The sequence below is a fragment of the Gallinula chloropus genome (genome assembly GCF_964237585.1).
Source record: "Gallinula chloropus genome assembly, chromosome: 10".
Taxonomy (NCBI): domain Eukaryota; kingdom Metazoa; phylum Chordata; class Aves; order Gruiformes; family Rallidae; genus Gallinula; species Gallinula chloropus.
In genome coordinates, this window is record NC_140095.1 from 11,094,542 (window position 1) to 11,165,863 (window position 71,322).

The following is a 71,322-nucleotide window of genomic DNA, read 5'->3' on the forward strand; positions in this document are numbered from 1 at the left end:
TGTGGCTTCAGGTGCAGCATCCTCTCCTTGCCCTAAATCTCCCAAGACCGGCCCGATCCCCTTATGAACCATGGCAGGACCAGCCCTGAACACCAACACTCCTGACAGCACCGCTCCACTCCTGCTCTCTGAACGCGTGGGTTGCTAATCCCTCTGTGAGCATCGGGGAGGAGGGGGGGGGGGAAACGAAACAGACAGTTGATGTTTGCAGGTAGCTGCACGTGTCTGAGGCCGGTGTGATGTAAGAAATGACGGGTTGACCCCTGCTGCCTGTCGCCTTGGGGTGAAAGCTTCCCTCTTCCACCCCAGGCTCCTTCTGAAGAACGAAACCCCCTGAGTTTAGGAAACAAAAGTCCAGAGGCGCTGTTGAAATTCAGTAAAAACGTTAAAAATTTTATTTACAGGGTAAAGTACAATTTCTTTAGAAAAAAAAAAAACCAAACCCACTTTGATAAGAGGCATAATAATAGAATAAAGCTCTTTATGTACAAAAATACAATTTTCATATGAATGAACATCTTGAATAAATTAAACCGCTATCTGGCCCAGTCGCTGAATACCCCGTGTCTGCTCCTGCTCTAAAGCAAGACCGCCGCGCTGGGGGTCAGCATCTATAATGCATGAGCCTCTCCACTTGTCCGTCGGGAGCAGGGGTCCCATCGGGGCCGGTGCTGGGCTCCCCCACCCCCCGCCCGGGAGGGGCTGAGCAGCCCCGGGTACCAGGGCTGGAGGGTCGGGCTGAGCCCCGTGCTGAGCCCCGGACCGCATCGGCCCCCTAAGCCTTTTCATGGCATTGTCAGGGCGTTCAAACCAAATTTTCATGCTCGTTTTTCTTCGCTGGAGAGCTACAAATTGTAAAATTGACTTTTCACCTCGTCTGCGGCAGCAAATCTGTCGCTTTTCTTCCCGGTTTTAGGAGTCGTACGGGAGGCGAGGCGGGGGGAAGGGGCTGGCGAGAGAGGGAAGGAGGGAGGGGGGGTGCTGAAAAGTGCAACGGGAGGAGACAACCACCCCCATCCCCCCCCGCCGCCCTTGGGCGGGGATAGCCGTGCGCTCTCCGCGGGGAAGCGCGGAGCGCTGCGCCCTAGCGGCAGGGCGCGCCCGGAGGCGCGGAGACGGGCAGCCCGCGGAAGCCGCGCAGGCTGTCGGCGGGCGCGTAAGCGCAGTCCTCGGAGGTGGCGGGGCTGCTGGGGCCGGAGGCGGAGGCGCAGAGCGAGGGGGCGGACGGGGAGGCGCTGGACAGCCAGGAACCGGCGTCGCTGCCGGGGCTGGGGGGCGCGGCGGCCCCGCGGAAGGCGGGGGGCGGCGGGAGGCACTGCTCGGCCAGGCGGAGGGTCTCGGAGAGGGCCCAGATGTAGTTGTAGGCGAAGCGCAGGGTCTCGATCTTGGTGAGCTTGGTGTCGTCGGGGAAGGTGGGCAGGACGCTGCGGAGCTCGTCCAGGGCGGCGTTGAGGTGGTGCATGCGGTTCCGCTCCCGGTCGTTGGCCTTCACTCGCCGGCTGCGCTTCAGCGTGTGCAGCAGCGCTTCGGTGCGCGCCCGCGCACGGCCGCGCCGCCGCCTCCGCTCCCGCGGAACTCCGGGCGGCGGCTCCGCAACGACGCCGCTGCTCGCCGCCTCCGCGGGCATCCTGCGGGGAGAGAAGACGGAACCCCCCGTCACTGCGCGGGCCCGGGCGGGGCGCGGGGCAGGGAAGGGGGCGGCCAGGGGTGGGTAGGTGGGTGGGTGGGGGAGCGGAGGGGGAAGGTGCGAAGCTGCCAGGGATAAAGTTGGGGGGCGGGGGGGGGGGGGGGGGTGGGGGTGAGGGGAGGGAGAGAGAGAGAGAGAGGGAAAGAGAGAAAAAATAGAGGGTGGGATGGAGGTGGGGGGACGCTTGGCACGGCCGCACTTGGCCGCGCAGGTGCCGGCGCTCCCCGTACTCACATGGAAAGGCACTCCCGGGGATGCAGTTAAGCGACAACGATATAAAATAAAAAATATATATAAAAATAGATAGACGGGGGTGGAAAAAAGCAAAGCTTCCTGCAGCTGGGGGAGGCAGGACGGGCTGCAGCGCTGAGCCCCTCCGCGGATGGATGGAAAGTAAAAAAAAAGGGGGAAAAAAAAAAGGGGGAGAGGCGGGGCGGGGGGGACACGCGACCGCTCTTGTCTTTGAAGTGCTGCGGGCTGCGATCCGCTCGTGTGAGCGGCGGCTTTGGCACACGACGGCGCCGCAGCCCGTACTTATAGCGGCGGGCGGACAATGGCCCCGTGGCCGCCCCGCGGGGCCGCGCCGAGGCGGCAGGTCGGCCCCGTGCGCCGCGCCCTCCGGAGCGTGCCCGCAATTACCGCGGGCAGCCGCGCATCTGCCGCGCCCCCGGGGGAAGGAGGAGGGGGGGGGGGAGAGAGGAAAAGGCGACGCGGGCCCCCTCCCTCTCCCCGGGGACTTCGATCCCCAAAGGGGAGGGGAGGGGAGAGGGGGGCGAGCCGCTTTTCTTCCACACACACCCCCCCCCCCCCCACCCCATCCCTCCGCGCTTTTGTCGTGTCCCCCCATCCCCGTGTGTGCGCGAACAAAGCGGAGCACGGAGAATCAGTGCTCAGCGCGGGGTTGGAGTGGGTCACCATCCCGCTCCGGTGGGGAAATCACTGCGAGCTAGAACTTTCAGAGTATGAGTGTCCCCCCCGCACCGCCTCCCCCTCTGTGTGTGTGTGTATATAAAAATATATATATATATGCTTCCCCCCCCCCCTTTTCCATCTGGAGGATTTCTTCAGGCTTTCTTTGCACCTTGCAGTTTTCCCAATGCAGCCCCAGCAGAGTGGAAATACTCTGAAATATTCAAACTTCAGCCGGAAAACAAGTGTTTTCAGAGAGTATCTTTGGGCACCTCGGCTTTTGCGGGCTTCCCTTTGGAAAGGGCTTTGTGGGTTACTCAGAAAGTTCAGAATGAGGTTTATCTCATACAAACTTTGGCGGGGGGGGGGGGGGTGTGAAAACCTATTTGCAGCTCTTACAGAATGACTAGGTTGGAAAAGACCTGTAAAATCATCAAGTTCAATCATACAGTATCTTGTCTCTGGATAAAAACTCTTGTTTCTGGATAAAACCCAAGAACTCTGCTGTTTTTCTTGTAAAGTTCTTCCTGCCGCTGCTAATCCCCGTTAAGTGTCCAGCTATCACTAGTTAACACTGAAGCCACAGTTGTGTAAGTGGCTAAAAAGTTTCCTAATTCCAGCATCTGGCTTTTTTTGCACCCCACTCCTGGTGCTGTAAGGAAGCCCCATTGTCAGCACTCGGGTGCTTTCCTCTCTGGAAGGTTTTCAGTTTCACCATCCATCAATAGCCATCTTTACACTCAGGTGCCTGAACTCACATTTATTTGCGTGCTTTCCCCTTGCATTAAATGTAGATTCATCCCCTCTCCTGTGATTTTCTCCTATGCCTGTGATACGTAAGGAAAATTGGCAACACAGGTTGTTTTTTCTGCATTTTAAGTTCATAGCAACCATTCTTTACTTGAACCTGAGAGAGGTGTTTGCTATCAGTTTACTCCTTGCCCCTTCCACCCTCCTGGCTTTGAGATGATCCCTGACACCAGCAACCAACCTTCTTTGTGCCAAAGGGGATCTTGCACAGAAGTGAGCAATCCAGAAAGCCCAGAGTGATGAATATTAACGAGCTTCAATCTAGAAATAGTTTTCCAGTGGCTGAGCTTGTAGGGATCAGTTTGCTTTCTGCCTTTTAATATCTTTATGTGGCCACATGGATGGGCAATATAACCATGTAAGACCAGGCGCCGGGGCCTGTCTGTGTTGCTGGAGTGACTGAGCTCTCTCAATCACCAGACCTGCAATCAGGATGAAGTTTTTAGGGTCTCTGCATACATAAATGACTTTCTGGGCTAAGTAGTTCCACTTCACTGAGTTACTCATGTCCTTAAGTGACAGCACGATTAGAGGCCTGGGTCGGTCGGCAGGCAGAGCTCAGCAGTGGAGCTTCCAGCAGAAACCAGGAGAAAGTCAGAAAGGATGGAAATGTAAAGGTTATGGAAGCATATGGCCAAAAAACGCCAAACTTTTGTTCATGTGCACTTTGTATGTAGTGATATAAACTCGGTGGTGTCTGCAACACTTTTATTGTCTTTTGTTTAGGTGTCTTTGAGCAGTCAATAGTTTATTCATTAAAATGTTTATGATTCCCTAGAGTTTCACAGACTTTGGCACAACCGATCACTTGTCTGAAAGTTTGCAGTGAAAGCGCGTTATTCATTAGTCCTTATCCATCATTTGCAGTTTGTCATTTGTTATTCTCTTGTTTTAAAAGTTTGTGCTCCAATCAAGGAGGGGAGAGAGCACCATGTGTCTCCGTGATCAGTCACAGCCATGAATAGCCAGCCCTGAAGTGAATGTTTCACAAACAACCCATAGGCTGAAATTTGTTTGCATAATCTATTCACCACGTACTTATGAATAACGAATGCATTCACAGAACCAGAATTGTTTCAGGAAGCCTTCGCAAACAGAAAGAAGTGCTAAATATCTTGGATAATTTATTCCCGATGAATAATTCAACCAGTTCTATCGCAGCCAGTCTACTAATTTTGCAGATAAATTATTCAGCCAGCACAGATAATGGCTCTTACACCTTATGGGCTGGCTCCTATGGAAGTTGGTTGCTAAAGTTTTGTGAAGTTTTCTGGGACTGTGAGAGAGAAAGAAATTCCCCAAATTAAAGCAGACCTTTGATTTTAAGGAGTGTAGAGTGTGTTCCCAGCATCTCCCTGATGGCCTGTTCTCATTTGTAGCCTTCTGCAGTAACTTCTCCACCTTGATGTAAGTGCACCTGGGTTCGGATGGACTCGTGGGTGTTACTAGTTTGATATTTTGAGCTCTAAGGAAGCTTGGCATAAATGCTTTACCGTTTGCTTTGAGACACCCTACAGCACTTAAAAAGGAAAAAAAAACCTCCACTAGTATTTTTGACTTTGGAAACTGTAAAAGCACAAGGGGATCTGCACATCCTTCACCATGCGGGCTGACAAACTGCTTGTCCACAACTGGAGCAAGCCATTGTAGGTGTGTTTCGTGCCTTTATCACTTGGACCAAGGTCTTGAGCATGAAACTCTCTCCTGTGCCCTTGTGTTATGTCATGTGTTGTGTCTCTATCATGGCTGGACTCCAAAAAAAGTGGGAATGAATAAAGGTGGAGGAAAGGCTGCTGGAGAAGAGGTGCCACAAGGCTCCTGGGTGCTGTCAGTGCTCGGCACTGCTCCACGAATGCCCTGCTTCCTGTGGGACAATGCCATTCCCTGCCAAGTGTTCATGGTACCTTGTAAAGACAAGCAAATCTCCTGCTGGAAATTAGCCTCAGGTTTCAAAAATCACAAGAACCACGGTCATTAGCAGTGGTGGCATCACTCTGCTACCCAAGTGCAGAAACGAGCGGTTGGCGGTAGAGTTGCTCCCGCAGCTGGAAGACCCCTCAGAATGTAGAGGTGATGCCTTTGATTTGTTTTCAAGGTTCAAGATGCGCTTCAGTACACCTTGCCAGCCTCTGTGCTTAAGTTAGCACACGGGGGCTTAAGCTCATGTCAGGATGAGTGTCAAAGCAGCGTGTCAGCCAGGAGAATGCTCCTTTCTTGCCCTTTTGTTGTAAGGAAGCACGGTGAGAGCGAGAAGGCAGAGCTGGCGGTGGAAGATGTTTTCAGCTGAGTTTGGAGAGGTGAGGACATGACAAAGCCATCACCCTGGGAGCAGAAATCTTGACCTTGCAGGGGTAAAAGGGGGCAATCACACCTGCTTACCCCTGGGAATGATGCCCAGGTTGGTTGAAGCAGCCAGAATTTTAAATACAAACCCAGAAGATGGCTTGGTGGGGGCAACTTGTCTCGCTGTGAAGCTGTGGGCATGGTGCAGAGTGTGGTGGCTGCTGGTCTAGCCCGGGATGGGGACAAGCGTGTGCGCAGCCGCAGTGACAGCCATATGGTGTCATGCCCCTGGACCCATCAGCCTGAGGCTACCGGAGGGTTCAGGGGTTCAGCCTCGGCTGCTGACCGATGGACAGCACTGGGGGTCTGGTCTCGCTGTGCATGGAGACAGTGTTAACCCCTTTCTGTGCAGGAGCCAGGTCTCCTGTTGGGAAAACGCCTTGTGAGCGACTCAAGGGCTTCATCTGGGATGGATTTGGTTTATCTACCTGCCTTAGGCTGCGTGCTGGGGGCAGCTGGTGGGAGGGGGGCACGGGGCCATGGCAGGGAGGGTCCCCGAGTGCTGGGGTGAGGGGTTCTGGCCTGGAGGAGCCGAGCCCGCTCTGAAATCCCACACAAGCCCCTGGGAGCAGCGGCCGGGGCTCAACCCCTCCTGGGGGCTCCACAGGAGTAGTGGGAATGTTTTACATTGAGGTTTTAAACGTGTGATGTAACGTTTTCCTTCTTTTTGGAAGGGGAGTGTGTGGTGGTGGTGGGGGAGAGTAGGTAAACGATTGTTCCCTGCAAGCACAAATGTATTTTGTTTGTTGTAATTAAAATGTTTTAATGAGACAACCATAAAATCAACCATTAATTATTTTTTTTTCAAACACTCCTGCTTCCTTTTGAGCTAGGTCTATTTAGAAATAGTTTAGAGAGTAGCCTGCAGTTTTATTCTTTCTCTGGTATTATACACAGGAGTGGAGAAGTCATTTATAAATAATTACACAATGTTTTGGGTCTTTGGGTTTGTATAATATATCAAAGCGATTAGTACACGCATTGTTCCATTGTAAATGGGTTTTTTCCCTTCCTTTCAGTTTCACTTGCCTTGTCTTCTATCTAAACCTTTTTCGTGAAATCCTTTGTCTTCCTCATTCTTTTAGCTTGTTACAGTGCAGGGACATTCTTCTTATTCAAACACTCACAGCATGAGCAAAGAAAGCTACTTCTGTCGCATCTTAAGTTTTACCATAACTTTCTGGCATTTTCTTTTCTTCCAATTTTCCCAGACTACTGATAGGGTAATGAAGAATTATAACATACATCAATTATTGGTGCTCACGGTGTATTATGCTCCTGAATTCAAGGGGAGATAAAGAAGAAGGAAGAAAAAAAAAAGAAGAAGAAGAAGAAGAAGAAGGAGGAGGAAAATAAAAAAGCCACTTTCTGCTGTTTTGAGGCACATGAGAGAGGACTCAGCACAGATTATTTATAACATCTTTCTGAGCATCAATTATGTTTGACTCCTACAACCACTTCCTTGTCCCACTGGTTTTATGGCCAGAAGGAGTCATTTTTGTGTGTGGTAGCTGCGGCATTTAACTTGTTTCTTTTATGAGGAGCCCAAACAATGCATCTTCAGGCCAAACAATCTATCTCCCCGAAGAATAGCCCGAGTGTCAGTCAAGCGCTCGGGGCTGGGAAATATATGGTGATGGCAAAGGGCCGCGGGAAGAAAGCGTGGAGATGGAGGGGTTTGTGCGGGGTCCTCGCACAGCTCCCCAGCATGGGGATCCCCTGTCCCCCCCTGTTTCGGCACCGGGTACCCCTGGGGAGTTGGGCTGGGCCCGGCTTGGGGCGCAGGTGCCTGGGGATGTGACCGGCTGCTTGAGGTTTCAACAACCCTAATCCGAGTTATCCGAGGAAAAGGGCCAAACCCTCCCGGTGCGGTCAGGCTGCTGGGGCACGCTCCCTGCCTGGCCCTTCCCCAGCCTCCCAGCTACCACATTAACTGGAAAAAATGAGATTAGGATGTCACCTCTGAGAAGCAAGCCCTTTTTTTTCCCTCCCACTTTATTGTGTGAGAGGTCTTTTCTTCTCCTCTCCTCTCCTCTCCTCTCCTCTCCTCTCCTCTCCTCTCCTCTCCTCTCCTCTCCTCTCCTCTCCTCTCCTCTCCTCTCCTCTCCTCTCCTCTCCTCTCCTCTCCTCTCCTCTCCTCTCCTCTCCTCTCCTCTCCTCTCCTCTCCTCTCCTCTCCTCTCCTCTCCTCTCCTCTCCTCTCCTCTCCTCTCCTCTCCTCTCCTCTCCTCTCCTCTCCTCTCCTCTCCTCTCCTCTCCTCTCCTCTCCTCTCCTCTCCTCTCCTCTCCTCTCCTCTCCTCTCCTCTCTCTCCACTTTCTCCCTCCCCCCCCCAATTCTCCCTCTTTTGTTTATTGATATTTTGTTAATTGAAGCTAGGACATTTACCCTAAAAAAAAAGGAACAAAATTAATTAAATGTCATGAGATAAACCCCCCCGACACTGTGCAAAGCAGGAAGCCTAAGTCCATGCTGCTTTTATACCTTCCCTATAAATAAATCTCTTAGGAGCATCTTTTATTTCCTTTTAACTGTGATATAGATAACCTAAAAGAACTGAAGCACCATAATGGTGGGATGAAATTCAGTCTGGGGGTGTGGGTAGGCTTTTGGGGTCCTTTTTGGGCTCTGGGGTGGAGTCTTGCGGCTGGGGGAGGATGCTCTGGGACCACCAGCAGCCCGCAGGTCCCCATCGCCCCGCCACGGGGGCCCGGGGGATTTGCTGCCATTTGCATAGCAGGTGTTGGGTCCTGGGCCATTCTTCCTTAAGGGAGTTTTAATACGGGATAAATTACCAGGAATTAGGAGGAGGCAGGCGACAGGAAAAGCTCTTATGGAGTCTTCTCCTGGCCAGGACAGGGGAAGTGGAAAGAAAGGCTAAAGAAAAGGAGAAAAACCCAAACACAGTCTCAGCCCAGGGTGTGTAGGGCTGTGCAGGGGTGTGCAGGGGTGTGCAGGGGTGTGCAGGGGTGTGCAGGGGGAATCTCTCACCGACTCCTCCTGAAATTCAGGTTAGAACCCAGGAACGTGATAATCCTGGAGACAGTAATACGATTACTGGCCTGAGGATCTTCGAGTCAGTAGGTCTGGTAGGGGAGTTTCAAATGTTAATCCCTGGTATAATCCCTTCCCTGGCATTGTACGTACACGGGTTGCACCCGCGAGACAACTCCCTGTTTCCTTCCTCGGGGTTTAGGGCAGGACAGCAAGGCTGGGGGAGCACCCCCAGCACTGGTCTACATGTGCAAACATGTGTGTGAACATGTGTGCACCTGTATGTGCCCACCATGTGTGTGCAGAGGTGCATAGAGCCACAGACCCATGCACACACAATCACAGGTATGCATGTGTGAACATACACACGCGATCACACGTGTGAAACCACACACACGATCACACACGTGAAACCACACATGCAACCACACATGTGAAACCACACATGCAATCACACATGTGGAACCACACACGCAATCACACGTGTGAAGCCACACATGCAACCACACATGTGAAACCACACATGCAATCACACATGTGAAACCACACATGCAATCACACATGTGAAACCACACATGCAAGCACACGTGTGGAACCACACATGCAAGCACACACCTGCACATATGAACACATGCAGATCCTGCACAAGGCTGCACCGTTGTACCACGGGTGTCTGATCCATCCTAAGAACTGCAGCGACAGCATCCAGGGGTATTTGGAAATACCCATGGCTGTTGTATTTGGGATCACAGACCAGGCTGCTTGCAGGGGTTTTGCAATGCCTGCCTCTGGCCGTGGCTGAGACAAAGACAAGCTGTGAGTGACAGTGATGGTACTGACTTTTGTGTACTTATGTATGTGCAGGTGTACATCTGCATGTGAGATGGATGGGGAGGGGGGTGTTGTTAGTGTTCCCAGGGCCTTGTGGTGAAAATTTCCTATCACACCCCAGTCACTGCTTTGCCTTGTCAATTAAATACACATATGTTAAAGAAAAACAAGGTGCTTCACCTGTTGTTGTGGTTTTGAAATGCATCCACCCATGGGCTTTCGTTGCAGGTAGGAAAGGTTTACCTGTAATCTTTGGCTTTCACATCGAAGGAGGCTGGGTGTATTATATATACATAGAGGCCATCTGTAATAAAAGATTGTATCTGTGAGGAAGAAGATGATACAGCCACAGTTTAAAAACACCCCAACAAACCAAATAAACCAAACCCAACATGGATTCACCCCAAAAGAAATGTAAGAGCTGGGTGGGGACCTGCGGGTGCTTGTGGGAGCCCCAGCACCTGGGAAGAGCGGGGCAGGTGGAAAAAGCAAGGAGCAACCCCTGGCAGAGCCCCTGTACCCCCACACTCCCCCCAGGGATACCTCCTTTGGGGTGCAATCCCTGCTGCCCTGGCCATGAGAGGGCCGAGGGTGACACCCCAAGGCGCAGCGCTGCAAACTCTGCTGTGCAGCGTGGAGGGTCCACACCTCCCTGGGCTCGGGAAAAACTCCTGTCACCCGGGTGTATTTATTGAAGTAAAACCTGCTCTAGGGACACAATTCCCTGTGCTTTCCTTTGGGCTTTTGCTGTCATTTAATTGCTGTTGTTGTATTAGCAAAAAAAAAACCCCAAACCCTCAAACTTTAAAATCAGTATTACCTCAGTAAAGCTGTTATGTGATCTTGAGTAGAAGTGTGAAGGTTTCTGGGCAAAGAAAAGCCATACAAAATGCTTTTCCTGGCTCAGGGCTGGTGCTTTGGGACTGTTTTAGCTGCAGTGGGTGCTGAGAGGAGGTGTTGGGCCCTGGGGGAGGCAGGTAACACTGGGTCAAGATGGTTTTGTAGTTCAGAGGCCAGACAGCAAAGCTGAGCAGGGTGGATGGAGGAAGAGATTGAGTTTGGCTTAAACAGGATATGATTTTTAGAAAACACCAGGAATGAAACCTCTGGTGGCTTCTGAATTGAGATGCTTAGGTGGAAACACCCTGAGATGGCACCCTGACTCTTTTTCAAGTAACCCAAATTTTTAGTTTTGGTTCTGCTCCAATTCAGCTTTTTGAAGGATGTTCTACTCTTCCTCAAACACCTTTCATTAGACTTAGCTGAAAGCAAACAATAAATAACTTGTAGATCTGGTCTGCTTTCTGGAATTTATAGGAGTGCGTTGTACTGATTTAAATGGCCTCTGGCTGCCCATTTCCCTGGGCTACTTTGCAGCTCATTACCTTAGTATTATATGTGCAATATATCCTTTTAATTTCCCATCCTTGAGGGACAAAAACACAAGTACAAACATCTAAAATCCCACCCTGAATCATCCCCCTGTTAGCGTGAGCAGCCACAGCGAAGGTGAGGGACTCAGTCTTGCTCTCCATCACGCTGACAGCCAAGTATCTTCTCTTTCAAGAAATGTCTCTGGGTATAAATAAGAAAAATAAAAGCATAATAACTGTGTGTAGATCCAGGCCTAGAGGTCGGTGGCCCTGCCTTTGGCAGGGGGGTTGGAGCTCTGTGATCCTTGGGCTCCCTTCCAACCCAGACCAGTCTGGGATTCTGTGATTCTGTGATAATGCTGTAAGTGTAACAGCCCTTGAAAGCTCCCAGGCAGTGTATGGGTCCAAACTGTTCTGTTTATTGGGACCAGTACTTAATGATGCAGCTGAACTGGGCAGAGGGAGAAGGATTCCCCCCCTTTGGAGCTGTGTGTACATCCACAGTAACGAGCTCCTCTGAAACAAGCACTGGGGTTAATGAGGGGAGACAGGTTTGGCTGATGTGTTTCTGCTGAGCCTCTGCTGCAGGGATGCTGCTCTCTTTTCCAGTTTAAGCATGTATTAAACTGCAATAAATTCTGTGTTCAAATATAAACAGCAAAATAAATACAATTGCTAATTATTAAGTGCATGTTCTTCTTCAGGCTGTAGACATCCCTTGCTTTAGCTCTCTCAGACAAACCCCAAAGTACTTGTTGTCCTTTCACCTCAAGTCTAACACACCACAGGTCTCGATCTTGCTTCCATTTAATCCTGTGGGAATTAGGGATAATTTCTCAAGAGTTGGTGCAGCAATGCTTCTCCAAAGCATCTGTTGGTGTTAGGCAGGGCTCTGAGACTGACCCTCTCTCTGCAAACAGAGGAGGAGAACTGATGGGGCTGCAAATGTCACAGAGAAACATCATGCACAAGATTGCTTCTTTATTACTTGTCCTGTGGGATCTATGCATCTACATATGTGTACAGGTGGCTTCCATCCCAAATAAGCTTTTTTCCCCCCCAGAAACAAATGGGGCATGACTTAAGGTGGGTTTTTTCTGGCGTTTTGGGTTTGTTTTGTTTTAAAATATATATAATGTTTGATGTTATTTACCTTAATTACCCCGTTAATGATCCCAGGCTCCCACCCCACTCATTAATGACAGGTGCTGGGAGTTTAGCTCTGAGCCTGTGAACTCCACCCTCAGCCTTATAGAGAAAGAGAGAACAGCAGCGCTTTTCCCGGTTTGTAAGTGATGGAGACAGCCACAAGGTGTCAACCTTTACCAAGCTGCAGCCGGAGCCGGCTCTGCCCGCAGCAGCCGGGATGCTCAGCCCCGCATCCAGCCCTCCGAGGTAGGCGGGGGTGGGAGTGGAGGTAAATTTCCCTGGGGCTGCTCGGAGCGCTGAAAAGAGATCGGTTTGCCACCGATGGATGCTTTACGGCCCTTTCCCCCCTGTTATTCTCGGCTGTGAGTGTTTGTCAGATGCAATATTCTTGTCATTGTGTGTAGCAAAGGGAATGGGGCTTGTCACAAAGAGTGTGTTATCCAAAAGATGGGTAAAGAAAAGGAATCTTGTTGATTCTATGTTATATTTGGGTGTATGTAAGTACATATGTGTCCTGTGTCCAGTTCTGGGGAGATGTGGAACTGTTGGAGAGGGTTCAGAGGAGCCGTGAAGATGCTCAGAGGGCTGGAGCACCTGCCCTATGGAGAGAGGCTGGGAGAGCTGGGCTGGTTCAGCCTGGAGAAGAGAAGGCTGCGGGAGGACCTCATTGCAGCCTTCCAGTCCCTGAAGGGAGCAGAGAAACAGGAGGGGAATCAGCTTGTTAACAGGGCAGACACTGGCAGGACAAGGGGGATGGAGTGAAGCTGAAGGAAGGAAGGGCTAAATGAGATATTATGGGGAAGCTCTTTACAGAGAGAGTGGTGAAGGGCTGGAACAGGCTGCCCAGAGAGGGGGTGGGTGCCCCATCCCTGGAGGTGTCCAAGGCCAGGTTGGCTGTGGCCCTGGGCAACCTTGTGTAGCTCCAGACCTGGAGGTTGGTGTCCCTGCCTGTGGCAGGGGGTTGGAGCTCTATTGAGGTCCCAGATCATTCTATGTATGTGAGTAGTGAGTTTCTGTGGATCTGAGATCCCTGTCCCGTTGCCAGAGCCTTGTACCCAGGGCTCCTCTCCTGCGGGTTACAGCATGCTGCAGTCACCATTTAAAGCAGAGCACCTGGCATTTGCCCAACTACTTGGATTATCCTGACATGGATGGCATGGACCTGAAACTCTAGGAAAACAGGGAGGAGATGGTTTTCCCATAGAAACCCCTATTTTTCAATTTATGTTTTAATTCCAGATTTTGGAAGTTTCCAGCTTCTATCAACTCTTAGGATAAAATTGAACCCCCAAGCAGTGGCCCTTCCTGGCAGATGGAGCGGTGCCCATGTGCTGACGTGGGGCCAGTAGTACCAGCAAGGGATTTTGAGCTGGGACCCTAATGTGCTTGCTTTATGGTCTAAGCCGGGCACCTGAGCTCAGCACAGGGTGCTCATATCAGTGACGCTGCTGAGTTTGTGTCTTCCCTCTGTGCACGGTGCTGGACTGGCCTCCTCTATCCTTTTCTCCTGATCTTAGAAGAACAATTCTTAGGCATGAGAAACCCAAGAAGTTTCTTTTTCCTTTTTTAAATTTTGGGTACTTTTCCTTGTAAAGCTTGATATTGTTGTCCAGTTGCTGTGCAGCTGAAACTTTGGGGTTTTACCTTCTGGGCAGCTCCAGACCTCTTGTGCTTCCTTGCAGGTGTGTTCCCTTTGGGGATGTAGCGCAGGGTGGTCTTGCCCTCAGCCCAAGGGGTGCCATGCTCATCAAGCACAGTTGCATTTTGCAAAAACACAGCCCCAAATGCCTTCAGATCCAAAGCAGTTTGAATGATTTCTTGTCTTGCTTTTAATCCCTTAGCTTCGTGGAGCCTGGGCTGAGTGTAAGGGCTGTGGTGGCCTGTGGGTGATGGCATCGCTCAGAGCCAGGCATGATGATTTGACACTGATTACTGTAATGAGGAACTGGATTTCCCTGGCATAAAAATGGAGAGGGAACACCCTGCCAGTCTCTTACAGTTTCAATTTGAGACGGAACACTCGGCGAACTGGTTCTTGCTGGGGAGGAGTGGCACTTGACTGGGAATCGCTGGTCCAAGGAAGAAGCTGAGGATCTCTGGGGTGGTTTGTTTTTTCCTAATGTGTTTGCAGAAGCGATAAGTCTTCTAGACTTAGAGTGGAAGCCGAAGTAAACCCCAAGGAAAAAAATGTAGATGGTGCAATTATGGAGATGATGGAAATGGAGAAGTATTTTTATGCAACACAATGCAATGGGGTAGTAATGAGGCAAAAATGTGGAGGGATAAAGACAAAAGACATTTCTTCTGGGATTAGAAGTGAGCTTAAAATTGCCAAAGCCCACTGGAAGGGCTGGGGGAAGCTTGTTGTAGCATTTCTTTTCCTTTAATAAGCTGCTTTTTCTAGAAGTCCTGAGAGTTCAGATGTAGCACACTTAGTGCCTAGTAACCCAACAAAGCTTCGATTGGTGGCTCTGCAGAGGGAGTTTCTTTTCCTTGCAGGTTTCTAACCATGAAAAGGCACAGAGATCAGTTGCTTCAGAATCCTTAATTAAACGCAACAAAGCAGGGCAATTAGAGCTCTGTTTTGCTTCTGTCATCCAGCAAAGCTTGCAAACCTCAAAACTCTTTTCTTGCTCCAAGATTTATGATGGGAATAAATCATAATTATTCCTGTAATTATCAGCCTTAAGCGAACACCAGCAGGATTTTTTTGTTGTTTTTCTTTTTCTTGAGGGAGCCTCTGAACCCCGGCCAAGAAGAATTCACTAACCTCTTTTGTTGTGCAGGAGGAAAAACAAAAACACAGGCGTGGTGATTTTCCCAGGCCTTGGCCGCCTGCCTCCCTGTCACTTCGTGTCATGTCATATCATCCCTCCCAGGTCCCGCGTGCCCGCTCGCAGCAGAGCAGCTCCTGGTGGGCTGGATGCCCTCCATGGCTGGCGTCAGAGCGATCTCTGCCCAAAGAGCTGATAATACACACAGGCAGAAGATGAAATGAAAGCTCTGGGAGGTTCTGAATGCTTCAGAGCTTGGCAAAAGGACCAGGAGCACGAGCTATCGAGCCACGTTCAGAAAAGAAATGCTCGTGGATGTGGCATCTCTTGAAGCATTTCCTCCAGGGATCTTGGCTTTGGTTTGATGGCTGGATGAAGTTGTGCTCATCCCCAGCGAGAGGGAGCGAGTTGTCCTCATCAGGTGTTGAAGGTGATAGTGTGCACATGTGGGTTTTTGCTGCTGGGGAGTCAGGTGGGCCTGTCTGAGGACAGGATGCAATGGCTGGGGAATGGAAGCTGTGTGGGGTCCTGTGGGTCCTGGACTTGCTGGGGAGCTGGTGGTGGGAGAGAGAACCATAGGGCAAGAAAGCCAGGTGGCTTGATGTAGTGGGCAGAACCTCCTGGTGTTTTTAAAGGCTTTTAAGCAGGTGGCTTGGGAATCACAGAATTGGAGGGGTTAGAAGGGACCTCAAGAGATCATGGAGTCCAACCCCCATGAATGGGGAATGAGTCTTCCCAGGCTTGTGCTGCAATCCAGCTTCTTGTGCTGGCATGATGGACGTGGCTCCTGTAGACACAGTGGCAGCCAAGTGTCCTCCTTGCCCTTAGTGTGCATGTTCCACGTTTATATGACACTGTAAACCTCTGAGCAGGTTTCCCAAGACACAGCTGTGTTTGCTTTGCTTGGGGGGTGGGATTTCCCCCCACTGAGGCAAGGAAATGAAACAGTTGAAGCTTTTCTTGCAGAGCTGGGAGGGGCATTCCCAGCATCAGCAGTGTAGTGAGCACAATGATCAGCAGTCTCCAAGCTGATCTGTAACGCAGGCGGCCGTAGAGGTGTCCCCAGGCTGTCTGAGAAGGTTTTTGGTTGCCACTAGATGTCCTTTCAGCTCTGCTTTCCCCCACCGCTCCTCCAGACCAGCCTCTGGGCTGGGTTCTGCTGGCCGTGGCCCAGGAGCTGTTGGACAGGGAAGTGCTGCAGGCCTGAGGAGAGCATCCCTTTGATCTCACACAGCTTTGTCTCCTGTAGTGCTGGCTAATAGGAATTGGGATGCTTCGGGTGCTGAACCCCCAACGTCTGGGTCTGTGCTGGGTATTAAATACTCGAGTACCTCTAGTGTGAGTCAGGGAGTGTGACTGTCTGGTGGGGCTATGAGTCACTAGAGGTGATGGTCCAAGGAGGCAAACTTGGAGGGTAAGGAAGATGATGGGTCAGTCTGTTTCATGAGGCAGTCTTTCCAGAGGTATATGGTGTCAGAAAGCATAACTTAGTGTTGTGGGATTTTTCCAAGTAACCTGGATGCCAAGAATTCAGCAAACAAGACTTTGGGAAGGTGCATATAGATCCCTACAAGCACCAACAATCGCTGTGAGCATCTGGAGCTCTGTGCTTGCAGCTGCTGTTCCTCAAGCAAAGGCAATCCCTATTGCTGTTCTGGGGTGGGTTATGATGGGTAAAGGAATTGCAGGAGATCTGTGTTGGGGTATTTCTTCAGAAACATGTGTTGGAGGCTTATGGGGTGCAGCCCTTCAGGGCAGTGTGAGCACCTTCCAAGAAGCACTTGGCTCTCTGTCGTTTAGGGTTGGAGGGAAATCCATGAGTAACAGGCACAGAGAGAGGGTTTCTGATGGAGCAAACACATGGGGAGAGCTGCACACAGCAATCCTCAGAAATACCTGTGTTTCCATTTGTGACTGCATGCACCCCAACCCGCTGAAGGGAACAGCCTGAATGTCAAATCCCAGCACAAGTGCTGTGTGTGGGAGATCTATAGGGCTCCAGAAGTGAGAACTGCCCTGGTGTGAAGTTAGCGTGGCCAGGGTTTTCAACATGGGATGCCTGTACTTGTGGGTCTGAAGCCCAAGCTCAGCTGACAGCCCAAACCAGCAGCTTGGAACAAGCAAGGTCTTCAGATGCTGTGCACATCTGGATTTAGATGCCACATTTTTGGGAGCTTGATTTGGAGGAGAGAAAATCCCCAAATGTGACTGGTGTTTCATTCAGCCTGGTGGGGAGTGTGTTTTGGAGAGTGCAGGCTCTGCCTGGACTCGTATAAAGCCTGTTAAGTGATGTCAGATTGCCCTGGAGGCTTTTTACCCTTGGACAGGCAGGGCTCTCTGGCTGTGGGTCTCAATGGGATAGTGAGTCCTGGGGGGCGGTGGCTTTTTATTTGCACTTGTTCCCATTCTTGACAAAAGTCAGCCCAGGAGGGCCCCAACTCTGATGTTTAATTAGTCCAGAGAGCATTTGTTGCTGTAACGCTGCCTTCAGCTTCCCACCTGGGGCTCTGGGGTGACCAGTGCAAACCCCCAGGCCCCTTTGATGACTTTACCATCGATCCCCATGTTTTGCTTCTGCAACCTTTGATGAAACCTCATTAGTGCAGGGGCAGCTCTCCTACAGCGTGGATGCAGTCAGGAAACATCCCCAAGAATGCAGCGACCTGGCATGGCCCCGTGCCTTGATTTAGGGAGCCTGGGGAGGAGCTGGGGCACTTCAGGCAGCTGGACCTGCCGAGAGCACCGTGCTGTCTCACACAGACCACCAAGCAGCTATCGCTTCTTAATAAACTTTTTGGCTATTGCTGACCTAGACCATATATGAGCAAGTGAAAGGCAAGTGGTGAAAGGATCTGTATAACATTACTAATCCCACGTAGCGCTCTTGCTGAAAAGTCAAGGCAGGTCTCCCTGCTATTGTGTCCTTTCACTGCAGCTGCTTGATTTTTATTTATTTTTTTCCTCCTGCTTTTATTAAAATAAAACCTGATAGTGCTGTTTCTGGATGGGTGCAGCCAGTGGATGCCCAACAGAGGGGCCATGGAGGTCTTGGTGCTTGTACAGGGCTTGGAGCTCCATCTTGGTGTGCCAGGTGGTGGCTTTGAAGGCTGGATGTGGGGGAAAGCAGCTGCCAACTGCCCTTCTGTGAGGGTCTGTTAAGGGTTTATAGTCTCATGATGCAGCCTTGGTGCTTGAGTAAAGGAGTTGTGGGGACTGCTTGTGCTTCTCCGGAACGCTGGGATGGATCAGGGCTCTGGGACGGAACAAGGCTCCAGCTTACTCTGCAAATGTTGGAGTTCTTAGGGAAGTGAATTGGTAACTGGTGAGCAGTCAGGCCTGGCTGCTGCGTGCTCCAACTATACTTTAGAGGCTTAATTTTTCAATCTCAAAGCACAAATATCTGGGCTGTATGTTAGGAAGGTTGGGCTGACTGGTCTCCTGTGGCTTCGTAACCTGCAATCTACTGGGAGAGACAAAGGCAAACCTTTAGGTTGCTGCTGAATCTGGGTGGAGGATTTACCTCCCTATATACATTGAAATGTTTTAGTGAAGCTGCTTCAGTGTGGAAGTGATTCACGTTGTGTGTGGCAGTTACCTTCTGACACAGTATTTCCCTTGGCAGTATCAGGCCAACAAGGGATGCTCCTCCTGTTTCTGGGAACTTAAACCTGCCTGGAGCTGTGGTTTGAGGCTTGGGAAAAGCAACTCAGTCAAAGGCTTGGTGGGGTTTTTTTGTTCTCTTCATGGTTTCAATTCCCATTCCCAAGGGTTTCTTTTTTGTTCAAGCACATTTCAGGTTAATAAATCAGGGAATATTCGTACCAAACTAAACAGCTCTCTGCCTTCAGTCTCCCGTTCTAGCAAGTAGAAAAACTAATGATAATTGGTTTCCTCTCTGCTTAGTTGGTGGCTTTGGCCTGGCAGATGAACCTAGGGTTAAGAGTCGCTTACACAAGCTGTATCCTGTAAGGTGTGAGTCACTGGGTACCTCATTTGGGCAACCTGAGCTGCGCACAGCATTCCCAAAGGAGAGTTCACCACCTCTTGTGCAACCAAATCAATTCTTCTTCCAGGAAATACTGTCCAGTAGCCACTAAATAAGCACAAACCTTTTCTTGAAGTCTGTCAGCATGTTGAAATCAAGTCTCCTCAATTAAAAAATGATTGGCTTTGTGAACATGCGACTCAGGGAAGGAGAGGGGCAGCTTGGCCAGCCTGCGGGTCTGGGTTTGCCTGGAGATTGGCTTCAGATGCTGGGCATGAAGCCTTGTGGTTGAGATCCCTGGAGCTTTAATTTCTGAAATACTCTGGGAACTTTCTCAAGAGTTTTACTAGCAGGCATCTGCAACTCGTAGCTTCATCCTTGTGCAGAGCAGGGAAACTCTGATATCTAACAGCTCGCTCTCCTTCAGCTCTGCCAGGGCATTATCACTGTAAATAAGTACAGTGTGTGTGCATGCATATATATATTTTTTTTTTTCCTTGGAAACCCTGGAGTTTGATTATATAGCACAAGACCACTGTCACAGGAGTTGTGCTGATATCTGCAGCATCCCTGTGTGAAGCGGGGAGCAGCCAGGAAGGACAGGAGGGCTGGTTGGGGAACACCAGGAGCCTTTACCGTATTCATTTAAACTCTTGCTGGCCTTACCCTTCCTGTCTGTTGCTTTCCTTTATAGCTGGGGAGTGGTGTAAGAGCCTTGTTGGGTGCAAGGTCCCTCTCTTTGGGTGAAGACAGAAAACACCCAGGAAGAGGAGGGGGTGGCTCATGGGTTTTGGTTGTACAAGGAAAGTCAGGTGACTTTCCCTGATCCAATTGAAACCTTGACTAAATCACTGCATCTGACTTGTTTCTATATGGGTCCAGAGTGGTTGATTTATGTTTACTCAACACAACCCAGACTAGCATCTATAGGCACATGGCTCAGCCTTCCTTTGTGTAACCACATTCCTCTGTGTCTGGGTAAAGTCCAGATCCTAAAATGAGAGGGGGAAGTAAATTGGGCTGGAATAATGTTTTCTAATTTCTTTGTCATCAAGTATGAATACTTCTAAGTCAGCTTCTCTGATTCAGTGTGGTTGATTGTTTTTTGGTGTGTCACCCTCCTCTCGAAACAATTAATTCAGCAAAAAAAAAAAGTTATCAGAAGTGGGTGGAGCTCCCTGATGGCTTAAAGAAATTTAAGAGCAGTTGTCAGCTTTTTTTTTAAATATATTTTTATTACTTTTTTTCTTTTGTCTTAGAAAGAAATATGAAATCTGCATGCAACCTTCTAAATATTTCAAACATTTAAATAGCGTATGATAATTTAGCAGTACAGTACATTATACAGAAAGATAATATAGGGAGACTTCCTATAGTGTATTTACAAATGGAAAGGTAGTTTTGTTATCTTAAAAAGGAGGAATGCACTGCTTAACGTTGAAGTATTACATTCAAAATAATGAATATGTTGTATCGTGACTAAAACATATATAGGTATTTATATGGTTGCCCTATCATATTTTTTCATAAAAAGGTACCTTTTAAAGGCTTTTTCTTGTTGTTGTTGCTACAAATCTAGGAAATCATACACAATAGTCCTGAAGCTTAAAATGTCTCCATGCTGAAGCCCCAGACTTTCTGTAAGAACTTCAGGTGGAAAAGAAAAACCCAAAACACTTTCTTAGTAATAATAAAAATGACTGAGAAATGCTTCCTAATGCATGAGCTGTTAAAGAGGAGATACATGGAATGCTTCACCTTGCAGCAAGCCCTCGAGTCCTTTAAAGAAGAGGTACACCAGTGATGGTCATACATCCTTTGACGATGCGCTGCGGGACCTGCAGTTAGAGCCATGAACGTTGCCGTGGCATCTTCCCCAGCAAGGCTCATCTTTGGTCCCTGCTTTGCCTGACTGATGGAGGCTGCAAACCTGACAACCACAGCACGTGGCAGCTTTCCCACTGCGAAAGGGTGAGGGACACGGCTTGTGTAACACCTTTACAAACGTTACCGTCTGTCTAATGAGCTTATAAAGCTCGATTTGCCATCATAGTGAAGTATGAATGAATAACAATTAAAAAAGACACCCCAAAAAACAACCCCAAACTCAAAAAAACCTGAAGTCTGTCAAATGAAAAGCATGAGTTTCTCTCTGACCTCAGCACGGAGCAGACGGGTGTGGAATCTGAAGTGTGACAGATGGTTGTGGAATCTGGAAGCCTTTTGCACGTGGCTATAAAATGTAAAAACTGACCCTTGGTAAAAAGTGCTTTATAATAATATAGAATTTGTGTCTTATGTCTGTGAGAGAGAAATAATCTTCTGCAGAGCCCAGTCCTATGCCAGCCAAGGGAGTCCGCTCCATTCCTCATGCTGCTGCTGCTTATTCTTCATAAACCCTAAACAGGACAGCCAAGAGCAAGGTATTTAAACTATGAATAATAAAAAGCCTTCAAAATAATAAAAATATCAATAATACAACCCCCACAAACAACAGAACCCCAGAAATTTGATTTTTAGTCTTTCCCTCATTAAACTGGGAAGTTACTGACTTCAGCAGCTGCTGGGTTTCTGTCCATAAAGCATCTGGGAGGAGAGTTGGGCTTTGACACAGGCAAGTGTGGAATAACTCACTGCCATGATTATCAGGATACATAAGGTGAAGGAATCTAATAGGCTTCAGCCCCTGGAAAGCCCCTGTAATATACAGATGCTGAAGTATATCATGACTGTATGGGATAATAATTTCATGTTATCTGTTATGCTTGGAATAATACTATTTTTCTAGTTTCCATCCTTAGAAGACCACCTGACAGGCTTGTTTGCCAAAAAATCCTTGGCTCTTCAGGATGCATGCATGACAGCAGTCTTCCATGGTATGGGGAAAACTAGGGACAATGCTTTTTGGGGGAGGAGATTAACGTTTGAACTCCTATTTAAGTAAAGTTCAATTTACAACTCAATTCTCTGGCTTTTCTTGAGGAGCAGTTCAGTGGGTTTGCTACAACTGGCACTGACAAATTGTTTATATATTATGGAACTTGGCTTAAATCAAGATTTTTGTGCCTGATATAAGCCTGATGCTTCCTCAGCTGCTGTGTGTTTGGCTGCCCTGCTTGTCAGGGACCCGCTGGCTGCGAGGCAGGGGTGGCATGCTGCAGCGGGCGATGCCAGGGCTGGACGAGGCAAAGCAAGGTAAAACCCTGAGGGTTGTGCCACATCCTTTCTGCACACCCCAGGCTGGCAGCCAAGGCTGTGGGAACGCTGGGCTTGCCATCCTTCCTCCTCCCTCCTGGCAGCAGGCACAGTGCCCTTCCCCCGGCTGGCCTGGAAAGCCTCACGCTGACCCTTATTTTGGGCTGTGGAGGAGGCTGAAAGCAATGATGTTATCTGCAGGTGGGAGCTTGCCTGCTGTGCCCATCCCTTGTCCCCCACAGCCGTGTGTGGGGCATCCTCCCTCTTGGGCTGCTCGGGGGAACCCTGTGCTGTTCTCAAATGCACAAGCCTGGGGCTGAGCATCCTTTGCCATCTTGGTGAGGGTCTTGGGCTTCCCCCTGTGTGCTGTTTGTGGAGAGGCTGCAGAGAATTAAGGGAACTGGCTGGGGGGCTCAGCACCCACCACTGCTCACAGTGCTGTGATATCAGCTGTGCTGCTGGGCACCGCGTTGGAGAGAGGGTAGGTATTGAGCAGCTCCCAGTTACAGGCAGGGACATCACCATGGGCCGTTGGCCACCAGGAACCTGTGTTTCTCACTCTCCAATCTCTGACTGATGGCTTGCAAAAAAACCTCTAAAATATTTTTAAAAAATCCTCTTTGCAAGGGAGAAGGTGGTAGAGCCTTTTACCAGCAGGTTACTGTTTTCCTGGGAATAATACAGCAGTCAGAACTGGCGAAGATCCACATCATCAGCAATTAAAGATTTTGAGGTGGTGTGACTACAGTGTGATAGGGCACACTTCCCAGCTCGCTGACTGCTTTCCTTGTGACCGTGTGGAAGTAATTTAGCTTTTCATCTGGGCTGTTTTACCCGTAGAAGGGAGGTGAGTATATGTAAATAACTGAGAACATCAGCTGATGAATAGTTTAACAGAAAATAATCACTATTTATAGTTGGAACAACATGATCCTAAAATAGAATTGAGGAGTACATGTGGCAGGAAAGAAATGACATTGAGAACATCTAATTTATAAGGGTAATTTTAGTAATGAGATACATCCTCCGTGCTGGATAGAGTATTTGCAGTGTGTGCTTTTTCCTGGGTGCTTTCTGGCCAAACCCTGCTGACTGCCCAGCTTGCCACTGTGACGTTCCCCCTCCCACATTGAGCCCACCTGTGCTTACCTGCCTTTCTCTTTCCATACTCGGTACCACTTGAGCAGTCTCACTGTGTTCTGGCGCTTGGGGTTTAGGCAGTGCTGCTGCTCCCCTCTCACCCGTGTCCACAAAGTCACGCTGCAAGGCAAGTGATCGCAGGTTATGGGAGTCATGGGAAACACTGATCCCCTGCTCCTACTCCAGGTACATGCCAAAATAGGTCAGGGGGCTCTTGTTCACCCAGGCAGGCAGTGGGAGGGTTTCCATGCTGTGTTTTATGGCAGATACTTGAGGTTTTTATGGTAATATTGGAGCAGACCTTCAGCTGCTATCAATCAGTGCAGTGCAATATTGCCCACGGAGTTACACTGGGCTGCACCAGATGAGGACTTAGCACTGGTTTTAATCAGTGGGTTTGCTTGGCTTGTCTGTTAGATATTTTCTTTTGAGCTTAATAGCTGATTTAATGAGGGCTCATTCTGGCAGCCACAAGGTCTTTGCTTGAGGAGATGGTTCCCTTACACTCAACAATGCTGCATCCAAGAGAAAAGATCAGACCTGGCTCATTAATAATTTCTTTTTTTTTTTTTTCCTCTTTAAGTCCACAATGTTTAAACACTTGCACGTGGTGGAGTGCCTGTGGGCCCCACAGACTATCTCTGAGCTAGCATGCAGTCCTGGGGGCTTCAGCCTCCCCTGATCCCAGGCTGATCCCGCTCTCCTCACTGGCAGTGGTGGCTTGGTGTCCATTCATTGTCAGGAGAAAGTGTGCTGGGAGGCAAGACATGCCAAAGGCCTTCCCATCATCTTAGGCTTCCTCTGGGGAAGCTCAGTGAAGCCAGCACTGGTTGGTCTGCCGCAAGCTGATCGAGGTGACACGAGAGACCTGGAACTGCTTCCCAAGAGGATGGCTTTCCAGAAACATTAATATTGGCATCCCTTCTCAGGGCTCAAAACTAAGCAGTTTTCTGGTTTGTGTTCTTAATTTTAATATTTTTAAAAAACTAATGCAATTTTAATTGAAATAATTTGTTTTCTGGAAAGAACATCCATAGCAGGGAAGCACAGCTTTCAGTTTAACTACAATGGAATTATTTAAATGCTGCTAGAGACGTGAGGAAAATGATGGCAGAAGACCAGAACTGTCTGTGCATGTTGAAGGGATTCTTCTATGGTTTGGCTCAGGAAGGAGCTGCTTTTCTTCTAACACAAGAAGTGCCTTGCACACTTCCTGAGCTCCCTGCCTGGTGTGGATGTGCCTGACTGGAAGTGAAAGGCTGAGTGTTGCCCACATGTCCTCAGCTAAGGGTCTCCCTACATTTCCCATTTCAGTGTCATACAAGGTGTCCAGAGAGTTCTTTCCAATCAATTCACCTTCTTCCTTGTTCCCCTTCCTGTTCCACCTCCAATAGGTGTAAGATAAAGCCACAAAAAGACAAGGTGCAGCTGTTTAGGTTTCTGGTTGGGAGGACGTGGCCCTTTCCCCAACGTGTGGGCAGGTGATGGAAGGTCTCCAGGAGCCCCATGGCTGCAGGCATTGGAAAGGGAAAGGTCACTGCTCAAACCTGTGGATTGTGTCTGCTCTGAGGGTGTTCTCAGCCAACCCTTCTGGGGTTCAGCATGTGTATGAGAGGGTTTTCCTACAGATGAGGATGGGAGTACAACTAAACTTTCATTGTAGGCACAGCACTGGGAATTCAAAGCAACTTGAGGTCCACACAAAACTTCTCCATCCAGCAGCCACCTTCTTGACCGGGCCAACTGCACTGGCTGATACCAGACCTTGTCTTGAGTTGCTCTTCTGTCAGATCATAGAGGGTATTTCCAGAAAGCAATGGGCAAGCTGAATCACAGGAGGAGAGGAACAGGAGTGTCTTCAAAAAGTAATGAGCTCTATGTTTGCATCAGAAGTGATGAAGGACAGTTCTGGATTTACTGGAGCCTGCAGTCTGAGGAGGAGATGCATGGTTTGTTTCTCAGGTAAAACAACTGAGTCTCTTCTCAGGCTGAGATGTGGTGCTTTGACACCACACGTAGGTTTTCTGCTTTGATGCTGGAGGCTGGATAGCAGAGAAGATGTTCCTGAGGCAGCTCCATGGTCCCCTGTGGTTGCTGTGCAGTCCCTGGTGCTGTGGGCACAGGGCTGATGGTAGAAATTCTGGACACCTTGAGCTGACACGGCCCTGCTCTTGGGGATGCTGGTCCAGCAGATGTAAGGGGATGCACCTAAGAAGGAGCTGATATCCTGAGTGAGGAGTTGTCTGGATGGGCTGCAAGAAGAGGTTGAGGGGGATGAAGAAGGGACTGAAGCACTGGAATGTACACCTCCAGTGGGGTTTGGGATATGAGCTTGTTCCAGGGGTGTGCACTGACCTGTCCCTTGGCTGCCCAGGGCTTGGTGGCTGCAACCTTCAACCATGGTGTCTGAGGGTCCCTGGGCCAAAATCCCCTGTTCTATCCGTGCCTCCAGCTCTGTGATGAGCACCCCTGGGTCAGTCAGTGATCCCCTGCCCCTTGTGCCCCATGCATCTCATCTGTGGGGCTGTACCTCTGCCTACAAAACCCGTCCCTAGGGCCATCAGGGTCCTGGCTCCAGTCCCTTCACCCCGAGCTGGGGCAGGGACTGCCCCCCACCTTGTCTGTCCCTCCAGACATCTCTCAGCAGTGCCTGTTTCCCATCAGCTGCTCTTGCAGCAACACGTTCCCCCTCTTTGGGATGGGAGGATGTGAGCAGAGGGCTTGGACCCTTGCAGGCAGAAAGAGTTAAACCTCCTCGCTATTTTCTCCTGCTTTCCCTCATTCTGGGAGACAGATAGGAGCACAATTGCTGCTAGATGTACTGTGAATCTTGATAGGCTCTGACCGGGCTGAGGACTCAGTTTAACCGTTTCTTACCCTGGAGTGCAGCGCTGCTGGGGGGTTATGGCCAAAGGCAAAAGTCCTTCCTAAACTGCCCCCCTCCCCCCACTGTTTCTCTGCCAGATATTGTTTATATCCAGTTTCTCCTGCGTGAAAAGATATGACAGCTTTTGAGGAAGGCAGAGGGGGAACCAGCTTCAACTCATTTCAGATGATCACCGCAGCAACAAAAACTCAGCTGCAGGAATTCAGCTCTTCTGTGCCTTGTCCAGAGACTCCTGGATCAATCGGTTCCCAGAATATTAATTTCAGTTTGCTTTCAGTGCTGACTTCAGACTGCATTGGGGGGGCACTGGAAAGGCAGCGACAGCAGCCCCTTTGCCCTGGCAGTGGCAGCAGCCATGGGCAAGTGATAGGACAGCTCTGACCCTACAGCTGCTGCAAACCCAGGGACACGCTCTGGGCTTGAACAGCACTGCTCAGCATCTGCCTGGCTCTCCAGCTGGGAAAGCAACCTTTCCTGCTCTGCATTCCAGCTTTCCTGACTTTCTGATTGAAAGTGGAAATGTTGCATTAATGAGGTTTATTTTATACCCTCTGGCCACCAGCTGCTTTTGGGGCAAATGCCTGGGGTGGGATGCAAAGAGTTAGTGCTCCTCTACGCTGTCCTTTTGCTATTGAAAGGTCAAAGCAAACAAAGTAAAGCTGCAAGGAGCTGATTCAGGCAGTGACTCTCTGCGAGCGTGTTTCTGTTCACCCTCAGCTGATTGGAGCTTCAAAAGAAGTGGGTCTGGTGCTCCCCTAGACAAATGTTACTCTCAGTGATGCTAGTGTGAATCTGAAGGAAGCCTAAGGAAGCTTGGCTTTCTGTTCCTCCTCTGTATGCCCTCCACCCAGTCTGGCCAGCTGTTTCTGTGTGGGGAGGATCAGGTTTGTGAGGTATCTCCTCATTTGTGCCAGTCCGATGGGCAGGATTTGGTCCCATGGGCACTAGAGAGCAGTGGGACCGGTACGCAGCAGGACAGGACTTGGTGAGCTCCTGATGTTAAAGTGTCTTTTGTAAGATGAAGTGGATGGCAACTGTTCAGTGAGGAAAGCACAAATGCTGGAGTGAGTCAGTCCTTGGGTACGGAGGGTGTAGCTGCTCTTGGAACCCTCTTAGGTGGGGGCTCGGTGCAGTCATCATCGCTAAGCTGCCCTTCTGGTGCTTATCCAGCCCCGTGTGCTGGTTGGATCTTATCCAAAACAGGACAGAACATCCCCCCCCCCCAAACCACCTATGTCTAAAATCTTTTTAAAAAAAAAACACCCTAAAAAACAAACAAACCCCCTTCCTTTGAAGCAGTCAGAGATGTCAAAGTCCCCGTGCCTCGCTTGGTTCAGTCACTACACGGCTTTGCAGTTTCCCAGCTTGCAGTGAGATGGGGAGGGAAGCGTTTTCTTCCATGCCAGGTAATCCCATCGAGTGCGAGGGGATGGCTCTGGGAAAATGCCACTCTGGTTGGGATAACTTTCCCTTGCAGAAAGCCAAAATACACCAAACTCTGCTCCTGTTCTTATTCTGCGTGCCCAGAATAATTTGAGTAAACAGCTCTGGATTTTACATCCAGCAGCTTGGAGTAGGATTTGTCCCTATCTTCACTTAAACTAATGATTGTCCCTTTTATCAACTACCTGTTCTGTTAATATTTGGGGGGGGGGGGGGGGGGGGGGAATATGTTGGAAAACGATTGCTGGGATTTTTGGTCAGAATTACATGTTTTATTGCATCTGATACAGCAAATGAGTATTCCTAGAAATTAGCATGCCAGGGCATGAGGAAAACAAAGAACAAAGGAAGAACTTGCAGTATAAGGTAAAGCAATTCAGCTGGTAGGGAAACAGAAAGCAATAAATGAAGGAAAACTTACATAATCATCTCCTCCACGCAAAACGGGTACCTCGGCTTTATTTCCAGCTTCCGTACATTAGAGAACCTTATTTTAGGACCTTTTCTTGAACATTTGCACTTTACACCTACAAGAGAGAGCATGTTCTCATGTGCCTGCGATCCCTCCTGCACGCCAAGCGTCCCTTCCCCACCAGCCTGTGTGTGCACACGAACTTCAGCTGGGTCCTGCCACTCTCAGTAGGAAAAGCTGAATTTTATAATGCTGTTGAGCTTAAATATACACATGTACATTAAAGCAATATTTTCTTTGCCATATCCCAGGAAAAGGTAGTGAGTCTCTGGGAAATATGTTTATATATATATGTATATAAATATATATATTCTCTATGGCTTAGTAAATATGAAAGCTTTTTAAGGCGCACCTGCTGTGATTAAATGGAGTTGTATTTAAGGAAAGGAAATGAAAGAGTCAGAACTCGCTTTCAACGGAGCAGGCAAGCCACATCTTGGCTACTTTCTCATTCACTGGTGTCTCCTGGACTTTGTAGGACTTTCAGTCATTTTTTTTTGCATTTGCAGCCAGACAAAAGCCGAGCGTATCCTGAGCGTACCCAGCCTTGAGCAGCAGCAAACGCACCCTGGCACACACACGGTGGAATTTATCCTGCCACATCAACTCCAGCTCTGCTCTGTTATCCCTGGGAAACCCACCCTCTCTTCCACAGGAGATATTTGAGCTACACTCGGGTACTGGAGAGCACGGTGTGCCCTCCCACGCTATTTATTTGCCCCGCACCCAAGACACAACTTGGTTGTGGGTATTTTACCTCTGCTTCCACCTAAAATAACCCCAAACCCTCACAGCTCCCTTACCCCCCAGGTACCGTGCAGGGGGCAGCGAAATCCAACTCCAGGCTATCGAGAGGCAAATATAAATGATGGGAAAAGCAGCACCCCCCCGGAAAAGAGGTTTACACGGGAATAAGCGCGGGATAAACCGGTTTACCGTCTGCGCTGGCCAAGCACATCGCGATGAAGAGCAGAAGCAAAGCCGCTGTCAGGAGCTTCATGGTGAGGCAGCAGGTACCCAAAAGCGACGCCGGGGATGTGAATGTGTTTTCTCTCTCTCTCTTTGGGGTTCGATCCCCCGATATCCCGGTCCCAGGAGCTGGATGAGGCCGGCGGCTCCCGGCTCCCGACGGTTCTGCTGCCCTGCGCTCTGCCCTGCGCTCTGCCTGAGCTCTGCCGCTTTCCTCCCCTTGTCCTCTTTTAAAACGGCTCCCGCTGCCCTTGCTCCCGGCTCATTAATATGCAGAGCAACTCCGCGGCTCCCTCCGCTTCCTCAGCCCCGCCGGGAAGGAGGGGAGGGGGAGGCGGACGGGGACGGGACCGGCACCCCGCGGCCGCTCCTGCCCCCGGGGGGAACCCTCCCCTCCCACCCCGCCCCGAGCATCCCGGGGGTGGGAGCGCAAGGGATGGGGCGGCTGCTCCTGCCCCTGCCCAGCTGGGACGCTGCTCAGCAGGAGGAGGTTTGCTGGCGTTGGGTATTGGTGTGGTGGGAAAATATCTGACCGGTGAGCGCTCTGGGGAAGCCCTGGCTCTGCAGACATTCCCATGCACCTTGGAAACAAGATTTGGAGGACTCTTACCTGGGGAGGGGTGTCACCTATTGACGTGAATATTATTTTCTACATTTAACAGCTTCCAAATCCAAAGGAAAGCTTAGGGAACTAAATGGGGAGGGGGGCACACATGGATGGGGCCACGACTCTTCTTCCTAAGAGCATTGTTAGGTGCATTTAGCTTGTGGAATGTTTCAGGAAATAAGGTCAATTTAGGGTTGCTTTAATGAACTATCCACCAATGTTCTGCTCCGTGAAGGATGGGGCAGCGGCACGCAGGAACTTCGTGGATGGAAACACACATTCCCTGTCCCTTGCAGAGCCTGTTTCTGATTTCAGCAACACCTAAAATAGCATCTTTAATATCCAGATTTTTGCCTGCATGACTGAAAGGGGTGAAGATCAGAGTCGGGTCTGTACTGTAATCAAACCCCATCGCAGACAAACGCCTCTGCTGCTCCCCGGTTCATCTCAGCCCCTCTCCCAGCATACCTCTGCCCACGCTCCCTGCTCGCACACCCATCCCTGTTATTAAAGCCGACTGAAACCAGCCACCCTGCCCGTTGAGTTGAGGCAGCGCTTGGGCAGGACATGCCACGCACTCCCAGCTCCGCTTGCATTTTAAGTCTCCCACATGGCTTCGTTCCTGCCGGCTCCCATTGGCAGCGGCCATCCCTGCCGCGTTCCCGGCCCGGGTGTTGGCAGGCTGTGAGTACAGCCCTACCACACACAGCCTGCACGTTGCGCACAGGCAGCTGCCTTGTTCCTGGCCCTGGGTTTCATGCGAGACGTGCCGACACGCTGGGAACAGCTTGCCTCTGCTGCCGGCTCACCGCTGCCCTGCATGGGATGGGGAAGCAGGAGCGGGCGGCAACTTGGGGACAAGGCTGCAGGAGGGGGGTGTGTGTGTCTGTAGGGGGTGTGTGTGGTGGCCAACGTGGCAGGGAGCTTTTGGGGTGAAAACCCTGTTCCTGGGTAGATTTGTGTGGTGTGGCGGCTGCCTGTGCGATGGGGTGAGGGGAATGGTGTGGTAGTTTTTGGTGTGCTTTGGACATTTGGACTGCACAGCTCTGAACCAGCTCCTGAAGCTCTCATCACACCCTGCTGGGGATGGTTTTTTTCTGGGGGGTGTGCGTGTGTGCTATTAAATGACAACAGGACTAAAAAGGTTTATTATATAGCCTGGGGATAAAATTGGGTACCTGAGGTACGGCAGATCTTGGTTCAAACTTTTGAAATGATTCCTTATGCAGTTCCTTGTACGAGAAAGAAAAAACCTGCAGGAGAGTACAAAAGGCTGGGCGGTGAGGATGCTTGCTGGACATGGGGAACAGTTGGTTTAAACCGCTCCACGTCCTATCCACGGCTGCAATCCTGCCCTGCCGCAGCTTGGGGTAGTTCCTTCCATGGCAGCCTCCTCTCTGCTGTGCACTGGAGGAGGGGGGAAACTGCAGGGGAGGAAAACTGCAGGAAGGGAAAGCCATTTTTTCCCCTCCCCCTCTGCTAATAAAACTTTGGGTGCAGCTTTCGCTGACAGCAACTTGAGCTTCCCCCAAACCAGAAAACTCACGTACAGGCTGGGCAAAAAGTGACGGAAATTCTTGAGCTTTCCAAAAGCGAATCCCCTCCTCTTGTAGGACCCTCGCTCCTGTTGCCAGAGCCAGGTTTGGTAGCTATTCAATAAGCAAAGTGCTGCTTTAATTCCAGTCTACATGTGGAATTTGGAGTACTGGAGGTGTGTCTGTAAATAGGGGAACTGCCGCCTTTGCGCCTGAGCAGTTTGGTGTCTTTATGCCAAGCGCCGGCTTTGACAGTAATTGTTTCTGAGAGCTCAAATGTGTCTCTTGCCTGGTGTGACAGGTTTTGGTGGCCATGTACAGCTGTCTCTGGCACCTGCTGTTATCACACAATGATGGTCACAGGAGAGGAAGAAGTGTTAGCAAAGGATTTGAGGGAGAGGAAACATGTATGGAATTCTACACTACCCCAAAGGAAACCCTGATAATCGAGATGTATTTTCTTTGTGTAAGGATATGCTGGTGCTCTGTGTGCCTGCAGAATCTCCAGCAGATCTGCTGAGCCTCAGCAAATGTGTTTCTGCAAGCAGCCGGTGTTTCCCATGGCTGGGGAGGGATGCGCCAGGCCAGCCGTGGGGTGAACACTGGTCAGAGCATCCATTTCAACCCTCACAAAGCCACCCGATTACATGGTAATTAATCAGGGCTTGGGTTTTGCACCCCCACAAAAGGGATGTTTCAGACCAGGCATGGTCATCAGGGTCTAGTTGTTGTCCTTAGCTCAGCAGATGGGATGTGCTCAGAGAGCCGTGCCGGTCCTCAGGGGAGCATAACCATACCTGTGCACATAGCGTATCCCCTGCTTTGTCCAGCTAATTAGAGGGGCATTGTCCCTGGTGAAAGGTCTGTCATTTTATCTCATTAGCTATTCTTTTCAGGTCTCTGCCCCAGCACAAGACTCCCTGGCAAACCAAGGGTGAAGCCAAGGGTAAAGACCTGGTGACACCAGGGGTGGTTTGCTACCCCCGGGAGGGTGATCTGCAGGGTGGAGAGCAGGGATGAGTGACTGTCTCCTCCTAAAATAAGAAAGAAGGGTTTTTGCAATGGGCTTATCCTGTGAAGAAAAGTCGTTACTGTTTTTGGCTGCCTGGAAGTAGAAAAGTTTCATGCTGAGCACAACATGTAGCTGAGCTGGGCTTTAAGACATGGAGAAAAACACCAGACACACTGTGCCATCCTGAAGGACCTTCAAAGCAGGAGTGCTTGGAACAGAGATGTTCACCCCAAAGTTAATGTTGCCAGCATGAGAAGGGAAGGCTCCAAAAGAGCCCTTGAGTCTGCCAGTGTGAGGGCTTTGTGTCTTCACACTCAAACAAGATTTGAATGGGGTCTGTACCCTGCCCTACCCTTGAGTGAGGCTTTTCCTCCCACTAAGGATGCACACAACATCCTGACCCACCGCACAGAGAGGGTCCCTTAGATATTTCTCTGCATCCCAGGACCAGAGATACACTATAATAATTGTTACCATTATTAGAAATATTTCAGTATTGCTGGTTTCAGTTATGCTGGTTATTCTGAGTGCAGAGCCAGCTACAGTTTGGATTAACTCCCCTTCAGAATGCTGTAGCATTTCATACAAGGGAGATGAAGATGCCACTCATCATGAGAGGTCTTTGTAAAATGGCCATGAAAGTGAAGCTACTTATTGCTGCTGAGGAGAACCGATGCAAACAGCTCATCTGAGTTTAATTTAGCAGAATATCCCCCCCAGCCTGTCGAGGAGAAGATTAAGCATTTGGACTGATGTGACATAATCCCTGCATGTCATGTCAGGAGTTTAGGAGAGGAATTAGGCTCGGATGCTCACTAGAAAATTCAGCATGAAGGTGGAGATGCACGGATGCAGCATACCTTGTGTGTATCTTTTCTATCCCTTGGGTACCACCCGTCAGTTTTTGTTCTTTTTGGGGGTTGTAAGCATTTTGGGTTCAGCATCAGATGCAATGTGTGATACAGGAGAGATGGGGTGAGCTCCTGCAGAGCACCAGCCTTCAGCCCTTGCAACAGAGCAAGTACAAAACTCAATGCCAAGCTCGAAGCAGGAGGAGGGTGTCGCAAGCCTCCTCCTGCCGTGCTGTCCTTAGTCAGCAGAGGATGCACTGCAGGCTGTGGTCAAGCCAGTGTCTTCACCTTTAGCTCTGAATGGCCTTTTTCCTCCCTCAACAGCCCTGAACAGTAGTTGTGTCATCCTTGCATATGTTTGTCTATTGCAAGTTGAAAGTCAGAGCTTTGGGTTTAATCTTTGGTCTCTGGGACATGAAACATATTTCAGGGAAAACAGCTGTGTTCCCTTCTGTGGAGTTTCACAACGGATGAGTCCCACAAAATAAGGCTTGCATTGTTGCAGCCACTGCTTTCTTTTGATATTCTCTTATGCTTTTTCCTTCCATGATGAGATTAAAATCTAGCCACCGCTCCTCCTCTTGGGGATAGTTTTAAGGCAGCTCTCTTCAGAGACCTAAATTATTCACTGAGAAGGGTTTTCTTTTTGCTGAGATGAGTACGACTAGGTCGGATCTGGGACTGTTGTTGTGGCTTGGAGCTCTTTGAAGCTCTTCATCATGAATCATTAAAAAGGGGCTGCGATAACATGGCGAAACAGAGAGCTGACTCTTTGTGTAGATGGTCTGCAAATTACCCTTAGGTATGCACAGAAGGATTAATCCTGCCTGTGGCTTTTTACGTTGAGGAAATAGTGAGTTGTGTGTGATTTCCTATTGACTCCTTTCCTTGGATGCTACATTTTACTGTTGGCTTTCACATGCAAGCACAATTTGCACTTAATACTCTTTACAGAGCGTGGCTGTAGGTATTTATTTTGCACTTAATCGTGCAGTGAGTTGTGGGGGGTTTTTTCTGTCCACCCCAATGCTTCCTATGCCATAGAGAGAATAATGGGAAGGGAAGACAGGCAATGTGTTTGATCATAGAATCACTGAATCGTAGGGGTCGGAAGGGACCTCCAGACCTCATTGGGTCCAACCCCCCAGCTAAAGCAGGGTCCCTAGGACAGGTCAGTGTCCAGATGGGTCTTGAACATGTCCAGAGAAAGAGACTCCACACCCCCTGGGCAGCCTGTCCCAGGGCTCTGTCACCCTCACTGTGAAGAAGCTCTTCTGCGTGTTGGTGTGGAACTCCCTGTGCTCCAACTTGGAGCCATTGCCCCTTGTCCTGTCCCCACAGACAATAGAAAAGAGGCTGCCCATGTCCCCCTGTGTCCCACACTTGAGAAAACACTGGAGAATGCGGGCATCGATCCCGCTACCTCTCGCATGCTAAGTGAGCGCTCTACCATTTGAGCTAATTCCCCTCACTCCAACTTACTCACATTCCTGGTGGCACCAGCCAAAGCCCTGGCAAGTCCCCGTGGTGGAGGATGGTGTGGGAGCTCCTGGGGAGGGGAATGGCACTAGGGTCCTGCTGTCATGTTCTCCCTTTCCTGATGAGTTTTTAATCCCTGCTCTTGGCCTGAGAGGATGCTGTGTTACTCTCCAGACATAAAGGTGGAACGTTTCACCAGCTGAATAGCACAAGAGCAATTGGGTGGAAAACCTTTCTTATTGCCCCAGCATCAGAAATAAATTGTGCTGTGTGATTTGTTCATCACATCTCTTTCTGTGCATGGGTAGTTTTGGGTAATCTGTGGGTGCCAGCTCTTCAGATGAAAGGCTATTGAGATAGCAGAGGGTGTTACTGTATCTAATAAAATACAGGCAGCCTCTCCCTGCGCTGTTAAGTCCACTTCTGTTCAGTGAAGTGGCTCTGCTGCCAACCCATCCACATTCAAAAGCCAGGGGAATCTGAAAAGTGAGCCACAAAGTGTTTTATTTTTGCAGGAGAAGAGGACCAGATGAGACCAGCACCCGAGGAAGTTTCTCATCCGGTCCCAGGTGAGCTCTTACTGAGATGGAGGGCTGGGGTAGCAAGAACCACAGACTTCCAGGCATGAGAAAATCCATTCCTGGCACTTCTTCTTTCTGCAGCTTGGCAGAGCAGGGTGTAATTTCAAACCTTTTCAGGGATGACAGGAACGTGCTTCATCTACTGTGAGGACTCAGCACATCCACCTTCAGTGCTGGTTGCTGCAGGGTGAGAGTCCCTTGGGAGAGGTGGTGAGTACCAGGTTGCCACAGGTGTTCACGTTGCAATGGTCTTACAGCCTTAATTCGGGAAACTGAGGTTGTGGGGGACAGGGCAGTGATGCTTTGAACCATTTTTGCTGTAAGGGATTAGTTTTCCATGAGTCACAGTGGCAGGATTAGTGCCTGTGTGCTCTGATGGCACCCTGGATGGGATGTGCCATGTCTGGTGGCCAGCAGCCACTGCAGCAGAGACAACCCCATGCTGGTGGATGTGGTGGCAGGGATGCATTTGCAGTTATTTGAGGTCTTTTGCAATGTCCTTCTTATGGTGAGGAGCTCAGAACTGGACACAGCACTCTTCTCCTTGTGGGACCTGCTCAGGTCTCCCCCACGCCCTGTGCCTCTCTCCACAGGTTTCCCACCCACACAAAACCCCTTCACAAGGTCCTGCTGTGCTGTCTCCATGCCAGGAACACCCCATGGAGACACATCCAGGACTTAGTTTGTGGCATCCAGGCAGGAACTGCCCTGAGGAACCCCACTTATGAGGGAATGAGTAGGAAGGGGGTGAAGTCCCTGCTAGGAAGGAGCAATGACTACCATGATGTGTTTGATGGTTATTCTGTCTCTGTGGGCTCCTGGCTTGTTGGGTTTTTTGTTTGTTTGTTTTGGAGTTGTAGCTTCTTGTTTCCAACCCCCCCACAACCCAAATCTCTGTGGGTCTGTCAATATAGAGCTCAGTGGAGAAGCTCCTCTGTGGACTTTGGGAGGTCTCTTTTGGAGGATGCTCCAGGGTAACTGCAATCTGTTTATACTTGCCCAGTAACCACAGCAACAAAACCCCTCAGAACCAAGAATTAGAGCCATTAGATAAAAATGCCCATAATTTAGAGTGATTAAGTAAGGAGGTAAATCATGTCACAGCATCTCCTCTGACAGCAGGCAGACAAAGCCTTCAGCAATGCCCGTGGTGCTATCAGAGGTGCTGGAGTGCTGGGACTAGGCACCTCAGCAGCACCCAGCCTGGCTTGGCCACGATGCTGCAGCATCTGGCGGTGTGATGGGGCTCTGCAGGTTTTCTGCCACCTCCTCAGTCCTTTTTGTAATGTGCAAAACGCCCTTGCAAGCTTAATGAAGCCCCATCTCCTGCAGACGGGACGGGTGCTCCCCATCTCTTCATTTTCTGCTGAGCTGTGTGTTCATAATGATGGGAATTTTTCATATGCTGATTTTTCCCCCCCTTGGGATATGAAACATATGTAATGCCTTTAAAAATAAAGAAAATGAATGGCCTAACAATGCAGACGTTGAGTATCTGATGGAAGATTAGTAGGCTGCAATCAATCATAAAATGAGGGTTTTCTTCTGAGTAATAAATATGTTAATTATTTTATCTACTCAGATAAAAGCCTAATTAGCATAGCACTCGGGCAGGGGGTTCTTGTTGTTATTCCCAGTTTTCCTAAGAAAATCAGTTAATTCTGCAAATAAACCAGCTAGTGTTTCCACATGTAAACCAGGTGATGGTCCTGCCAGCGCAGCCCAAGGCTCCAGCAGGGGCTCATCGCTCTGCTTCTTCCACTTCTCCTTGTCCAGAGGGCTCTGCAGCATCCCCCTTCACAATTTAACCAGGCTGTGTGCCCCTCCTGGCAGTGGTAGAATCGGTAAGGACTGAGGGAAGAGCCCTTGTCTGTCCGGTTTCATCCACCTTTTGCAGTCTCCCCACCTGGTTGCACACTGAGGTGGCACCTCCATGCCAGCCACGTCTCCTTGGTGTGTGTGGTCTGCAGAAACGCCAGGTTAAGGCTTCACAGCCCAGTTTGCCAGCAAATCCTCCTAAGTTCAGCACTCCCCTCAAGCATGGGGGTTCAGGCAGGATTACAGATCATCACAGGGTGAGACCGGGGAGGGGAACAGCAGGTGCCACTCTAGCATCCCAGGTAACCCTCTCCTGCTCGGCTGGTGCTGATGGCAAGGATGGAAAGTTGGGCAACTGGTGTGGTGAGGGGGAACTGGGCTTTGTTGAAATTAAATGCAAAATCAAGCTAGAGAACAAGGCAGGGCTGATAAAATCTATAACCACCAAGCACAACAGTGTCATGGGGCTGCGGGACTGGGACAGGGACCAGCAAACTGGTGGTGTAGCCTCTGGTCTCTGTGAGCCGCCTTAGGTGTCTCCCCCAAATTCAGGGCTTTGCTGCTTTCACTCTTGGGGACAAAAATATGTCCGGCTCGTGATTCTTTCCAAAGGCCTTTGGCAGCCTCTCCTGGCAGTTGGCTGTTTCTGAAAAGGCAGGCAGTTGTTGCTAAAGCGATTTGGAAGCAGAACTGGTGCTCCAGAGCCCTAATGCTGCAGAAGAGCATTAGTGCCCGAGGTTGTCCTTGTTGGGATGGGGCCAGCTTTGTACTAGCAACTGGCCCTTGAAAGAAAAATCTGGAGGATGTACAGGCACACAGTACCCATCTCTGCTCCCCTTCATCCTCTGTGTCAGAGCATCACTCTGTCCCCTGGAAAAAATTGGAGAAACTCAGCAGCCATCTCTTCTTTGGGTACATGCTAAGGATCATGCAAGTATCTGTCCCATTCCTGAGAGCTTCTCAGATCTCCGTGGCTTGAAAGAGAAATTTCAATGCTGCTAAATTTTATAGAAGTGGATGTGTCTTTATGGATGCTCTCTGAGATTAGGGTACCTAAGAGTTAACGTGAATTTCAATCAAGAAGACATTAAGAAGGGCAGAGGGAAAACAGATTAGCTGTCCTCTTCCCTTGCTCTATAAGATGAGACGATGAGAGAATGTGGTGAGATCAATGGAAAAAAATAAAAGGAAATGAGAAATCAAAGGAAATGCTGCTTTACAGGTTATTTCATATGGTGAATTGGGAAACTTTCCCTTCAGGGGATCAAATATTCTCTTATATTTTTAACAGAACTAGATAACTCATGACTGCAAAGATGAAGCCCGTGACAGAGGGTCACCCCCCTGAGGGATTTGGAAAGAAACGATCCATTTCAGGTACAAACAATGGGGCGCTGCTGGATGTCCCCTCCCTTGGTGCTCTTCACAAACCACACAGAGCAGAGGCATCTGCCAGAGCACAGCTTCCCGCAGGGTGTGGGGTCCAGGTTATCAGAGTCGTGAGTCCTGAGACATCGTGGCACCTATGTTCATTGGTGGATATTGGCATCTTGTAGAGGCTGAGCTGAGCACACCTTCCTTCTCCAGGCCCTTTAACAAAGCAGCACTGCAGATGCTCAAAGCCAAGGTTCTCCATCCTTCCCTCTCCACACTTCTGCAATGCTTTGGAGTCACAGATCCTTTCTGGGACTTCAGATTCTCCATGGGCTACGGTGTTTCATGTCCTGATGGACTTGCCCACAGACAGAGAAGTACTTTCCATCCCCAGCAGTAGGTCTGGTCCCTGGAGGCCAGATGTAGGGTTGTTTCTTCTTTTAAACTAGATTGCTGTGCCCTCTCTATAGCTTTGGGAGCATTGCTGCACTGGGCATCTGTCATACACTTCCACAGCTGCTTCTGCAACCACTAAACCTCTGCCCAGCTGGAAATGAATGTGAAAATTCCTCCACTGGAGACTGAGAAAATAATCTCCACATTCTGGACTGAAGGGGTGGTTGCCCTGCCCTTTTGGCACTGCAGTCGGTGGTTGGTGACCCAGCCAGTGCTGGCCTCCCATGAACAAAGATTCAGGTTTTTTGCAGGCACAGGCTGCTGCCAAAGCCACCTCCTCTGGGTGTGCACAGACAGTCCAGCTGTGCTCCTGCCCCGGTCAGAAGTCTCGACCAGCTGGCTGGTAGCAGGCAAGTGCTGCTGGAGGCCAAAATGTATGGTTTCTCTTTCTGCTACTGTCATAATTTCTTAAGACTGAGGTCTCTGTAATAAAACTCTTCATAAATTCCTCCTTAGGGTTTGTATCTCCGGTGCTTTGTGCATGTTTGGTGGTGATACCAGCTAGACCAGGCATTGGTTTCCCTTCCAAGTGTCTCACTGGGCGTTTCTTTGCCCTTAGCAATGACCTTGGCTGTGCCACACATCACCTCATCCTCTTGCCACAGCGAACTTTCCATGAATGTTGGCATTGTGGCAACACAGGAGCTGTGGGTTAGCAGTATGGATCCCCTCCTTCCCAGTAACAGGAGTTAAAACTCCAGAGCTCCAGCTACCCACGAGTGCAGAGAACAAACTGGAGGAAGCTTTTAAACAGCGCTGCTCTCCGTGTCCGCACGCGGCGGGCGCCAGCAGAAAGGGGGCCAGCTCCAAACAATCCCAGCCTTGCCCCACGCTCGACTTCCAGCCCTGGGATGTGGTTTTTGTTTTGATATCTTATACTTGGGATATTCTGTTCCCTCTAATTGCATTTAGTGCCTGGCTTGGGAAAAGGCTGTTCTGCTGTGAACGCAGCTGTGCCCCCGCTCCCCGCGCAGCCCACCCCTTCGCTCTGAAGCTGTCAGGTGGGACGGCTGCCTTGTGGGGTCTGTTTTTGCCAAGGAGACGTTGAAATTATTGGCTGGTTCTTCAAAGATCTGCAGCGGCTCTTGATGTTCCTCACCGGAGAAGGGCAGCGGAAGAAAGTCGCCTGGGAAACGCTCTCCGGAAGTGAAAATTGAATTCTTTAATGCTTTTGAACAGCAAAATACAGTTTGTAAGTATGAGAAGCAGCCCACACAGCCTTTAGACATGTTTGTACCCAAACAAACCCACGTTGTACCCAACGTGCTGATTTCTTGAGCACGTAAAGAACTCCAAATAAGCTGTTGTGTCAGGCTGGCTGCAGAAAGGAAGAAAAAATCAGGATAGTTTTGCCTTTCCCACATTATCCTGATCTTATATCCATGGTCACACTAGCTGGTCAGTGGAGTTCTATCAGCCAAGAATGCAATTACTAATTTGACTTGTATGTGTAGGACAGGATGGCCTTGTTTTTCATGAGGAAGCTGTCAAAATGGTCCAGTTCAAGTTAAGTCACCATATATTCCCTTCCCTTCACCCCCACCATTATGTTCAAGGATATTTGCAGTTACGCCAAGCTTCTCAGAAACTTCTCTATTTCTTTTGTGAACTCTGGCCACAGCAGCCAGCTGAGGATATAGCACACCAACGTCACTTTTAAAGCCTCTCACATCAACTTTCATACACCTCTGGGCCTCTGGCTGTCCATTGAGTGTAACTAACACCAGGGATTTCCATTCCAGCCCTTCACTTCATCCCTGACCTCACATGTAATTTGGTTTGGTGTTATACTTGGAGTTGCAGAGACGGGAAACTGTCTGATGAGACCAGATGGGGGGAAAAAGGTGCTGTAATTGTTTTCTCAACATCAACAACCTGCTGTTTTAAGGTGTAATTTGTGCTTCTGTCTACACAAATCCATCTGGGGCTCAGGCATGATAAGGCAAGTTGATCTTTAACATTCTTTATCTTCTGTCTTGTGCTGCTGGGAGACAATTTCCAGGGTGAGGCAGCTGCCTTCCACAAGTAGTTTTTCTCTAGGAAACGCAGTTATGATGCACGTTAGGTGCAAACGCAAAGGGTTCCCTGTCACTGTGGGGGAGAGAAGGGGAAACTGGTAGAGGTTTGCAGTAGCCTTTAGCAAAATGCCCTTTGCTTTGTTTTCCTTAGCCTCAAAGAGCAGAAGTTCTCTTGCAGCACATCGGTGTTTGCTGCGGCTCAAACCCGCGTGGAATTGGTAATATTAACAATTAAATCACGTCTCTAGGCAGCCACAGTTCAAGCATTTGCAAAGAAAAGTGGGAGCAGGGAGAGAAGCAAAATGACAGTCACAATGTGAATTACCCCAATGACTGAGGCAGAAATCAGATCTGCTTCTGTGTGCATGGACTATGGTGGGGAGTTCCCATCTCCACAGCAGCCTGGGGAGCCCAATGCCTTGCTGCCACGCAGGGCAGTGAGCAGTTGTTTGATTGCATTTATGCTTTAAAAAGGCTGTCCAGGTGCTCTCTGGGCTCAGCTCTTGTTCTGTAGTGTTCTGCTTTTCTGCTCTTGAACAGTACCCACAGCACCTAAACTTGCAGCTCCACTGGCTTGCGATGGGCATGGAGGTACCGCTCCTTACCAGGACTAAACAAACCAAAGAGGCTTTAGAACCAGTTCCTGGCTTAGATACAGATATTCCCCTCCCTAATGTCACCATGAGCACTCACACTTGCTCAAAAGCTGATGGAAGCCAACTAAGCAAAAAAATCAGAAGCAAAAATAGCAATTTCCCCTCTCTGATTTCCATAGTGGGGTTTGCTGGGTGTGGGGCTGATGAGGTATTGCACACCATTTGGGGAATGCTTTGAACAGGAGAAACCACATATCAGCTCTTCAAGGCATATCAGTCAGCATTAACAGTCAGAAGCTCCACTACAGAATATTCTGGTTCTTTTCAGTACATAGTTTGAACAAACTCAGTGGCCAAATCTTGCGTTTTTTTCCCTAAGTGGTTCAAGATGTGTACTATAAATCATCCCTGACTTTGACCCATGAAGGAAAACTAACTTGACAAATCCCTTTCTGTATTCATTTTTGTCAAAACGTTATTCATGACGATGGGGAGGTGGCTGATAGCTCTGGCTATTGCTGCCCAGGGCCCTGTGGGCTTGGTGTACGCTCCAGTCCACGCAGTTGCCTTTCCTCAGCTGCTTGTTTCTCATGTTAAGACTTGTGTCTTATACCAAAGGGTTTGATTTATTAAAAACTGCCTTGTAATACAGTAAGATAGATGTCAGCTATGTTGAATACCTCTGTAAGGTTTGCCTCTCCTGAGCAGATTGGATGTGCAATTATTCAGGGCATGGTGAAGGCATCCTGCTCCAAAGCAGCATTGTTGTAACCTGGTAACACGAGCAGGTCTAGTGATGTCTCTGATGGAAATGTTTGTGATTGCCCCATCCCTCTCCTCTCCCACAGTAAATGTTTAAACTCGGTAGCTGATTCCAGCTGAGGTGGACAGAGGGTTAATGTCACACAGGTAGTTTCTGACATGTTGCAGGTGATGGGGATGGGCACCTGTATCTTTCCCCTGTCAGGAAGGAGCTGGGGAAGGTCTGAAATGGCTGTTAACACCTCTGCTATGCATGTGGATATTCACCTCCACAGGAGTTTGAAGCACAGCCTGCGGCCCTGCCTGGAGCTTTCCTTTAGAGAGACTGGGGTTCAAGGGCTGCAGAAAGCCCTAAGGACTCTTTCTGCATTCATTCACGCTTTCCTGCCCTTACAGATTAATTTCTTCCCCTATTCCCAGAGTGCTGTCCATGGCATCTTTCATTCCTTGTCACACCCTGTCACTGCCAGGTTTCCAAAGCTCCCCGGGGGCTGTTTCCAGCCCACACGATGCTGCAGAGCTGTGCCCTGGGCTGGCAGCACAGAGCCCCCGGGACAAATCCAGCTTGGGGCACAGCCTGGGGCCATGGCTTCCCATCCCCATCCCTCCATGCAGTGTGGAAATGATGTGCTGCTCTCTCCTTGTCTGTAAATTAGCAGTGCCAATTAATTTCCAAAAATAGTTGGAGGGTTAATGACTTCAAACAAATACATATTCAATATAATTACCCAGAATTGGTGTGAACCTTCCTTGTGCTAGAGCAAGTAAACATTTGTTTTCAAGACACAGACTCACAATATTCTAGTATTAAACACACACACATATACCTATACAATAGAATATGTTATATATAATAATATATTTTATACGGTTATATACTATATATATTACATTATTATATAGAATATGTATAAATATATATTGCATATATCATATGTGTGTGTATACATATACATATATATACACATATACATATTATATATATATACATATATATATATATATATGCAGGTATCACAGATCTTTCCCAAACACATGCCTGGGTTTCTTTCCCAGTAGGAAACAAGATGCTCAAGGACAGGGAGGCAAAGTTAATGCATCCCCACCTGGGGCTGGGAAGTGCTCCTGGATCCTGTACCGTGGGCTTCTGGGGACAAAGTGGCACAACTGGTTCTTTTGAAAATCCTACGGTGGATTTTCAGGGCTTTGCAATAATTTAGACAGGGTGAAATGTGCATAATCGATGCAATAGCCCCAGTAAAGATCCTTTTCCCTCCTTGGCTCTGCCCTGTGAGGCGCAGTGGCTGCAGCTCTCGTTTGCAGGGCTGCGGGGCAGGCACCAGCTGAGGGAAAAGCCTAATGAGGGTTGGAGGGGGTCCCTGAGGTCTGGTGGGTTCTGACAGGCATAATTTATCTCTCTCCATTGCAGGTCAAGTGAAACTGGCCCCACGCCTCTATTTTCATGTCTCTAATACAACCTCATCTGGCTTTTGCATTTTGTCCGGCTGCCAAGCGCTCTGTGCGCCACCGCAGCGCCCGGCTGCCGTCAGTCACCAGAGCCTTGTCCTGGGCTGCATCAGGCTTCCTCAGAGACTTACAGCCTCCTATCGTTCACATGTAATCTTGTTATAGCTTCATACCTCTTTGCACGATCCACTTATCAGCCAATAAATCTGAGCAAGGCCAAGTCGTGGATAAGGTGAAGGCACCAGTTCCTGGTATCGATTCCTCAGGCTCTACCTTGGGCTGTGTCACTAAGGCAGTGTCCAAACAACACAATTTTTACAGCGATGCTTAAAGCAAACACACCTCACCCCAGCTGCCCCCCCCCCATGAACTTCATTCCTGTTTATTCCCCAGCCATTACTACTTGCTGTTTTCACCTTGAGACGTTTCCTGTACACACAGCCCACCTTTCATAAACTGGTCTGTGGGCAATAAAACACTCTGCCCTCCCTCTGAGTCCCATGAACATGGGCAGAGCCATCAGAGCAATCTGAATTCCACCTCTGCATTTCTGAGCCTCCTCCCCTTCCCTTTGCCTTGATATATTTATGATGGATGTCATGCCAAAGGGAGGATTTTAGGAGAAAGTTGAGATTTTTTCTGTGATTTAAAAAAATCCAGATTAGGGGGTGCTCACCATCACCTAGGTCAGTGTGCTCATGCTGAGGAATCAAAAAAAAAACCCCAACCACCTATGAAAATGAAAGTTTTCCTTAGGTTGCAGGTGAGCTAGGAGTGGCAGATGAAGCAGCAGTAGTTTTGAAATATGAACCTATAAACCCCCAATTTTCTACATGCACAGCCAAGCATATTCCTGTAGTTATTTTTTTTTTGAATGTTAAGTGGATCAATTTTACTGACGTTGGCTTGATTTTTTTTTGCCAGTGGAATTTAATTCCCTGTAAACCCTACTATTTAGTCTTTTTGTTCGGATTTCCTCATCTAGATGCTTGTGCAAGCGAAGGTTGGGAGCAATCAGAAAACACTGAAAGCAAAATAAATGTTCTCTAATCTCTCTTCAAGCCCAGACTGAAATGTTATTAGTACTTTTGGGCTTGTCTGGATTAGTTTCTTAAGAAGCTGAAGCTGAACAGATCTAAATAGATTATTAATTTAGTAAAACACAACCTCTCCAGGGACTGAGCCAAACGAGTATCAAGTTGCTTTGCTTCCCCCCACTTCCCCGTGCACACACAGGTTTCTGTGGGGGGATGTGGCCCTCCTTTAAGCAAGGGGTGGTGTAAGCAGAGAGCTGTGAGCACCAGCGATGTGGAAGCAGCAGCGGGTGACAGGAGCCTTCAGCCTCTCCTCCTCCTCCTCACCACGCTCCCTTATCATGTCAGTGGGGTCCAGCCTCCCCTGTGGGTATGTTTCTATGTGTGGGCAGCATGAGCCATGGGAAACAAACAGTCTGGAGGTGTTGCCTTTGGCCATGGAGGCTGTTTCCAATGGGACAGAGCTGACAAACCCAGTTCAGCGCCTTGCTGGGCCTTATGCCCACAGAGTGTGTGAAAAGCTTGGCTGCTCAGTGACATTACACCCAGCAATCCAGCATACAGAGCAGGATTTTCTATTTAAACCTCTTCCATCACATGCTGTAGGCTTCACCCATCACTGGAAGGAGGACAGGGAGCCAGGGCATTGCCTGGAGAAAGGAAGCAATGAGCAGCACATCATGCTGGTGATGTGTCCTGCATCCGAGCTGTAACTAAATACAAAGTATGTTCCTCACAGGCAAGGGATTTAGAGCTAATAACCAAATATTTAATAAGCAAGGAAGGGATATGACTGAAAGGGTTTGGCTGCTGGAGGAAACCATAAATAAGAGTGAACTGGCTCCATGGCCTCCCTCTTTCTGTAAGGGACAGGTGGCCAGCTCCTGTTCCAGCATCCTTGGCGCTGCCGGCGCGGCTGCATGGCTTCGGGCAGAGTGGCTGCACCCGCGTCACCCGGAGCGCGAGGTGGCTCTGGTGTCCTCTGCCTGAGCACAGCCAGCCCGTGAGACGTGGTGGGTCCTTCCCCCCTCTCTCCAACCACTCTTGATTGCAGCATCTGGCTGGAAGTGTGAGAGTAATTCCTTGTGGGCTTGAGAAGCGGTGGTAGGAGAGATTGTGTTTTGTGAGGTTTCCATAAGTGACACCTGCACTTCAACAGCTGAAGTGCCCTGAGGCTGCTCGCTTCTCATTACTTGAGGGGTTTTTTTAACCCTTTCCATGAGGATGGCTCCTGTGGCTGTTAAGTGATGACAATGTCTGGCATTTAGGGCTGATTTTATGTGGGGATGAGTGACATCAGGCTGAATTTATGGCCCATTTCTCTCCTGCCAAAAAAACTCCTTGAGGATGGGTTGGTTTTGGGAGGTGTCACTGTCCCTGTTGCAGCTCTGCAGGGATAGCTCAAATACCACCCTGCTCTTTGTTGAAAAGTCTCATCTTAGATTTCTCACAGAACCAAAGCCCTCACCAAACAACTATTCAGTATAGATAAATGGGTCCAGATCTCAGGGGTTTAGGTCACTTTGTGGAAAAGAAAACCTGCTTATGTTTAGGGACAGAGTATTTTCACAATTGCAATGGATCTGCCAAAGAAAATCACTGAAGCTGTTAGGGAGGAAATCAGAATGAAACTTTCTTGCAGACATCAGAGCAGCAAAGCCTGGAAACACGGAGCAATTTGTCCCTTGTACGAGCCATATCCAGAATCAGCAGCAATAAAATCTCAGCTGAAGCAAACAGTGAATTTTTCTCAGTTCTTTTTCTGTTTCCATAGTTTTTTTGATAGGAAAATGGAGTTTACACATAGCCCTGACATTGTTAGTATTCTTCCAGCTGCTTTCTATTTGTGAGAGCGTGTGTGACATATTTATCTTGTACTCTTTAAATAACCACAATTTCATTAGTACCTCCTTATAACCTCTCTAAACACAGTACTATTTTGGGAGGAACATGACGATTTTGCATAAGAAAACACGTAGTGTTATATAAAATGTGAAAGGAAGGGAAGGGAATGATGATAAGTGGAGCTGAGCAGAACATTTCCGGACAGTTTTCTGAAGGAAAATGTCCCTTTGCAAAATCAACATTTACAATGGGCAAATTTCAGTGCTGTGAAGTACTTTTCATTTCCTTTTAGAAAAATCAATTTGATTTTCTCCTTTAACTAGAAAGACATTTCTCTATCCTCTTTCTGCATACTGGCAGGAAGGAATGCGGGTAAAGGTCTTCAAAGTGAACATGTAAAATATAGGAAAATAATCTCTCTGAGTGCTCCTGAAATGGAATGAGTGTATAAAATATTCTCTTCATGTGTCATTGCATGTCCTGATGCAGGATGAACATGTTTCGAACATTATGCATTTTTGTGGGAAAGGATTTCCACGTTCTTATGTCTAAATAAATTAAACTATTTAAATAAATTAAACAAACATGAGTACTTACTTCTTACATTCAATACTAATACCTCTACACACTAATGGGTGGGTTATGCCCCAGTTTGTCAAAGCATTTAATCACACCTACAGCTTTCAGCATCTTCATGAACTTATAACCCTTTCTGTGCTTAGGGCATCACAGGATGCTTCTATGTCTAATTTTGGCCCCAGTCAAATGTTTTTCTGGTTCAGACCAAGATGACCAACTTGCTATACAGATATAGCAAGAGACATAGATGTCTTCCCCTAATATTTTTAGGCATAGTAACTGGGCCATTGGTACAATTAATGTAACAGAAAGATTACTGACCAGTTTGGGACTTTTCAGATTCTTTTTTCTTGGATTTCTAAGCTGGCTTCCCGGAAAACACGTCTACGTTGCTGAAGGTATTGCTGTGATTCATGACTCCTTCATATTTTCCAGTAAAAAAAAAAAAGGGCTTAATCCATTTAAGTCCCTTCAAAATTAATTGGCATGTTTAGCAGTTTCCAGTAATAAATATTATTACATCTGTTCCATTGTTTCCTGCTGAAAAGTTGTTTTGATTTTAATTTGTTTCTGATGATTCCCCCCAGCCTCCGTTTGGGGAGATCATTCCTTTTTAATTCGTTTTGTTTGGAGCCTGGCTCCAGTGCTGGCGGCTCCCTGCGCTTGGGCTGCAGCTGCCTGCATCGCATCTGCGGGGACAGCAGCAAGTTATCACCTATAATGTGAATAATGCCATAATGGAATAGGATATGAGGAGTTTCTATGGGCAAGAGGTCATGGGATCATAGAATCATAGTGGAATCATGGAATCACAGTCTGAGTTGGAAGGGACCTCAAGGATCACAGAGCTCCAACCCTCCTGCCACAGGCAGGACCACCAACCTCCAGGCCTGGAGCTACACAGGGTTGCCCAGGGATCCATCCAACCTGGCCTGGAACACCCCCAGGGACGGGGCACCCACCCCCTCTCTGGGCAGCCTGTTCCAGCCCCTCACTACTATCTCTGTAAAAAACTTCCCCCTAATATCCAATCTAAACCTTCCTTCCTTTAGTCATCATCAAAAACTGGAGGTGGTGGAGCAGAGCAGTCTTATTTACACAAGGCAATTTTCCAACCTTTCCTGTATATGGCTCCATTCACTTTCCCTGCATCCCGAATTGAGGGGCTTGTGATGGGAGTGGATCCAGCATGGCCAACATTACTGCTCTGCTTGGGAAGAATTCACAAGGTTCCTTTAAATGACAGCCTGGAGGTATTGCTTGGTGTGTTCCATGTTGAATTGTGGCACGGATGAAAAGTTGTGTGTGCCGGCCCCTGACTGGTGGCTGCGGGGTTTCTCCTGGGGTGGAGGCACGCTCATAAATCCAATAATTGATGGGCACTTTTCTTGAGTCAAGGAGCACCACAAATCTCTTCCCAGAGGAAAATAAATCATGGGTTGGACATGTCAACTTTCAGTCCTGATGACTTGGGGTTCGATCACCTGAAGCTATTCTTGATTTATTTTTCTCCTTCATACAAGTGTGTAGCAAATAACTCTGGGTGACTTGGTAAACTGCTTCATCCACACGAAAACACTACTGCAAACCCAAGTAACGTGCTGATTAACTGTTGGTTGCAACTGCTTTTATTTTACTCCTTAACTGCCCAGGGCTTTTTTAAACCTGCCTTTTGTGAACTTAGGGCTGGAGTAAAGCATGTACTTTGTGTAGAGGGTTTCCTCCTTCCATGTTAAAGTTTTAATAGTGTTTCCCAAGGACACGCTCCACTGTGGAGTTAATTTCCATCTCAGGATTTCTTGTGAAATGGTGAATTGCTGAGAACGTGCTTGGGATGCTGTGGGCTGGGAAGGTCTGCTCTGCTTTGCTGGTGAGGAGTGTGGGGGGTCTGAGGACAATGCCAGGCAAACACACATTCCCTGAGCTGTGGAGGAACCAGACCTTTTCCCACCAAGCCCTGGGCTCCCAGCCTTAGCACCACAGCTCTCCCTGGTGATTTATTTTAGGTCGATTCCTGCTGGTGGTGACAGGTGACTTTGGGTGATCTGTGTGCTTAATATAACAAGCAGAATCCATAGGGGATATGTGTCTATCTCAAGTTTTAGATTGGTTAGTGACTTCTATGCCTTATGATGCACACCTGGAATATAGATTTGAGCAAAACCACATAGGCTTGTGTCATCAGCAGTGCATTTCTAAGGTTTTGGTTGTGTTATCTTTATCCTTTACAAAGCACTGTTCAGCTGAAGCTATTGACATGGCAAAAAGTTGAAGGATCTATTGAAGCTTTTTAGTTTTTTCTGAGATCCTTAGAATAAATTAAAAGATAGTTTATGGGAAGTTATCCTGTGAATTACAGACTCCCACTAACACAAGTGACTGTTCAGTCAAAGCAATGTGGTCCACACGCTGCCCGGGGCTGCGCAGAAGATGTTTTGGGTTTCATGCAGAGCTGGGGAAACAAGCAGTAGACAGAAATGGGAGCAAAACACAGCATGTTATTGTCCATAAAACTAGATTTTCCAATGGGACTGAACACCTCCAGGTCATCTGCTCCACTGGGCACTCCGGTGACAATATGCTGGTACCTTCTACACACCTAAACTCTGCTCATGCATTGATGCACAGGCAAACCCACCTGAACCAAGTGATTGATTTTTGCATTTTTGGAAGTAATTTCTGCCTCTGTGCATCTCCACCCCAGGACGAGCTGCACTGGCCCCATTGGCTTCTCCTCAGCCTCCTGTAGTGCAGGGGCTGAGCCTTGGATGCATCTTTCTTCTTTCCCACTGAACATCTGGTCCTGCTTGCTGTTCCTATCCTCCATCCAAATTTTGTGGATGTCCTGAAGCATTTCAGAGTGCTTGTCGCTGTGCAGAAGGGACAAGCACCTTGATGAATAACATCACGTGCAGTGGAGCAGCGGAAATGGCCAGCAGATGAGGCGAGTTTCAGTGGGGAAGACAGAAGCAATCCAGATGAGAAATTGGAGGGGTGAGATGCCTGCAGATGCTCATGGGCCCCTGCCGAATAGCCGGGGTAGCCTATTGCCCATGGACAAACTGGGAGAGGTTTCTAGGACAACTGCTGGGCTTTGGGAGCAGGGAAAGAATGGAGCCAAATCTTAAAGTCAGATGAGGAGAAAATGAGTAACATCTGCTGGGACGTGTGAAAGAGCCATTTGTGCTCACTGCAACCCGAAGCGTTTCTCAAGCAGCCACCGCAGGCGTGGGCCAGGCTCGCTGTCCCCACACATGCTGGCCGGTGGAGGGGCTCATTAGGGATGATTTATGTGCTTGTTACAGCCACAGCTCTGGACAGTGCCCTGGGTTTCAACGGGGCATCCCCCAAGGCCTGAGCATCCATACGGGGACTTCGCTTCACCTTTTCATGGAGAAAACACCCTCTGTCTTGTCTGGGGGCTGCAGAGGTGAGGTCCTGGGGATGCTGCTGCTCTATATTTATTAATGATATCCATGGGTCATAAATAACAATTTTCTGCCCTTCCTTCAGTCCTCCTATCTCACACCATGGCTGCACAGAGCTGCACACCCTCAGCACCTTGCCGAGCCAGCCCTCTCCCTGCTGATGCTGAGGGTGAAATCCCTCTTTGACTTTGACGGGACAAGTAACTCTCCCTGCTTTTCTTGCCAGATCCCTGCTATTTTAGCAGATCAGCTTTCCCCCCCCCCCCCCCTTTTTTTTTTTTTAATCTTTAATTAGGCTATTTTCTGCAATGCAGAATGTAGTTGGAAGCGTTTGAGTTGGAGGTAGGGAACGGTCCAGAAGGATTGCACCTGTGGTAGCTAATCAGCGGCCGCTTCAGAGAGCTGGAATTAGGAAAGCACACAAAAGAGAGAGCAATTTGGAAAATGAGGATGAGCAGCCCTAAATTTCTAGGAGCAATTATGTTTTTGCAGCTGTGCTGGTTGCCCCAAATGCATAGAAATCAAGTCAAAACCAAACTCCTTCAGCTCAAAGAAAATTAACCTTCGTATTTAAACTCAATGAGAAGAGAACCTACTTTCCCTTCAAGTGAATAATATAGTCTTGAGAAAATGTAATGGCAAGTGATGTTCTAATTATATTCTTTGAATTAAAGATTGTCACTCCAAACAAAATAAATAGTGATGCAGGCAGGGCAGTAGATACATTGTACTTGGAATAAAATTTGGCCCTGGTATATTGTTTTCATGCCAAAGCTATGCCAAAGTTAATCTGCTGTAATTATGTCTATAGCCAGTTTCTAGTATAAATAAAGGAGACAACCCAAGAGCTGTTGATATAATTCTTTCATTAACATTTTGTTGCTACCATGGAAGGAGTTGGCCAGATCTTGTTCCTCAGGGATCAGACCAAGAGTTCCTGTAGTACTCAATAACTGTAAATTTGGTTTTGGAGGCAGTCAGTGAACGTCTCCCTGCAGCTCTCTGCCACTGGTAATAAACATTCATCAGGAGTAGGAATGCAAGAGCAGTTCCCGTTTTATCTTCAGGGAGTGTTTGGGGTGGGCAATGGGTGCTGATGGGCTGTAGGTGGGTGGGATGGGGATAAAGCTGTGCTGGCTGGCAGGATTTGCTCTGAGGGGAGCATGGGGGTGCTCGGAGGGTGATCCCCATGAGTTAGGCTGAACAGAGACTGCTCTGCACCAGGGCTTGGCTTAGGCTGGGAGCTGGGTTTAATCTGAGCTCTTCCTTTACCTTTTGGCTAGCAGATGTCAAGGACCGGTGGGTATTTCTGACAGAAAAAGCTCTGTGGAATGATACAAGGAGAGCGAGCCCTTTCTTACAAGGGTGGCATTTAATGCTGTGTGCTTGATCTTTAAGCATGCTTAAAGAAGTGTCATAGTTTTTTTCTCTTTTTTCTGCCCTTCTTCAAATTCCTGCTGTCCCCTTCCTTCATGCACACAGCTTTTGGGATGCTTAAGGGTTTTCTCTGAATGAGATATTAAATTACAGAGGGCCAAACCTCACGCTGGCCATGGCGTTTAGGAAGGATGACTGGCTGGTGATGCTTCAGATTTGTGAGATTCTTCTGGTTTGAGGGTCTCAAAGGGCCTTTCAAAGCATGACCTAAACCCTGCCAGCCAGCACACAACAATGGTTTGGGGGTGTCCCAAAAACGCTTGTCCTAAGTTTGTGTGATTTAAAGAGAAAGATGCTGGGGAACATGGGGAACGGAGCTCTCTACAATTTACATGTGTCACTAATGTAATAGAAGTAGAGAAAGAAATAGTTTGACCCACATTCCTAAAGTTATTAAGCAGCAGAAGTGAAAAAAAATCCTCTCCCATGTTTGATACATTTTCCCCTAAGTGACTATTACTCGTTTCTTAGCATCCAAAATAGGAAATCACCAAAATTATGAAATCCAAAGGAAACAGAGAAACTGAGTAGGTAGGACAGGGTACAGAGGAAAGGCTAAATCCTTTAGCAAACCTTCACATCTAATGTGAAATATTCCAGGTTTGATCATCTGCAGCTTATTTTATATTCTTTACAGTTCATTGTTTGCTCCATTGGAAAGAGGTTTAAATTTTTCACACTGTCCCTATGTGAGATCAGATGTTCATCAGTGCTTTCCCCTCTCTTTCCAAGGGGCTGAGTTCCTTTGGCTGTTTCCTGGGAACAGAATTCAGGGGAGACCCAGCACTCTGTGGTTATAAATGGTTAAAAAAGATTCCCTTCCCCAATAATTTTGTATGCATTTGAGTCTAATTTATGGATTCAGATGGTTCTTTAGGATATTGCCCAGGTCACCCTGGCTGTGGCTGTAGGCACATCCCTGTGCCCCAGAGATGCTCTGTCTCATGTGCTTGCTTTAGTGATCACCCATATCCATTGCTTGGGATCTGCCAAAGCATCTTGCTGAAGGCAAGATCCTAGAAATGAAAACATGCTGATGGTGCAGGGAAACACTGCCCATCTGTAGGCTGATCTCCAGCCCTCATTTTCTCTAGGTGTTTAACTGGTTAATGAATGGGAGGCTGATTATAACTGCCCCCCCTGGCCCTCCTCCCCCTATCTCTTGTGAATTGAGGATCCTGAAAGAAAACCCAACACAAATTTAGAAGGTTCTCTGTCTTTCCAACAGACTGAGAAAAGGGGAGAGAAACCAGAGGTTGATAGGGATTTATTCTCAGGTCTGTGTCTGTGGCACGGTGCCCATCTCCTGCTGTCCCTCTACTTGATATCCACATCCTTTGCAAAACTGGAATGAGGAGCTGGGTCCTCAGGCATTTTCCTCCTGGCCTGTGGCGAGGGAAAGCAGGGGTGACTCCTTCCCCCAAAATGCCTTGGGCAAGCCCAGGAGCCATGACCTGAGGAAGAGTTCATGGCATGAACTAGAGGGAACAGGCTCCCAAGGATCCATGTTTGCCCCAGAAGCTCACTCCAGCAGCCAGGCCATGCAATGCACATGGAAAATATGCAACCTGGGGAGTGTCTGCTGGCTCGGGCTCCCTTTGTATTCCAGCCCATTATTTTTGTCCACTTTTAATGTAACACATAAGCATCTCATGCAAACATCAAAAGGATGCCAGTGAAGACCTTTTGGTCTGCTCTGAAGCAGTGTGATGTAACAAACCCGAGGAATAAGGCTGAGTAAAGCTGGACCCACAGTCACATTTTGACTTATCATATGTACAGCAGGGAGCCTGTTGGGCTGTTGGGAATGGCTCCTCCTTGCTGCTAGCAAAGACGTGGGCTCCTTGAATTCAGCTCAGGAGAGTCAAAGGGTCTGAGTGTAACTAAACCCAGGATTTGTCACTTCAAGTACAGATTTTGGGCTAATGAATGCTGCATATACACTTAAAAATCTCTTAGTTGTGAGTGCTTTGCTGCCCAGTAAACAAAGATTTTGTGCCTGTTTTCCTATATAAATATTTACAACAATGCTGGTGGCTACTGGTCGAATGTGAATGTTTGTTGTTCTCAGCATTTTTGGACATAATCTACCAAAGATTTACATGTGTTTTTAATACACAGTAACTTTCTACTGCTGGAAGGCCTTGGATTGGGATCAGCTGCAGGAATTGCTTCTAGAAGAGGAGAATTAGGCAGAGTTTGATGCTCAGAAGGGTTCATGTGGTTGTTGATCAGAGGCTGTTTGATAAGGATGCTTGGAAACAGGCAGGTTGCACCCTGGGGCATAAATGTAATGAATTCAGGTCAACTTGTGACTTCTCCCTTAGTGGGTATAAGTAAGTATATATAAACATATACATATTTTTATATATGTACACCCAATTTTCTGCAGATTTTGAAAGGGATTCTGCAGAAATGGACTGGGCTGTATTACTGTGACCTGGATGCTCTTTACCTTGACTTGTGAGCACCAAGAAATACAGAAAATATTTTAAAGGTGTAAAGAACAGTTAAATGACCAGGTTTCAGCTAAACTGGGACCTGGGATGGGAGTCAGTTGGTCAAAAAACAGCACCCTCATTTGTTCTTGATGTTGTAAGGTAACTTGGTAATTGGGGAACAAAAGTAGATCCTTCTGTGTGCAGTTTCAGTCTTCCTAAAGCAGCATGGGTGGGAAGAGCTACATGGTAAAATGCTGGACCCCAGAGGAGGTGACTTCATGACTCCCCAAATCATTCCCCTCAAGACACGAGGAGATGTGACTTCCTTCAGGAGTATGAGCAGCCTCTCCTCACAAAACCAATTTCTTTGAAATGCAAACAACCCTAAAATGGCAATCTATGTTCTGCCAGTAAACGTTAACAGAGTTCTCCTGGATTTTCTAGGGAGAAAATTGGTGGAATTAACTTTAATCTGAACCAGATTCCCCAGATTTTGGAAGCAGGAGAGTGGACTCTGCTGCAGACAGGCCAGTGAAGGGCTCAGGGTGGGGGTGTGATGGCATGTTGGCATCTCACAGCTCGCCTGGTGTTGCTGGCAGTCTGGCCAGTCCCCATGCTGCTACATGCTGGGGAGGAGATAAAGTGGGATGAGCTCAAGCCAAGCTCGAGCACTGGCAGCAACGTTCAACTCTTCTTTTTTTCCCCATTTAATGGGAAAGTTGCTGCTTCAGTGGGAAAGTTACTGCCTCAGCTTTTGCATAGTGTGCTGCAGCTTTCACACAGCATTAACCCTCTGTGAGCATTTTGCAGGATGGCAGTGTTGGACAAGTCATGTTTTAAAACTGTGGCCTATCTTGAGGGATTTGTTTTGCCAGGGACCTGGCAAAACGATGTCATTATGTCCTTAGTGTTCACCTTCTGAGAGCCTTGAGAAGGGCAGAAGTCTGTGGCATGTGGATGAAGCAGTACTGGGATCGCCATCCAAAAAGGGGACATAACTCAGGGCAGACCATGGCCTTGGTCTCACTGCTGCCACAGACAAAAATCCTTGTCATGTTCAAAGAAAACAGATCCATCTCTGCTGCATTTGTTCCTCCCTCCCCACACCTACACTCAGGACAAGCTGCTTTTTACAACTGCAGCTTTAGGACACAGTAACTTGTGTGACATCCTACTCGTGTGGCACCTCCTTAGTTCTCCTTTTAGGCTGTGGGAGACGCAATCCTGTCACTAGCAAAATGCAACAGGTAATAGATAACACTGTGTATAAAAGAACTCCTTGCAGTTTCCATAACTTGTTTGGGTTTGTTATGACCATCCACAGTCTCTCTGCTACATTGGCACAAGCACAAAATACCCCTTGCCTTTTAGAAGGAATCTCCAGAGATGAGAAACGAGCAGTGGGGAGATGAGAATTAATACATCATCTGTGAACTGGCCTTTTTCCCTTGTTTGTTTTGCTATTTGTTAATGGACCAAAGAGGTACCCTTGACAACAGATGGAAAATTAGTCCCAGGGACGACTAGGGGCTCCAGTGAAGATCATGGCCCATTGCACAGGAAGGATGCATTCACTATCCAGAAGATCTTACAGTCTAATTTAAGCCAGGAAACAGAAGGAAGGTAGATGGGGAGGAGGAGTAGGGGGGCGAGAAGAGATATAGCCTCCAGGAAAGTCATTAAGGAACACAAGCCTTCCTGGCTTCACGTCTTTTTTAAAGTCAATTTTATTTCCCTCTGCTGGGCTTTGAACTTTTTTGGAGTTTATTTAAGCTATGGCAAACTTGCTGACTTGGGGAGCAAATAAGCCTTGGAGATCAAAGCAGCTGGTATTGTCAGAAGCATTGAGGGTGAAATAACACATTTGCAGAAGGGGAGCTGAGAATAAAAATGGAAAGCAAATCCAACTTGATATTTTGTTCTCATTTGACTTCAACCCCCTTCCCAGCTTGATCCTTCTCGTTTGAACAGGTATTAATTTTCTTTGTGTGTATCCCAATGGTATAAATATTTAATGGTCCTGGATTACAGAGTTGAAAGATGAGATTAGTTCCAACTTTAAAGATTTGTGCGGGATCCCTTTCTCACATTTAGATGACTCCCACATTTCAGGGAGGAATATCTCCCATCTCTGCGGCAGGAGCATCTCAAGCACTATTTTGAGTTCATTTTCTTTTTTTGGCCTTCTTCAAGGCTCAGAAGACATAAACACCTCACCCACTCCCAGTCTCACTGTCAGTATTTCCTGGTGACATGCTATGACTAATGGAATGATAGCTCCAGGTTATCAGGGGGACCTGAGTGCTGTTTCCTACCCGTAGCAAGAAGGCTTGTGGCTTGGGAGCCATGCAGAGCGCTCAGCTTGGAGAAGTCTATGCATACACAGGAAATATGGATAGGGTGTGCAGTAAGGCAGGTCAATGCAAATATGATTACTTGCACCAGTTTGGTTTTTTTTTTAAATAAAACCAGACAGATGGTTTCTTTCTCTTTTGCTTTCAATCTTAGATAAGACAAGGGAGAAATCCAGAATAGAGGTTCATTGGCCACTGATTTTCAGAGGTCAAATGTGGAAAGTAGTGGAGATTGCAGTACTTAGGTCCTCTGAAAATCAGCCCATGCCTTTACAAGTCTATTATTAACTTAAGTCCTTACTTTCAAGCCTATACTGTGGGAAAAATAGAACAACTTGAGTATGATGATGTAGAATAGTGTAATGGTAAAAGTTTGAGGCTTTAAGCTAAAGCCACATATCAGAAGCCAAAGGAGTGTCAGATGCCAAAGGGATGTCAGATGAAGCCTCTCTTTTGGGGACAATGAGGGTTGACTGAGGCAATCATCAATACTGCTGGAGAGACCATCTCCAGGTCCAAATATGGCTCTCCTTCCTCTTGGTATATCGATGGATTGAAGGAATGATGGAAGCGAGTCAAAATTCTGATATCCAGACATCCTTTTCCACTGCTCGTCGACAAAGCAACACAGAGCAGCCACCTCTACCAACACCTGCTGGGAAGCTAACAGCATCTCAGGTGATTAATTAATTAAACACATTGTGACACAGAATGCCAAAAGAGTTACAGACAAAATGCAAACCGAGAAATGATGAAGAAGAGACTTTAACTCCTAAACTCTGTCCCGTGGGAACAGCAGGTTCTGCAGGACTTTGGCACTCATGTAATTAGATGGCTTCACCGAGCGCGACAGCTCAGGTGACGTCAGACCCCTCCAGGACCCCCAACTTGCCTTTTAAATCCATCTCAGCTCTGGGAACGAGTGCTGCAAATGTCAAAGGAGCTTAAAATATTCATTACCAAACCTCATCATTCCAGCCCCGAAACGTTCACGGTGATTTTCTCAGTTGGTTTCACTAGAGTCTGGCGCGTCGCCAGCCGCATTATGTGATAAGCCACAGCAAGGCGGTATTGACAGAGGAGTCAAAACTAAAAGTGCAAAGGACTGTCCATTTTCCTCATCCTTCAGCCAAAAGCAAGTGTTCTAAACTTTGGGCTCGGTTCTAACATCCTTTTACCCAAGTGGCATTTAAAGTCTGCGGCTCGGGAGTGCGATCTCGCAGCATTCCTGTGACACCACCATTAGCATGTGAAAGTGAACGTGCCGTTGCAGTGCACGTATTTATAGCAAAAATGGGACAGATTTGCAGCTCGTGTAAACCACCAGTTCCCTCTTTATGGCTCTCCTTTGATTTCTGCAAGCTGAGAATTTCAGGCAAAGTCGGTAGTCTGGTCTCCAGCTCCTTTTTTAATTAGTGATATCAAAGTACAGTCTCTAGAGAGAGTCAGAGCAAAGAATCAGCCACTTTTCCAGTTAGCTGAGAGATCTAAAACACTGCTGAAAAATATTGTTTCCAGGCGTTTCAAATGATAGGGTCCTCCCCCCCCCCTTTTTTTAACTTAAAACCTTGATTTACTTCTTCTAGAAAACGTTGAAACAAAGTACGTGAGTGATTTTGGAAATGCTTTAAATTCTTTTTAGAAATATTGCTGAATTAACACGAATATGTTATTGGAACGTATTCATCTACTTTCGAGAACCTTTTTAGAAGAATCCAAGAAAAACATTCCCCTGCCACTAGTGGGAAGGTATTTACAGGCTGTTTCAGGCTGCTTTTGGTTGAGATCTGTACATGTGTGTGGTTTGGGTTTGCTCAGGGTTTTAATTAATTCAGCTCACCTGAAATGGGCTTAAATTGCAATTTTCAGCAGATCTGTTTTATTGTGTCTCAGCAGACAGGGCATTAATGACTTGTAATTGGAAAAAAATAGTATATGGGGAGTAAATATGCCTACAGCTCTTTTAGATGCTTAAAAATACCTTCTTTTAAGAAGTGCTGGCAAAGCTCAAGCCTGTTAAGGACATGATGGAGGAGGTCCCTATGGCCCTGGGATGCCAGCTCTGCGGGCACGATGCTGCTGTGCTGCTCCGTGCAGATGCTGTCACTTGGGATGTGGCCTCAGCACCTGGGAATTGCAATTATTCTGTTAATAAAACAGGCATTTATGTCAATATTAAGAAATCCTTTGGGGGGAAATATAGCCTGGATCCAAGTCAGATCGATTTAGCCCCATCAGTGTGCTTTGCAAATATGTATTGGCCTTGATCTGTAAGTGAAAACAGTAGGAGCCAGTGATCCACCAGCTTGTCCTTCTCTCTTGTCTGGTTAGTAAAACAAACCATAAATATTCAAAATCGAGGAGTCACGCCCTAACTGCTATGAGATGGGCTTAATAACTATGAAAATAAATGGAGAGGGTGGTTGCCTTTTGATTTCAAGCCATCAGGGTGACGAAGTCTAGAATTCCACTGTTCCACTAACGTGGCTTGAGAAGGCAGGACCTAATGGGATCTCATTACTCCAGGCTGAGAAATTAAAGACAGCTCTAACTGACTGCAATAGGAGCAGAGTGCCATGTAGCAATGAAGCTTTCTATGAGCAAGGAGCATCTGCCCAGACCGCACAAAGTCCTCATCGATGGAGGCTGTTCCATCTGGGAGGGAGACAGCTTCAAGGGGCAAATGTGGGAAGCAAATGGGTGTTTGTATGTTTCCATTTCTGTAACTTAAGATAAAAACATTACAGGTACTTGCCATTGCTCAAAACACAGTATCACTGCAAGGAATGGCCCTTTAGCAGCTATCAGGAGATGGGTGATGGACCAAAGGAGAGCTTGAACCTCTGCACAGAGACTCAGCACCTTTCCAGACAAATGCACTTTGGGTAGGGATCTGACTTTTAATCAGTCCCACCCCAAGTGACACTGTGAGAGGAAAGGAGCCTGCCCAACTCCTGGGTCCCTCCTGCCCCTGAGTGTGGTCTGGGCTGGAGGAAAGGAGCTATTGGCAATTTTAATTCTGGCCATTTACTCCTCCTTGCAGAGTCTGACTCTGCAGCCAGATGTTGAGGCACAGCTGTTTACCATTTTTTTCTGTCGGTCATGTGAACTGTCCCCCAGTAGGTTACTCTTTCCCCAGTCTAATGTCTGCTGGCAAAATCCGTGATTTCTTTTTTTTTTTTTTAATTTTAATTTGCATAATTAGTCACAGTGCCTGAGAAAAGACTTGAAATGCTCCAGTGAAGAGATGTATATGTCAGCTGTGGATTCCTCCCTGTCACCTTCAGAGCAAGGAGGCGTCTCAGCAGCTGTGCCTGAAACGTGGGCTTCTTGGCTGTGTGGTCCCACCGCTGTGTCCCACATCCCGACTTGGATCTCCATGCTCATTTTTAGCAGAGCTTCACTTCAAGGGAAGCCCCTGACCCAGTTTCCTCCCCTCCTACCCTTCCCATGGGCTCACCCTGATCCAGCAAAGATGTACAGGAGCTCAGCATCCTGCGCTGCCCGTGCTGAAGCCAGCGAGCACTGTTGGAGCATTTGAGGTGGAAGTGGGAGTTTCTCCAGGCATTTGAGACCATGTGGGAACCATCAGTTTCGAGGAAACATGTTTTGAGTGCAGCCCTTCTGCTAACAGCTTGTGCTGCTGGCTCCCCAAAGCTGCAGGGAGAACCTGGTGCTCTGTAGATCAAAGAAAGAAGCTGTTCTGTGGGTTACATGCCAAGCCATGAAACCCCCAGGTATTGCAGTGCTGGCAGGACCTCCCGTGCTCGGGCTCCACAAGTTTCTTAAGATCCCTTTGGTATGAGCAGGTTGCAGCATTCTCCCTTCTGGAGCTTTTGGGATGTAGGTCCTGGAAACAGAGCCATGGGAACAGCACTGCCTCTCCTTACACCCAGCATAGGTATCCTACCACCCGTAGCCTCCCTAGCATGAGTTAACTCTTTGGTGGGGGGATAAAATCACCCCTGGGTTTGATGAGGCATCATAAACACCTGGAGCATCCACCCAAGATTGAAAAGAGACCAAAATCCTTCCAGGGAAAGAAACCTGGAGCACAGGCAGCTGTCTGCAGTGCGTCAGAGCATCTCTCACATCTTCATGGCTGGTGGGGAGAACCATGCTCCCCCAGTGAATTTTCCTTTTTCCCAGTAAACCTGTAACCAGAAAGTAGCAAAGGGCCCCAAAATACCTTCTCTGAATTCTTGGAAACCAAGGTCCCCCCTCACGTGGAAAACCACACAGCTCTGAGCAGCTCGTGTGGTTCCTAGGCCATCACTGGGGTTTTTTTCTCAGTGCTTGGCTTTGCGATTCCCTAGCCATACCCTTCCAGGCTCCCAGCAGGTCTGCGGTGGCCAAGGGATTTTGGCAACTCAGTAGGAATAATATACCCCAAAAATAGGTTGTTTTGGCATGTTTCAAGTTGTTAAGGAAAACCTCAAATAGTTCCACTCTGACATTTGGTCTGTTTGGCTGCTTAATAACAGTGACTAATTGAGTTCCTAGCAATGATTAAACTTCAGCAGCTCAACTGGAGCAGCACTGTGACCACTGCCTTTTAAGTGCCATCCCTTGCTCAGAGACAGCCCATGCTCTGTGTTTATGATTTTCTTTGACGTCAAGTCTCAGACTAGTTAAGCAGGTGGATTCTTCCCTCCAGGTTTGGGGATAAAGCTTGGGCATGCAGGGAATTTCTCTTTCTTCCATAATTTAGTTGCAAACCCTCAGATTTATATCAGCTCAAGGAAGAGCAGAGATTTGGCTGCTGTTCTACATGATATATCTGCATGGGATACACCTGAGATTTCCATGGAAGCTGATGAAGTTTTAGGTAATACTCTGATATCAGTAGCCACAGCAGAAAAGAGCAAGGGTTTGAATGGCTTTGTGTGTGTTTGTGTGTGTGTCCTCTTCTCTAAAGAGAAGATGAGCAGATCAGATCAAACATATCATATTTACAGACTTCCTGAAGCCAGGAATGGGTCTGGGCAGGGAAGATTATCTCCAGATCTCCAGCCTCTCCGACGGCTTGCAGGGATGCTGGCCATGGGAGCTGCTTCCGTGGCTGTGCAGAGTGTGGCTGACTTCAAAGCAAAGGGTGGGAATTCCTTCCCATGCAGGATAAATAAACCTCTCCCTCCGTGGTGCTGCTGCATGCAAGGCTGCAGGGGCACAGGCTGCTCCTGTGAGGGTTCAGTACCGGGGCACGGCGAGGCTGGTACGGATGAAAGGAGGCTGAGGACAAATTTCTGGATGCTGCCAGGGCACGTGTTCCCAATTCCTCATTTCCTACCACTTTAACAGGTTCCTGTGGGTTTACTCATCCTCTATAAGGAGTTAATCTCCTCTTGCCTGTTTTCCAAGGGTTTGTGATTGCAATCTGTTTGTAAACTGCTGCTCTCAAGCAATGGTAGCATTGACCAAAACAGCCATTTAAAAAGAATGTCTTGATTAAAAAGATATTGTCTCAGACAGATGATAAACAGGTGGTAACTGGAGAGATGATGGTTTACCAGTAAGAAAGATAATCCTTCCAGCAGTCCAATGAAATCTTGTTCCAGTGCTGGGGTTGACCAGGGCACCAAGATAAAGACCCTTGAGTTTCCTTTCAGTCACAGTGTTGAGTGTCTCAGGGAATAAACGCGAATGTTCTTTCTGTGCCAGGAAACAGGTGAGGATGGGATTAAGGAGAGTGAATGACTTCATTTAAATGAAAGAAGTGAAGAGGTCCTACCACATAGCTTCCCCATGCTTGTGTGTGCATCTCTTGGCTGCTTTTGCTTCCTGTAGCTCTCCATTGTGTGGCTGGGGAAAAATGTGAGCGTCCTTACAGTGGCTAAATACAGTACTGCTGACCATGTGTTGGCATGTTCATAGGGGTCAATCCCTTCTGGGCTTGTCTAAGATATTTACCCTGCGGCTTATTGCTTCTCCTTAAAATAGCTGAAAGTTTCTGTCACAAGCACAGCTTGCTTTAACCATGCTGGTTCACCAGAGAAAGCAGAGCTGGCTCCTCTGCTACAGCATGTCTGTGTGTCCTTCCTCCCAACCGAGCTGTCCTGGGTGGTGCTTGGCCCCTCTATGTGTCCCCATGGCTACAGCTGAGCCTCTTTGTTCAGCCTTGGGTAATTTTCCACTTTCCAGACCTCCTCCATGCAATAAATTAAGTCAATCTGGCTTCCCAGCTCAGCCCCTTGTTGGTGTAGGGACTGTTTTAGAGCTCCCTGCTCCTGAATCCCAGCCCAGGGGCTGAAGGTCTTTTCCAGTGCGGGGGATACTGCAGGAACACACCATGTTTCTTAGCAGTTATGCTAAAAACACAACCAGAAATCACAAGTTGCATGTCACGCTGGTCCACAAGTTTTTACACCAATCTGTCTTAAATTTTTGTTTAGAGAGGAACCTCAGACACCCCAGATGTGACATCTCCAAACTGCCAATAAATTATAGAGTCATGCTTTGTTATGTACAGCACCTTGTATCAGAGATTGCTAATAATAACAAGTCTTCAGCTTTTATTCCTTTGGTTTTTACTCTATTTTAGTTCTGATCTCCAGGCTAAAATCTCTGCCTAAGTTGCCTACTCCAAACTTACTGGAAATTTCAGATGCTGCTAACACCACCCAGTTGTTTGTCCCAGTGATTACAGGGCATGTTCCTGGGACCACTGCACAGAGCAGAACAGGGGAATACTGTGGAAGGAAGAAAAATCCTGGAAAAAATTATGGCACCGAACAAATCTTCTGGTACCCATTAAAAGGTAATAATTCTAACTGAAGGAAGGGGTATTTTCCTGTTGTGAAATTAAATAAACATTCAGAAAAGGTTTGTGTGTGTATATTTAAATTTAAATGTAGAATTTTATTAAGGATGCTGTTCAAAGGCCCTTTTCTTCCCAGGGTAGATTGGTTACAATCTTCACAGCCTCTGAAGCTTGCTTTGCTCAGCCCTCACCGTGCAATGACACCACACTGAGATAACTGGCAGCAGATCTGTCACTCTTTTAATTACTGCTGTGGTCCTGGTAGATGCACAGCACCTCAGGGTTGAGTTTTGAGTGTTTCTGTGCTAGATTCCCTGCCCGAAGCCCTGCCATGGGGCTTGGGGGTTTCCAGGTTGGAGGATGCTCAGCATCCTCCTTTCAGACCAGTTTTCCATTGTGAATGATGCCACAGCTTTGTTGTTTGGAGGCTGATTTAGGTCTTCAGAGGGTGCTGCAAGTACCTGTGTAAGTGTCCGACGTGGTTGGTGCCACAACAGAGCTGGGCTGGAACCAGCTCACCCTGCCCCATCTCCTGGGGTGCCCAGGCTGTCACTGAGCTTTGCAGAGGTTTTTTTTTCTCCCTGTCTAAACCACATTGCTGCAAATGAAGCTCCCAAGGGCTTTTCATTTAACCCTAAATCCCCAAACCTCTGCGACATCTTCCTCTTAGGACGCTGGGTTTTGGATGAAGCTGTCTGTATGGCAGCACAGGGTGGATGCAGGTTTTCTGAAAGAGCTACAGCATTTTTTGGCACAACTATATTTAAGAAGCTGCTGCAGAGGAGTTATTTACCAAAGGCAAGCTGGTGTGTAGGGATGACCCTTTGCATTGCTCACCTCTTGATTAAAAAAGGTACTTTTGTGCATCTTGAAATACTTTCCTGAGTGGGGAGGAGGAACTTACACTACCACATGTGCACGTCCTGCCTTGAGGTGGTGAGGCTGCAGTTAAAAAGAAGGTACCATTTGTTAAACTGTTTGCTTTGCTGAGTACAATGAGGACTCTGTGCTGTTATTACAGTCACAGAAGTGACCATTAACGTTATCCTGGCCCCAGTCCAAGAATAAAAATCAACTCAGGTCTGTGTCATTAGCTGAGTAACTGTGTCATCTGAGTAATTGCCAGGATCTCAGGGGTTTTTTTCCTGTTCTACATGAATGTCTCTGTTTTAACATTCAGGTGCATTATTAGACTGTAATTTCCTATTGATTTTTTAAGCTGGGAAGATGAAGGGATGTGATTTTAAGAGGCATTATCAGTTATTTGATTAAATTAATTGCCACCCTTTGCATACAGTAGTCACATAATATCCTGAATGTGACAGTAGCATTATCTGTATTTTTGAACTCTGGTTGCCTACAAGGTGTGTCCTCATCCTTCCCCTCTCAGGAGTGTCTGGTGGGTGTTTTGCAGGAGATGGGGAGGTCAGCTCTGATTTGACTGTGAGGATGAAACATTTACTCCCTGGGGAGGAATTAGGCAGTAAAATAAAAGCCAGACACTGAATCAGTTTCATTCACCCTCCTGTTTATTTACCCTTTTGAAAGGAATAACATATTTCCATCAAATCTGCATAGCCAGCTGGGTTCTACCTCCAGTAATGCTGGTTTTACTGGAAGACCTGACTTACCAGATAACTTAGTGACTAGAGCAAAGTCCCCTGCTGACCTGGGAGGATGCTGCTCTGCAACTTCAGGGAAAACAAGGCCAAATTCCCAGTTGGTGGCTCTTGCTAACAGGGCAATGCTCGTGCCGGGGAAGCTCTTCCACTTCTCTCCCCATCCCTCCACAGAGGATTTCTTAAAGCATTTCAAATCCCCTGAACATTGGCATTACTATAACATGCTAAGAAGCCTGAGTAACACTTGTCCTCTCCCTAATTAGCTCATTTAGTGGTTCAATTGAAAAATCGCAGAGCAGTTCCTGCCTTCCCCAAATAGATTAAAGGGGGTTTATGCAAAAGCAATCATGTAAAATGTTTCACAATCGTGTCTATTTAAAAATAAGTTGTTCTTTACTAGAAGTAATAGGAACTACATCTTGCTGGGAACAATATAGACCCACACAACTTGCGAGCGTTTTTCATCTGTGTATTTCCAAAGTGCTTTGAAATACAAGATAATTAATATCCCTATTCCATAGGGAAAGATAATGAAATGAGTTTGTCAGTTGTTCCCGTGGCACTGGGAACAGATTCCAAACACCATGAGGCCTCACTCAAAGCTGTACTGGCACCGCTCCTGTCTGTGGACCCAAAGTACGTTGTACCCGATGGACACCACTTTCACTGCTTGACACAGTATTTTAATCAACCACAAGCCTTCACCTCTGGAGTTAGCTCCATTAATAATGCAGTTTCTTCTCTCTAGTTCCTCCACTGTTTTTTGGGAAGAGATGTTACCTTTGCCTGCAAATCCCTTGGGCACGTGGGCAGGCATCGAGTTGGCTCATGTGAAATTCCCCTGGAAATTCCAGCTGTGGGGACTGGCAGCGTAACCATGGTCCCATCCCTCTGCCAGCATCCATCCCTTGTCATCTGCAGCCTTCCAGTCCCTGAAGGGAGCATACAAACAGGAGGGGAATCAGCTTTTTAAAAGGGTAGTCAATGGCAGGACAAGGGGGAATGGATTAAAGCTAAAAGAAGGAAGGTTTAAATTAGATATTAGGGGGAAGTTTTTTACAGAGAGAGTGGTGAGGGGCTGGAACAGGCTGCCCAGAGAGGTGGTGGATGCCCTGTCCCTGGAAGTGTTCAAGGCCCTGGGCAACCTTGTGTAGCTCCAGGCCTGGAGGTTGGTGGGCCTGCCTGTGGCAGGGGGTTGGAACTCTATGATCCTTGGGGTCTCTTCCAACCCAGACCATTCTATGCTTCTATGAAATACAAGGTAACCTCAGAAATGAGAGTCTGGCCCTGCTGATCAGGCTCTGGATTGATAAATTCAACCTGTGTCCCCAGTTTTGACCCACGTCTGATTTAAATGCAAAGTCTCATAAATGGTTTAAAAGCCATTCCTGCGTGTGTTCAAGCTCACCCATGCGAGCCCTCTCGCTCAAGTCCATTAGAACAACAGCATTTCTTTCTTTATTCAGTGCTGATTTCTGGTATGGGGTGTCAATGACTCTTTTATTGCCTTTGACACCCAGGTCCCTCAGCCAGCCACTAAAGAGGCATCGTACTAATTGACTTGAATGGGAGGGGGGGAGCTTTTAATTTTATAATCCTATTAAAAATGATAGATGTGTCAACTATTTGTGCCTGGTGGACAGAACATATTATTCTCCTCTGGGGTTTCCAGTTCAATTTTTTTGTAAGCAATTGGGCAGAACCACTGATGTAAGACAAACAGATGCTCTTCAGCTGTACTTTTCCATAAATGATTTTGTTCTGGTGGGTTTTTTTTTTTTGTTCCCCTACCAGGCATATCAAGTTCAAAAGAAAATGTTGCCTCTCGCTAATGAGAAGATTAATCGCCTTCACATATGCAGCAGACTTTGTCAGTTCTGTTGAAAGTTTGGTGACCTTTAAAGAGACAAAGTTTTAGTGTGCCCAAAATAAATAATTCATCCTTCACAGATTTGCCCTCTGTATCCATCTGCTTAAATCTGAAGCGTGCTGATTAAAGCGCCTGAGTGCAATTATCTTCATACCTCGCCGAGATAAAAATCTCTGTTTTCCTATTGTGCTTCAAAACACAATTGCTCTTCTAAAGACAACAACCATCCCATACACACGGGGTCCGTTTTCACTCTGACTTAATGTCTAGCTCTGCATAGTGTTCTTCAAAATCTCACAAAAAGCTCTGAATTCCTCTTTTCCAGATGAGTTCCCTTTCCAGCGCCGAAAGCCGAAATGTGTAACTAATCCTCCTGCAAAAAACTCTCTGAAACCATCATTCTTCAAACACAACCGGAAAATTCATCTCTGGTCTCACGTACAGGGAGAAAAATGTCACGTAGGAAAGTGGCAAGATGTGGTTTACTTTGATTACTGCAATTATTGACACCGGCGGGCTCTTTCCATCTATGAAGGCTGCGGGCAGCTAATTGCTAAGAAAACCCGTTGCCCCCCACCTCTCCCCATTCCAATGTCCACTTTGCTGATTCCTCACCCCACCTGTTGCCCTTTTTGGGTCTCAGCCCAAGCTTTCACAAATAATGATGCGTGCAAATAACATCAGCTACGAGCTGGCTACTTATGGACTGGAAAATGCAGGGGCGGGCGCTGGTCCCCATCCCGAAGAGCACACAGACATCACGGCTCCCCTCCGTCCATCAGCTTCAGGGGGGGCACATTTGAAACCTCCCACAGTGACCACATGCAGATAAATAAGCTGATTATAAAATAGCCAAGCAGATGGTCCCTTTTGTTGCTACCTGTGAAAATAAGTACGGTCCTCCTGTTTCCCTGGGAGGAAGGAAACAACTCAGCAGACATCACGCAGCTCTTAAGTTTATTTAGGACACTCTCTGAAAGAAACACTGAATGAATATTGCAGCCATTTAAATGAATCTTTCCCAGCCCCATGTGAAATTAGACCAAACTGGCACCATGTCACCTTGTTACTAGAGAGAACAAATATTCCCTCTGGCAAAAATCCTACTTCAGGCTTGGGAAAAAACCCCAGTGTTTGGTTTTGTTTCTTGGAGAAATTGAAATTGGTCTTAAATGCTTTCTGGATTTAATGTTGCTTGTTATAGATGAAACAATGAAAATGAAAGAGGAAATAATAAGGGATTGCTGGGTTTTTAAAGGTGATTTGCAGACAAAAGGAAATCCTAGAGATTAGGAAGTTGTTTAAATGCCAGCAACAGTCAAATATGGAAATGTTCCAAAATCAGAGATTAGAGGAGGAAAATAAATGAAAGAAGATATGAATTGCAAAGAACAAAGCCATGAAGGAAGCGAAGGTATATTCAAGAAGAAAAAAGTATCCAGGCAAAGGAAAACAAAAAGCTTCTTAAAGCCCGAAACAAGACACCTGCTTCCCTGGCCGTTCCCAGCAGCAAGGAAGGCTCCACCTGCCAGACCCAGTTTTGAACATCAGTAAATCCCCATGTGGGGAAAAGAACAGGATGTTGGAAAGGAAGCAATTTTCACTAATTAGTGTATCAGGTACCGCGCTCGCACGCTCGGCGCCTGCAGAAGGGAGCAGTTCAGAGTTCACTCCCACTCTTCAGATGTAACATAGGGATAACCCCTATTCCCATCCAAACTGCCCACATGCCTCTGCCTGGAGGTTGCAAAGAGGGGCTGGCTGCTGCAGGGAGGGCAGCTCTGGTGCTTCCAGGGGAGCGGGATGTGGTTGTCTATGAACTAACATGACTCTCTGGGACCTTCCACCCCAGTGCCAGCTGAGGAACCGGTGCTGAGCACTGCATCACTGACCAGACAGAGAAAACGGATCTTGAGCTGCTGAAGCCAGTTCCTTCTCGGTGATGAAAGGGAAATTTTAAATAATGATCTTGTAATCAAATCTACTGCAAAAAGAAGGAGCAGCTTGGCTGGATGGAGATCACCACTATTAGCATGTCAGATATGCTCATGCTCCAAACAGCTCAGCCCAGAGTGCATGTGGAACTGAAACCCAACAGCACATTAATGGAGTTAAGTGATGGGGGAACATGCAGGAAAATAAATCACCTAAATTGAAAGCTGAATTTTGAGCCTCTGGATCATCTTAAAGCCTGTGATGCACATGGAGAGTCGGTCTTGTGGCTTTTGTTAAATTTAATGGGAGAGTTATAGCTGCAATCCCCTATATTGCCTTGGAAATGTACTGTGTGGTGTCGAGGTTCTTCTTTGTGGAAACTATTGATTTGGGTTTTAACTTTATAAAAATGCTTCCAGGAGCACTTCTGAAGCTGTGATGTTTGTTGGGGTAACATGGGCTGAACTGTGGGTTACACTGACATGCAGAGATAACCCAGAGCCTGTGGTCATCTCAGAATTTCAGAAGAAGGGTAGGAGACTACTCAGTTGTGCAGTATTTGAGTATCTGAGTTGTTTGCCAGCACTGAGTTCAAGCTGAATTGTAAAAAGCAAGACTAGATGAAGTAACAACCTAATCACAGTCGTACAGTTATGTCACATGGATGCAAATGTGGTGAAGGTGCCTGTTGAGAATCATGATTGAAAATGTGGGGTTAAGATATCCTTCAAATAAATAAATGTGAGAAAAATGAAGTAGATCTCAAAGGTATCTATAAGGGAATGGCTCTCTGGATGATATTTCTGGACAATTTGGGATGAGGCAGGCAGAGAGCCATGGTCTTATGCTGTTTGTGACAAGTAATGTTAACCTCACCACATGGTTCCTGCCACAGTGAACTTGTGGCTTGATGCTTTAATTGACTGGTTGGGCACAAGCCTAGGAAAGGCATCAAGAGCACTCTATCTCTTTGGTCAGTGGCCAGAATCCCCCCAACACATTCCCCTATATCATAGAATCATAGAACGTGTAAGGTTGGAAGGGACCTTTGGAGGTCATCTAGTCCAATTCCCTGGAGTAAGCAAGGACATCTGCACTAGATCAGGTCACTCAGAGCCCCATCAAACCTGACCTTGAATGTCTCCAGGGATGGGGCCTCCACTATATCTCTGGGCAACCTGTGCCTGTGATCCACCACGCTCATACATCATTTGAAAAATACAGCCCAGGTAATACATATTAAATAGTGTTTCTTTAATGGATGGGAAACCATAAACAGTTTCCTAAGATACATAAACAAATTAAAGAGAATTTGCAGCTTTGACATCTTAATAGGGTGTGATGAATAGTTTGGCATTGTGACAATATCTCAGTCAAGATAGGGAGCCTTGGGATGTAATTGCTCTTTGAAAGAGTTACTTTGTGGCTTTCCTATCTGAGGCCACACTATATGGTTTATGAAGGACAGTGGAAGGTCTTGTTAGGGAAGTTTATCTGACTTGGCTCTCGAGGCTTTCCCTGTCACCAACATCATTACCATGATGATACCTTTCATGTGATTCAGTTCTGTTCCTCTATTTTTCATACAAAACTGACGTCTGACTCATGTCCCACAAATAACATCGGTACAACAAGGGAAGGGCTTAGTGGTGTGTTGGAGGAAAGACCTATTAGCTTCTTTTATTACAGTTAGGTTGTTTTCTCTAATAATAATCTAACAAAATAAAGTGTGACTACCTGAAAAAAAGACCAAGCCAGGCAGTGGCAACTGCCTACTATTCACCAGTGATTAATTAAAATCAGTGTCAAGAATAAAGCCTAGAAAATGAGGCTTCACACATGTGCATGATTACTCCTATGCCTGTTTGCAGACTGCAAGAGAAATAAGCAGTGATTCATCACGAATGGAGTTTGAATTAATGTGAGAATCCCTGTTCTGCGATGGCCACCCTGTTTTCCCTAGACATTCAATGGTTTTGGAAAGATAATGGCTGTTGGCACATACAATGGTGCAATAGACCCATAACCAGGTTTTTCCACTTTCTCCAGTGATGAGCACTGTGTTGCAACACTGCAGAGTGTTGTAACACAGAGAAGCCCCAGGAATGTGGACGGGATGTTTTTCATAATGCGGTTTCCATCCTGCCATAGTTTGGTTATTAATTGCAATTTCCAGTGTAAACAGAGATATATCTGGACCAAGGCATGGCACGGCATGGCTGCTTACATCTTCTACCTCAGCAAATTCAAATAAAAACCCAATCCCCAGCAAGCTCAACGGGGCTGGAGGCGGTGGGGAGCAGAAGGGGTGTTCAGTGCCCATACCGGCACCTATATGTGTCTATAGGGATACTCAGGACAACATTTAAACACAGAAAGGTCTTAATCAAGCATGATCAGAGCTCAGACCCTGCCCATACTCTGCTCCTCCTTGTAACATGAAGGAGATACAGCAGCTTCTGGGGCAGGGAAAGCAGAAAGCAAGAAATAGTTGTGCAGCTC

The 71,322-nt window shown here is 47.7% G+C and overlaps 2 protein-coding genes across 2 annotated transcripts; both read right to left on the reverse strand.

Annotated features, from left to right (window-relative positions):
• Window positions 1-1,084: 1,084 nt before the first annotated feature.
• On the reverse strand, window positions 1,085-1,627 carry NEUROG1 (neurogenin 1; the record flags this gene model as incomplete). Its single annotated transcript, XM_084268626.1, has 1 exon — window positions 1,085-1,627. One exon carries the CDS (start codon window positions 1,625-1,627, stop codon window positions 1,085-1,087), a length of 543 nt encoding a protein of 180 aa, XP_084124752.1.
• Window positions 1,628-23,193: 21,566 nt separating this feature from the next.
• On the reverse strand, window positions 23,194-28,990 carry CXCL14 (C-X-C motif chemokine ligand 14; the record flags this gene model as incomplete). Its single annotated transcript, XM_084268838.1, has 3 exons — window positions 23,194-23,308; window positions 27,940-28,045; window positions 28,927-28,990. 3 exons carry the CDS (start codon window positions 28,988-28,990, stop codon window positions 23,194-23,196), a joined length of 285 nt encoding a protein of 94 aa, XP_084124964.1.
• Window positions 28,991-71,322: the final 42,332 nt, after the last annotated feature.